The sequence below is a fragment of the Castor canadensis genome, chromosome X, assembly GCF_047511655.1.
Source record: "Castor canadensis chromosome X, mCasCan1.hap1v2, whole genome shotgun sequence".
Lineage (NCBI taxonomy): Eukaryota > Metazoa > Chordata > Mammalia > Rodentia > Castoridae > Castor > Castor canadensis.
This window is the reverse complement of record NC_133405.1, coordinates 122,089,412-122,161,500: the sequence shown is the minus strand read 5'-3', so window position 1 is coordinate 122,161,500 and position 72,089 is coordinate 122,089,412. Positions and strand designations below refer to the sequence as shown.

At 36.7% G+C, this 72,089-nt stretch overlaps 1 non-coding gene across 1 annotated transcript; it reads left to right on the top strand.

Annotated features, from left to right (window-relative positions):
• Window positions 1-61,704: 61,704 nt before the first annotated feature.
• Window positions 61,705-61,777, top strand: Trnat-agu (transfer RNA threonine (anticodon AGU)). Its single transcript has one exon. It is a non-coding gene; the product is annotated as a tRNA-Thr (tRNA).
• The last annotated feature ends 10,312 nt before the right edge of the window (window positions 61,778-72,089 follow it).

Genomic DNA, 72,089 nt, shown 5'->3' with positions numbered 1-72,089 from the left:
AAGCACACTATGAAAGTTGATGGGGGGTAATGAATAAATTTCCCTGGGTGGATGAACCAAGTAGGTTTATGAACCAACATGCAGTAGCAATTAACAAGCATATAAAGAAGACACTCACTAGAATATATTAAAGAGGCATGTTTTTAGCATACTGACATGCAGTAGAAATTTAAGAGGGAGTGAATCTTGGCAATGTAAAAGGTTTGATTGCCTTGTAGATGTTTTACTATGCAAGAGCTCTTAATAGCTTACACCATCTCAAATCCCCACACCAGCCCCAGCTCCATTCTATGTCCACTAACAGAATAGATGGACCTAAACAATTCACAGCCCACACAGCAGATGGAGAAGCAGCAGCAGGACCCTTGTATTGGTTGATTTCCTGTTGCCACAAGAAAAACAAAACCCTGAGCCTGGGTACCTTATAAAGGAAAGATGTTTTTTAACTCACAGTTTTGGAGGCTTACAATCCAAAATCAGGTAGCCCCAATGATTCAGCCTTTAGTGAGAGCCCCCTTGACTACATCACATCATGGTGGATGGTATCATGGTGGGAATACATGTAACAGGGAGAGACTGCATGAGGATACATGAAGTCACAGAACAATTCAGGGATCAGGCTCATTCTTTATAACCATCCTCCCATGAAAACTGACCAACCAAGGACACATGGGAACTAAATCAATTCCATCTGAGGAATGAGGGAAGCATCCTAAATGACCTAATTATTTCCCACTAGGCCCCACCCTTTAAAGGTCCCTCACCTCTTAACATCACCACACTAGGGCAAGGTTCTAACATATGACCCCTCTGGGGTATACACTAAAACCATATCCAAACTATAGCAACCCTGCATGGGGAAGGTTGATGCTTAATTATCCTTTCAGCTCTAAAATTTTATTGGAACCTGGATTTCCCAGGCCACAACACCCACTGAACAACAACAACAAAAAAAAAACTGGGCCATAATAATATGTTGTGACTCCCTCTTTAATGCCTTCCCAAGAGTTGGGATATCTCTTAGGGGCACCCCCTTGACTGTGCTCATCTTCTCTGCTACCTTCCTAATGCAGTCTCTGTGGGAGCTCAGGCATGTATGCCATTAGAACTCAGGCCTTAGGCCCTGCTGCTCACTGTAAATCAGATGAAAAGATCACTTCCCTCCCCTTGCCTGCACAGAGATGAATCTCATAACTGCTCTTCTGGTCACATCAAGTGCAGCCCATAGAAACCAGTACCCTGACTCTCTATCCTCTAGTTCTCATCAGTCCTTGACATGCCTGCTGTCTCCTACTGCCAACACCTACAACTTTCTACCTGTGGGCTCTCTCTCAGTCTATAGGAGGGGCATTCAGGAAGTGCCAATAATGATGGGATTAGAAGATTTAAAATCCCAGGTTCTTTGCCCCTTAGAGACATGCTATATATTATCTCCCTTGCACCTGAGGTATGTTGCATATTATCTCTCAGATGCCCCTACCAGGACTGAACTTCAGTTATCCACACTAGTCATCTGCTCAGAAGATATACCCCTATTGACACTTGTTACAAATTATACCTTTGTGTTTTATAACACAGGTCTCATTCTCAAGCAAGGAAACACCCAATTACTTTCGTTCCCATGCAGACAAGTCCTGTGATATTACAAGGTCTTATGAAAGGGAAGTATAGCAGATATGTCAGATCCTGGTCATATCACCTCAGGCTTTACCAGTGTCATGAACACCTGACCTATGCCAACTGCCAATACCTGAAACTCTCCCTCCAAGGGTTTTCTTTGGATACAAGAGCCAATGGTAATAGCAAGGAGTTGCACTCAAGAGTGTCCCTCAAACAATGACTGGGTAGCTCTGACATGTGTTCTGCACTGGTTCCCAGTGGAACTGTGCACCATGGAACAGTACCCATGGTGCTGATTGGTAGCACACTCTGCCATTCCCAAACTCACTTCCCCACTCCTCTGTGTCCTGGGATTAACTTCCAAATTACTGAAATGTTTCCCTCAGGGTCTCTAGAGTAAGACAGGCCTAATATAGGGAAAAAACACAATTCAAAATGTCTGAGACTCTAGGTAAATAAACAGCCAAGCTAAAATAGCCTGTAAATCCCCAAATTCTGTTTTCTACAGAGGTTACTACAAAGGTAAACAAAGCCCTTGGTGTTTAAAGGCCTCAAGCTTATTGACTAAAATCTTATGTAAAGGAACATTTCTGAGCCCAACACTAATTTACCAAAGATTCCCATCTACCCTGGTCCTTCAGCATTTCTCTTGTGCCTACTCCATAGAATTTAACGGGCTTTCTAAAATTGTCATAATTCATTTTTATTCTTATAATAAAAGTAATAGAGACTCATTGTAGAAAAATTTTAAAATACTGAAAAACAGAAGAAAAAAGTTCCATCATCAATTGGGAGCATGGCTCAAATGGTACAGCACCTTCTGAGCAAGCACAAGGTCCTGAGTTCAAACCCCAGTACTGCCAAAAAAAAAGTTCAATCATCTGAAAAGTTCACCATTAGATTTTGATGTATTCCCTCCACACATACACACACATTCATATTCTTCTCTTTCTCTCTCTCTCTCTCTCACACAAAATTATGACCATTCTATAAAATAACATTAAACAAATAACTCTCAATTTACTATAACTATTAAGGCTGGGGAATGATGAATAATAGCAGATCAATAAATAATATACCCCAAAACATTTTAGTTTTCTCTTTTCATCTCTTTTCTCTCCTCCAATTTGATGAAAGCCATTTTCCATGAACTACTTTTTAAAACCTAACTAGACTGATTAAAATGTAACAACCTTTTCCTTCTCTTCCCTTTTTTCTAAAAACTGTTAATGAATAGCAAACTGGTCAATCAGCAAGTGAAAGCAGAGAAAAGGGGACGGGGCAAAGTTGATGGAGAAGATAACTAGCTTCGGATAATCAAGGCTGATTGTTCATTCACTTTCCCGTGCATAAAGCTGTAAAGGGCAATTACCAAAAGCATTAAGAGAAGGGAGCTCTGTGTTGCTTCTTTTGTCAACTCTAATCTGTTGAGCTGTTAGAGACCTCTTTCTGGGAGTAATATGTAGTCGGTGCATACAAGGAAAAACACTTCCAACAGATATGCTCCTGAATTTGGTGAAAGATTGGACAGTATCACTTCTGAAATAACAGCTAATAGGAGCTAGCATATAAAATAAAATGAAAAGGGCTGGCATATAAAGGGTAGATGCCTTCCCAATACATAACTCATCTAAAAGATAGCTTCTAAAGACACTGGCTGCTGATAAAAGAAAATTATTTTCTAAATCTCATAAAGGAGCTTGGGTTCTTCCATAAAATGAAATTTAAAGTATACCTACTGGGAGATTAACTATAGTCTTGGAAACAAAGTCTATGAAATGAGGAATTGTATGAAAACTTGAAAAGGGAGGAAGAGGGCAGTGATGAAAACTAATACTAATTGAATACTACATATGTAGTATTGATTGGGTGCTTCTAATAATTTAGGCTCAAAATTACTGAATGAAATGAATTTTACTCTCCTATTTTGTAGATGCAGAAACTGAGGCTCGGAGCAATTGGACAATAACTATCTAGCAGGTGAAGAGCTGGCATTCCAATCCATGACTGACTTAACCTAAAATATTGAATAGTAAAACAGCAGTATTTATCATAGACATTTCTAACAGAAGACTGCCTCATTCTACTAATGTCAGGATTATACAGAATGAAATACTTTTCAGCCAGCTAGTAAACCTGATGGGAGTATTTTTTTTTAATACCCATTTAGTTCCTATTTCTTACTAAGCAATTGTGCTATTACCTCCTAACTGGGCATCATCTGTATAAATTACTATGCACAGTTATCCTGCCAGAGAGAATTCTCAATGTAAGTTGATAGACTGGCAATTTATAACTTTAATTAGTGAAGAAGACACTGGATTTGCAACCCAGCAACTCTGTCTCATTTACCTAATTTTAACTTTTCTAATGGAACCTCTACAGTCTTCTTCTGTCTGGCCATGTGCCTTACTAAATCAAACATAAGAATCACATTCCTCTAACCAGGGAGTGTTTAGGAATATGCATGTAAGGTAGTTCTGACTACCTTACATGATGAATGTAAGAATGAAATGAGAGAAGAAATATACTTTTCTGGGGAGAGGGTCTCATTTTTAATGAAAAGCATACCAGCTAGGACTCCTTGGTGGAACATCTAATTTCAGAGAAAGTATAAGCTAAGCATACAATGTACAAAGTAAGCCTAGGACATTTTGCTTTGCAGAAAGCATAGGAAATTTGAAAGATGTAGTCTTATGAAAAGGACATAGCCACGAAGAAGAGTCTCCCCTGGACCAAAGTTGGGACAACTTAAGATCCAGAATAAGAACACTAAGTTGTTAAAATAATTTGCATATGTAAAAAAACTATGAATTTAAAATAATATAATTAAAAAGAAAGTCAAACAAATTTAATGGTCACTGTTACATTGAAACTTTACTCTGAGAATTGATAATTAAACTTTAAGAGGGGCTGATAGTGTAGCCCAGTGGTACAGCACTTAGAACTAACATGTGCAAGGCCCTAGGTTCAATCCCCAGCACTGCAACAATATAAATAAATACATGTTTAAGAAGTAACTACTTATCCCAGAGCCTTTCTATCAGAAATTTTGAGGTAACCTAACAAATAGCTCTAGCAGATTGTTTCTTTTTCACCTAATAAATATTTTGAAAACTCTAATAAAATAATTGATTTGGCAACTATCTTCAGTGGAAGCTAAAGGTATTAGATAAAAAGGTTAATGGGAAACTAGATGACTTTATCCAGTCCCAAACATTGACCCCCAAATTATTTGCTAGCTTCAAGGAGAAGAAAAAATGTTATAAAATGTTATTTTATAATGTAGGGATTTATTTTAGCATCACTATGTGATTTATCTTAACATCACTAAAAATGGTGCCACGGACATTACATAACTCTTAATGTGATACAATAAGCACACATCACCTCTAAAGTATTTCTCCCAAAAATGTTTAATCTAAATCTGTACACTCTTTAGAGCTAACATTTATTTTACAGGAAATATGGAAGACAGAGAAACACTTCATGGAAACAACTGAAGCCTGAATTTGAGTCATTCTATAGAACAAACAGAACTGAGTCATTCAATTCAGCTAGTCAATTTATGGGGGAGGGGGGGAGGAAAGAAGTAATGCTCTACAATTGACATTTTAAAGGATGTAGGAGATAAATATGCAACACATAATCCTTTATTGCATTGTGTATGTGAAAAAAATGGCCGGACTTGTTGGCTCACTCCTGTAATTCCATCTACATAGGAAGCAAAGATAGGAGGATTGCAGTTTTGGGCCAGCCCAGGCAAAAAGTTAGCAAGACTTAATCTCAATGAACAAGTTAAGTGTGGTGGCTCATGTCTATAGTCCCAGCTATGTGGGAGATATAGGTAGAAGGATCACAGTCTGAAGCCAGTCCCACGAAAAAAAGTTCAAGACCCTCTCTGAAAAAGTAACTAAAGCGAGAAAAAGGATGGATATGGCTAAACTGGTAGAACACTTGCCTAGCCTAGCAAGCATAAGGCCCTGAGGTGAAAACCACATTACCACCAAAAAACAAACAAAAAAATCAAAAGGCAAGCTAGTATAAAAATGACAAAGTATTAATATCATTTATTTATTTGGGTTTTCTAAAATTAATAAGAAAACATTTCAGTAGAAAAATTGACAAATGATGTAAGACAAATAATAGGAAAAGAAAAATCATAAATATAACAGTTGACATTTTGGTGAAATTTTGGAAAATTGTAAAATTTGAATACAGGCTGGAATATTAGCTGATATTAAGGAATAAGCACTAAATTCTATGTATTATAATACTCTGATAACTTAAGGAACTATCCTTGTTTATTAGAGATGCATTCTAAGGATATCTCACGGTGGCAATAATTATTTTTAAAAAAATCAAAATATTAATGATCACATCTACATTATAGATAAAGGTAATTTTTATACATTTCTCCTTATTTTTCTGAGCAATTTAACTTTTCATAATAAAAAGTACCACCAAAAATAGATGAAGAGTCTCTCTTCTGGATGTTGCTATGTCTGCATATGAGCACGGAAATTGAGGCAGCAATATTGATATCATCAGGAGAGCAAATATGAAGAGAAAAGTTATTGTGCTGAAGATGGGAAAGCAGAAATATGGGAAGCCAGAATCTCTAACGATAATGCTGAGCCAACTGTGAAAACTCACCTCTGGACTTCTTAAAGTATGAGATAATATGTTTTTCTTATTACTTATGCCATTATGAATTATATTGTTACTGATACCTTAAAAATATCCTAGCTGATAGTTATTGAAAATCAATTTACAAGTGCCCTATATTCCTACTTCTTCAAATGCTTTTCCACGAATACTCAACATGACTTACCCTCTCACTTCCTTCATGTCTCTGCTCAAGTGCCCTTTCTCCAAGAACCCTCATTTGACTACTCTGTATAAAATAGCAGTATCCCTTTGCCCAGGGTAAACTCCTCAGCAAGTTGAAGACTAGTCCTACAATCCCACTTGACCTCAACAATGTGTGAACGCCTTAAAACATCTCATTTAAACTATCATGACCTTTTAATTTACCCATTTCTTTCATACTGATGCTATTTTATCATGTATTATAGCAAACCTATCTCTTCCACTAAATTCCATGGAGCACTGTACTGAAGCCGGTTTGTACCAGCTCTTGAGAACCAAATGTGAATCTATTTCCAACTCTCCTCTCAGTGATGTGTTGGAAGCTTGAAATGGTGCATGGTGGTGGGCATATTTACACCATGGAAATAAGAAAATACTATAAATATAGACTTTTTCCCCATAAAGATCTAGTTGGTAAACATTTACCAGTACACCATGTCTTATTCACTTTTAGGAGATTACATAACACAGTGCCTTTTATACATTAATTTAACAATTATTCATTAAGAACTAACCCATATGCCAAGCAAATGGTTCTGGTTCCAGCTCTGGGAGTATAACAGCAAAAAAAAAACCAAAACAAAAAAAAGACAAAGGTCCTTCCCTCTATTGCTTACATTCTAGGATGGGAGACAGACAACAATAAATAAGCACATAAATATATATATAATGTCAGATGCCAAAAAAAAACCCTCTAAAGAACAAATGTAGGGCAAGAGAATACAGAAGGATTAGGATTAGGCAGAGGGGAACTGCAGTTTTGTATAGGGTGATCAAACTAAGGTTCTCTGAGAAAGTGATATTTGAGAGGATATCTAAAGGAAGGGAGTAAGCAAGCCATGCAAGCATCTGTAGGAAGAGAATTTTAAGAAGGATAGTAAGTGCAAAGATCCTGAGGTGGGAGCATTCCTAATCTTCTTGAGGAACTCTCAAGCAGGCCAAAACACCTAGAACAGAGTGAAAATGTAGAAAGGTAGAAAATAAAGTCACAGAAGTAACTAGACTGGAGCGTGTAGGCCTTGGTAAGAATTTTACAAGTTATTCTAAATGTGATGGAGAGCCATTGGAGAGTTTGGATTAAAAAATGACTGATATATTGTGTTTTAAACGCATCCTGGCTGTTACACCATAGGAAATTAAGAGAAGTAAGAGACTGAGCTAGCAAAGTAATCTGGTTGAGGTCTGGACAAACAGAACTTCCACACTCAGTTGTTGGTTTGAATGCAACACAATTAGGTCATATGTAAGGGTATTGTAACTCCTATAAGATCTATGGCAATGTGTGGTAGTGTGGAGATTTCACATTTCCTGGCTGGGTACTGAAGCAGTGGGTAACAGTCTCTTTTTATATAAACCCACACATATATGCAGCTTTTCACCCACTTGAGAAAGGATATACGCACCTACTCACAGGCAAAGGATAAGTTAGAAGCCCCATGCTCTTCTCCCCCTTTCCCTACTTTATCCTTGGGCCACATCCTGTGTTGTCTACACCATCCAGAGGAATTGGCAACCCACTTTCCCTGGACCAATTCCTTATAGTTGTTCAGATTGAACAATGCCATGCTAATAAAAATTTTAAAAATTCGATCCAAGTACATTATATTCATGTCCAGAGTTCAAGTGGTAATATACTTGCCTACCATGGGAGAGGCCCTGGGTTCAATCCCCAGTACCACAAAAACTGTATGTACATACAGAGATATCACAATGAAATCTTTTTGTATAATTAATATTCACAAATAAATCAATTTCATTCACAAAAGAGCTTGTTTATATGTCACAGAAGTCTAAAGACTAATAAGCCCTAGTAGACAAGGGTATTATATGCGGATATTATTAAGAAGTGGCCAACTTTGGAAGACAGAGTAGACTGAATTTGTTAATGGGTTGGATGAAGAAGTGCTAACAGGAAAAGAATCAAAGATTTGGCTAAGGCAACTGTGTGAATATTGGTGCCCTTTACTGAAATTAGAAATACTGAATGAAGATGGGATTTGGACAGGTAAATCAAAAGTTCTCTTTTGGACATACTAAGTTTGAGAATCTTATTACATGACCAAGAGGAAATACTGTATAGGCATTTAAATGTTTGTATCTGGATTTCAGAGGGTAGATCAGGCCTCCTAAAGACTTATTTTGGAAACTATCAAAGTATAATAAAGCCATGTAATTATATAGAGTAGGTATCCAATAAATACTTGTTGAATGAATAAATGACTGTCCAAACAAGATTTGTGCAACTATAACCCTACACTGACTTTGACTGAAGATAATCAATGGTATTCACAGTTTTGGTAACTTAATTATTCATTGTATTGTGGGAGTCCCAAAAAAACAGGAACAATTTGCCTACCTTCAAGGTACTTAGGACAGAGTTAAGGAAACACAGAAACACCTGCACAAATTTTATAAAATAAAAAGGTCAACAAAGACACGGTGTAATGGAAACATGACTATAAAGTTAACCATAATCAGCTTTAAGTATCCTATTCTAGAATTCCAAATTTTCAAATCTCTATATATAGAATATTTTTGCATTACCTTCCAGGATTTCCAAGACCCTTTAGTTCAGTGATTTTCTTTCTTGGTTGCATATTAAAGAATCCTCTGGGGAACTTTTTAAACTACTTAAGTCCATCCACAGAGCTTCTGATTTACTTTTTCTTGGCTATGGGCTGGGCATCAGATTATGAGCACTTCGCAGCTGGTCCAGACATTTAGCCAGGGTTGAAAACCACCGTTTAAGTACAAAATGCCTCTGGACAAAAATGCTGGTTATGATAACATAAAGCCCTTAATAGATAGATATGTGAGGCCAAGTGTATCAGTAATGCTTCCATTAAACAGAAAGGAAATATATTAAAAAGTCAAACTATAAAGGGTTAAATCAGTCATATGTATAGTCCGTCTTTGTAGTCAGTCTTTAGAAACATAAAAAAAAATTGAAGGAATTTTTTGTCATCTCAAAAATGATTGATGGGGCAGGGATGTTGCTCAGTGGTAGAGCACGTGCTGCTCATGTGCAAGGTCCTGGATTCAATCCCAGCATCGCATTAACAGGGAAAAAATAGCCAATTGAATTTATGCAAGACTATATTATTTCATATCTGATAAAATATTGTAATTAACAATAAAAGCAACACAAAGAAATTTAAAGGTAATGGGTAGAGACCACTAATTTCAAGTAATAAGGTAAAAGTTAGGACAGAGACACACACCAGCTCATGCCATGATGTGATGTTGCTAAGAGGGCCCTCAAAGAGACGTTTGCAATGTTTAGACGTCCAGCCTCAAAAACTGTGAGCTAAATAAATCTCTCTTTACTTCATAAGTAAAAAAATGAAAGCTTGCCTGAATTTTAAAATGTTTTAAAAGATACCCAGAAGTAGCTCTTTCTCAATATAAAGACTAATAAATTGTTTCTTAATAAAGCTACCATGAAACTTGTCTTTAATAAATAGTTAAGAATTATGTTTGACCAGTGTCTAATTTGTTAGCTTCAAAAGTGCCAGAAAAAAATTTTAAAGTTTATTCTTCAGAACGGTTTGCTTGATTAAGCAGTTTAAATATTAATTTGAGTATTTATCAAGGAAATTTAACTTATGATAAAAATGACATTTCAAATGAGTGGGAAAGAGGTTTGTTTTTTTTTAATCCATTAGGATGATTAACTAAAATATGGAAAAATATAGAAAGCTGAGTTCCTGCCTCACATACACAAAAGTAAATTATTCACAAAACAAAAACATATATGTAGAAAATAAAGTAATAAACAAATAGAGGAAATTTCTATTGCAGTGAACAGAGTGGGGGTGTACTTTTAATCTTGATGAAGGAACAGTCTTTCTAAACGAGATGCAGAATCCAAAAGCCATAAAGTAAAATAATGATAAAATTGACAAAAATTATAAAATATCTTTATGACAACAAACACTATAATCAAAGAAAATAAAAGATAATCAATAAGCAATGGAAAATATTTTAACTGCTAGAAAATGGCCTATTTTCAAACTAAAAAGGTGAATATAAAAAACAGGCAAAGGATATGAATAGAAAGATAAAGAAAATAGGATACAACCCATTCCATACTAAGAGATGCTTTGTCTAAATACAAAAATATATTTACAAATAAAAATAAAACATCAATGCAAATATATTTGAAAATTTTAAAGCTTTACAAAATTCAATGGCATTCTGGTTCCAAGATGAGATCGATACGCTTTTCCCTATTCTTCCCACTAACCACACCTAAACACCCAAGACATTACATATAAAACAGAAACATGGTAAGAAGAAGACAGAAAAGCTAGGCGCCACAACAGGATTCAAGGAACAACATGGCAGGAAATCCCCTGGGTTTTCTTTTTAGGCTTAATATATCCTGCTGGAGAAGCTGGTAATTGAGAAATATGGGCACAGACAAAACATCTGCAAGAGAAGCCTGCAGCCTCTAGTAAAAGGACCAGAAAATGGGCAGCCTGGAAAGACAGAAAATATTTAGACAATAGTCACTCAAATCATCACTCCATCAGCAAAGGTTTAAGAGAGAGCCTACACTTCAATGCTTGTCTGTAGTAATAATGATGCACTCTTTTCCCCCAAATGGGGTGGTATCAGGGAAAGCTGAGTGAGAAGCTAAGACTTTCATCTCTGCAACAATAATGAGCATTATCCCACAATCTGTAGTTGTCAGTGGAGGTCCATGTGTGGAGCAGTGATAATGTACCATGCTCCCTCTCTCAGTAAGAATTATGTCAGTGGAGGCCTAATAGGAAGCCTGACCTTCTATTTAGAAGCAACAAGATGCCCCCCACACGGTGTCAAAAGAGGCCAAGTAAGGAACCTGGACTTCTACTCCCACCTGGCATAATGAGATAGCATGCCTATTCACTCACAGGCACAGAGTCAACAGAAATCTGCTAAAACAGAACATTTAAATAAGACCTACGGTCTCATAAATGAGACCCAAAATGCCCATTAATGTTTTTTCTAAAAGCTTTTTGCAAGCAACTACAATCCTGAAGTTCAAGGAGATTTGTGAAAGGACTGACAAGTACAGGTTTCTCATAACATTAAGATTATACCATTGGAGTAGGTAAGAATTTCCGAACTCTAATGAAGGAAATGATGGGCTTGAGAAAGTGCTAACCAAGATCAAGCAGCACAAGAATTACAGGAGACTAAATGGCCTGTTGAAAAATAATTGTGGAATTTATGGGCCTTTTTAATTGAAACATTGCTGGTTCCTTTAATGTTTTGTTTCCCAGATTTAAACTTCTTCTTAAGCTATCTATAAGTTATAGCAACTTTATAAAGCATACCTTTGTGAACGAAATTGAAACATTTACATTTTTCGCCTAACCTGATCCCTCTAGAATTCAGAAACTATTCATGAGTATTTTTAGTTTTATGGCAATATAGTCATTTGCATAAGTTTGGTAAGAATCTCTTCTCAAGGTTTTAAGTGGGATGTCATATTTGAGAATGTACATAGAATGCCTGGATTCAGGGGATCTCTGTTTTAAAACGTCACTTCTAAATCTATAGACACTGCAGGTGGAATTTGAAGTCTACCTTGGTTTGTCCTCTAACCTTGAGAGATCCTATTCCTGATTGTAAAAGTAAAGCTTTCAACTTTCCGCTGTTGGGTTGGGTCCAATGTTTGCTGTTGGCTTCTTGAAGATGGCCTTTATTATGCTGAGCTGCATTCCTTATATACGTGATTTTGTTGAGTTTTTATTATGAAAGCATGCTGAATTTTGTCAAATGTTTTTTCTGTATCTACCAAAGTAATCACATTATTTTTATCTTTCATTCTGTTAATGTAGCATATCACATTTGTTGATCTGCATATGTTGAACCATCCTTGAATCCCAGGGATGAAACCTATCTGACCATGGTAAATGATCCTTTTAATATGATATTGAATTCAATTTGCTAGTATTTTGCTGAAGATTTTTGCATCTATGTTCATCAGGGTTTTGGCCTCTCATTTTCTTTCCTTATATTGTCCTTGAAGAGACACACTGTGAATATAAAGGTACAAATCAGCTAAAGGTAAAGAGGCATAAAAAGGTGTGCCATGCATAAATATAACTGCATTAAACTCAGACAAAGGGGATTGGAGACAAGGAGTTTCACTGAAGATAAAGAATGCCATTTCACAATAATAAAGAGGAAAGTCATCAAGAAGATACAATGGTAAATCTCTAGATACCTAATAAGAGAACTTTAATATGTATGAAGTCAAAATTGACCAAACAAAAGAGAGAAATGGACAAGTCCATAATCAGCTGCATTTTAACACCTTCTCTCTTCCCCTCTCTGATTCTCTCTCTCTCACTCTCATGACAAAACAAAAAATAAGTAAAGACACAGAAGACTTGAACAATCCTATAACTCAACTTAACCTAATTAATATTTATAGGGGCCATGCATGCTGGTACAAGCCTGTAATCCCAGTTACTTAGGAGACAGAAATAGGACTATTGTGGTACAAGGCCATCCTGGGCAAAAGTTAGCTCAAACACAAGCCGGAGGCCAGGAACAGTGGCTCAATTCTACAATCCTAGCTACTCAAGAGGCAGAGATTAGGATAATTGCAGTTCTCAAGACCTCATCTCAACCAATAAAAGCTGAGCATGGTGGTACATGCCTGTCATTCCAACTACACAGGAGACATAAACAGGATTATCACAGTCCAGACCAGCCTAGGCATTAACTCAAGACCCTATCTGAAAAATACTAAAACTAAAAGGACTGGGGGCATGGCTCAAGTGGTAAAGTGCTTACCTAACAAGCACAGGGTCGGTTTCAAACTCCAGTAATGCCAAAACAACAACAACAAAAAAGCCAGATGTGTGTCACATGCCTATAATCTCAACTACTTAGAAAGTGGAAGTAGGATCAATGTTGGAGGCCAAAGTTAGCTTGAGACCCTATCAGAAAAACAAACTGAAAACAAAAGGACTGGGGGCCATGGCTCAAGTGAGGGTCACTGAGTTCAATCCCCAGTACTGAAAAAAATTATGGAACACTGTACCCAACAAATGCAGGATAGTTCATTCTTTTTAAGTACGCAAGTTACGTTCACCAAAATATTCTGGCCCATAGCGTAATCCTCAGTACATTTCAAAAGACAGAAATCAAACAGAATTTGTAGTCCTACTACAACAGAATTAACTTAGATATCAATTACAAAGAGACACCAGAAAATCTGCAAATATTTACAAATTAAACCATATCTTCTAAATGTACTATTAGTCAAAGAAGAACTCACAAAAACACAATGGAATTTTATGCAGCCATGAAGAAGAACGAAATGTTATCATTCGCTGGTAAATGGATGGAATTGGAGAACATCATTCTGAGTGAGGTTAGCCTGGCCCAAAAGACCAAAAATCGTATGTTCTCCCTCATATGTGGACATTAGATCAAGGGCAAACACAACAAGGGGATTGGACTATGAGCACATGATAAAAGCGAGAGCACACAAGGGAGGGGTGAGGATAGGTAAGACACCTAAAAAACTAGCTAGCATTTGATGCCCTTAATGCAGAGAAACTAAAGCAGATACCTTAAAGCAACTGAGGCCAATAGGAAAAGGGGACCAGGAACTAGAGAAAAGGTTAGATCAAAAAGAATTAACCTAGAAGGTAACACCCACGCACAGGAAATCAATGTGAGTCAATGCCCTGTATAGCTATCCTTATCTCAACCAGCAAAACTCCTTGTTCCTTCCTATTATTGCTTATACTCTCTCTACAACAAAATTAGAGATAAGGGCAAAATAGTTTCTGCTAGGTATTGAGGGGGGGGGAGCGGGAGGGGGTGGAGTGGGTGGTAAGGGAGGGGGTGGGGGCAGGGGGGAGAAATGAACCAAGCCTTGTATGCACATATGAATAATAAAAGAAAAATGAAAAAAAAAATAAATAAAAATAATCTAAAAGGGAGGGGGTGGAGTGGGTGGTAAGGGAGGGGGTGGGGGCAGGGGGGAGAAATGACCCAAGCCTTGTATGCACATACGAATAATAAAACAATTTTTAAAAATTTAAAAAAACAAAAAAAAGAAAAAGAAAAATGAAAAAAAATAAAATAAAAAAAGAAAAAATAAAAAAAAAAGAAACTAGAGAGTATGTCTTAATTATATCATAATGAATACACAACATATAAAACTTTATAGTATTTGTCTTTAAAGAAGTACTTAAAGAAAATGTATAGCTTTAAAATGCTTATATCAGGAAAAGGAGAACTCACACCTAAGAAAAGTAAGAGGAGAATTCAGTAAAATAGAAAGCAGAAAATCAAAAGTTAAAAGTTGACTTTCTAAACGATTAATAAAACTGGTAAACATCTAGCTGTGCTAGTGAAGAAAAACAAAGAAAACATAAAATTACCAACATGAGGGATAAACACAAGGACATCACTACAGATATTAAAAGGATAAAGGAATAGTTGAAAAACCTTATGCCAATAACTTTTTATCTATGTTGATGAAATGAAACATAGATGAAATGAAAAAAATACTTGAAAACACAACTTATAATTTACAAAAAAACTAACAAAAGAAACCTAAATAGCCTTATATCTTTCAAAGAAATTACAAACTTTCTTATAATGAAACTGAAGGCAAGGTTAACTTCATTTGTGAAGCCTATCAAATACTACAGAAAAATTAATCTTACATAAAATATTTCAGAATGCTGGGTATGATGGTGCACATCTGTAATCCCAGCAGAGGTGGGAGGATTTCATGTTTGAGATCAGACCGTGCTACATAGCAAGAGCCTATCTCAAAAAAAAAAATCTTTCAAAAATGTGAAGAAAAGTACTTTCCATTAAACTTATGAGGCCAAAACAACCCTGGCACCAAAATCTGTGCATAGGATATATATGCTTATACTTGCTTCAAGTCACTGCTTATCTATAAACGTCAGAACAATGGGAAGAACACCATTGCAAACTCCATGAAACCAGTGTGATTTTTTCACCTCCAGCTAGCAATGCTTTAAAGTAATTATAAGGCTGTTGATCATGACATTTGGCTTTGCCAGAAAACTATCAAAGGGAGCAACAGTGATACCACTGGGTGATGTTCAAATAATTTAGTCATTAAATTTTTTTTAAAAATTACACTTAAGAAACCATTTTGGCTATCCAAATGACTGTTACATGCAAAACAAGCCAAAAGGTCAGCTTGACATCAGAAGAAATTAAATGTATGTCTCTTAAGTTATACAGGAAGAATTCAACAGCAATAAACTTCCCTTTCAAATAAATGATGGAGACTTAATCCTTAGCAATAAGTTCACTTTAGTCAAAAGTAGCTACTCCATAAGTATAAAAAACACCTCACAACTGGGCACCCATTGTACTATGGCACCATAGTACAATCTCTAGATTGACAATAGATCCATACTAGAGGAGAAAATACAATACCTCTTTGAACTGTTTATGGATAACTGGTGCTTTTGGTAATATAATGAAATGTGATTTTGACTACTTTTCCTTGCTTGAATTTTAAGTATAACCATGTAAGAGGCTTACAGGGAAGCAGCTAGAAGGTGTTTGTCAAAGAAAGAAAAAGGTATCTGTATGAGTGTTTATTTCAGCAGAGCTGTATCCCTATTTTAAAAACAATTTTAAATGTTTTAAATTCAAAGACAAAGAATAACACTGCCTAGAATTCTAGTCTTTGGACAAGAAGTTGTCTGAAATTTCTTCACCAAAATAACTCCACAATATACATTTCAAAATAGCTAGAAGAAGAGATATTGAATGACCTCATCACAAAGAAATGATGATGTTTGAGGTAATAGATATGCTAATTTGATCACTGCATAATATAAACATATCAAAGATATTGAATGCTTCCCCAAAGACCCATGTGTTAAAAGCTTGGTCCCCAAGGTGGTGCAATTGGGAGAAGCTGTAGATCTTTAGGACAGGCACCCTAATAAGAAGTCCTCATACCTTATTGACCCCAAAAGGGACTGTGGAACCATCCTCTATGTTTGGGTTTCTTGATTCACAATGTGATCAGTTTGCTCCAACATGCATTCCCTGCCCTTACCATCTGGCACCCTCACCAGAGGCCAAAGCATTGGGACTGCCCAATCTTGGACTGGAACCTCCATAACCACAAACTAAGTAAATCTTTTCTCTTTATAAATAATTGCCTCAGGCCAAGCGCTGGTAGCTCACACCTGTAATCCTATCTACTTGGGAGGCTGAGATCTGAAGGACTACAGTTCAAAGCCAGCCCAGACGAATAGTTCACAAGATTCCATCTCCAAAATAACGAGAGCAAAAAAATGAACTGAAGATGTGGTTTAAGTGGTAGAATGCCTGCTTTGCAAGCCTGAAGCTCTAAGTTCAAATTCCAGTCCCATCAAAAAAGGAAGGATCACTGTCCAGGCTGACCTGGGCAAAAAGTGAGCCCTTATCTCCAGAAAAACCAGTGCAAAAAGGGCTGGAGGCATGGCTCAAGCAGTAGAGCCCCTGCTTTGCAAGTGCAAAGTCCTGAGTTCAAACCCCAGCCAAAGAAGGAAGGAAGGGAGGGAGGCAGGAAGGAATTGCCTCAGGTATTTCATTGTAGTAACACAATACAACCCTATGTCATGTAACCAATCTCAAATATTACACCTAGAAATATGCTGCAAGAAGCTTAGGAGATGTACGCAGAGACTTATATATAAGAATATTTATTAAAGTGTTATTTAAAATAGAAATATAGACTGGGGGTATAGCTCAGTATATAGTGCTTGCCTAGCAAGCATGAGGCCCTAAAAATTCAATCCCCAGTGTAAAAACATAATAGCCTACATGGCCAAAATTAGAAATACTTACAGTTAACTACTTGATAAAAATATACAGCCATCATACAATATATTTCAAAACACACACACACACACACACACACATACACACACAGTTGCATAGTGAGTTGCAATGTCCCCCAAACTTCATGTTAACTCCAGACCTATGAATGTGATGTTATATGGAAGTACAATCTTTGCAGATGCAATCAAGTTGACATGAGGTCATACTGGATTAGGATAGGACTCATTCAGTAACTGCTATTCTTATAAGGGAATTTGGACACAAATACACAGGGAGGATGCATGTAGACAGAGGCAGTGATTGTAGCAACATGTCTATAAGCCAAGAATTGCCAAGCTTAAAGAGGCATAGAACAATTCCTCTCTCAGAGCCTCCACAAGGAACCAGGTCTTCCCACATCTTAATTTTATACTTATGCAAGAAACTGAATTTCTGTTGCTTCAAGCCACACAGTGTGTGGCAATTTATAATGGTAGACCTTGGAAACAACTATAATGTGTGTGTGTGTGTGTGTGTGTGTGTGTAATATGTTAGAAGGTTTGAAAAATATGATACAAAAAATAAATGTACTGCCAAGTATGGTGGTGTGTTAGGAGGATTGTGGTCTAAGGCCAGCTCTAGACAAAAATGCAAAACTTTATCTGAAAAATAACTAAAGCAAAAAAGGACTGGAGGTGTGACTCGAGTGGCAGAGCAGCTGCCTAGCAACTGCAAGGCCCTGAGTTCAAAGCCCAGTACCACCAAAAAAATACAGGTACAGATGATCATATTGCTAAAATATGGATAGATGTATATATAGAGAATGGACATCGATAGAATTAAATACCTACCAGTGCTCTCCTCTCCACATTCTGCTCTTCCCAATTCCATGTACAAGTGTTGTAAGAGGAGCAACAATACTAGCATATGATCCCATCTTCTGGCCATATTTGATAGACCCAGAAGAGGATACCTGACTAAAGGTAGGCCAGTGAATGCCTCCCTTACGGTTTGGAGTTAGTAATAAAGACTCATATATTTTCTAATAGCTGAAGTTGTAAGGAAATGTACAACTGCAGAATGATCTATAGCTGGGCTCTTCACATTTAGATGAAGATAGTCTATAGAAAAAAAGATTTGAGATGGAAGAAAAGCCCTTGGGCTACAAGTCGTTCTGAAAGTCCATCTCCATCATATCCTTTCCTCATTCCTTCTTTGAATTCCACTGGGTGACAGGCATTCTTTCAGTGAGAGCTCATTTCTATAGCAAGTTCAGATTGGGTTTCTGTCCCTTGTCCCCAAAAGTAGTCAAATACTCATAGAAAAAATATTGAAAGTATAACAAAATCTATGAGATAATCATTCAAATATCTTATTTACTCCAAAGTTTAACAAATACTGCAAGGGCTGTAGCAAAGACAAAAATCCTGTTGAAAACAAAAGTACTTAGTTCTCAATGTCCAAATTTAAGACTCCATCCTTGGTGTAAAATTTCTAGTCTACTGAGGTACAAGAGAAGCCATACTAATATAAGAAGGCTGTGAGGGAAAAGAAAATGTGCCTTTTAAAGAGAGTATGATATTTCTAAAAAGAAGGTAGCCTTCATCTCGCCTTATAAAATGGGAAACTTGATATATTCCTGTCCTTAAAACTAAAGTGGGATTATTATTTTTCAAGGTGGTACATTCTGAAAGAAGGGAATCTGAAGTGTTGAGAATCTGAGAAAAAAACATGAGGTTACCAGCTGGAAGATGTAGTTAAAATTCCCAAGAGACCACCAAAGCCTAGGAGAGGTTCTTAGGACTCAGTTCTACTACACATACTCTCTCTCTCTCTCTCTCTCTCTCTCTCTCTCTCTCTCTCACACACACACACACATACACACACACACACACCAGATCTGATAGGGATGCCACCCATCAGTTTATACCATAGATGACATAGAATCAAATGGAGTGATATACATAAAGACTACCACCTTCATACCACCAAAAGTGTTGCTTATGTATAGAAAAGCAATTGTGGCTACAAAGACAGCCAGCTTATCATGGGCAATCATATAAGAAAGCACATTTTAATTTTCCTCTTTGCATACCAAATCCAGCATCAGAGGAACAAACAACAGAAATGAAGGCAGGAGTATATACCTCTGTACTCATTATGTATTTAGAAAAATAAATACCATTTTAAGAAAATAATGAAGCCATATCCAAATACTCATAATTCTTAACTTTTGTACTATTTACCTCCTCATTTAGACTTAAGAGAATGTTCATTAGGATAACTCAAACGAATGATCTCCTTATATCAGATGGTTGTTATTTTATTATATTTTTATTATCATATTATTATTGTACTGGGGATACATTGTGACATTTACAAAAGTGCTTAAAATATATATTAGCTAAATTCACTCCCTCCATCATTCTCCTTTATCCCCCCCACCCATTCTTAGAGTACTTTCAACAGGTCTCGTTCCATTTTCATACATGAGTATATTTCCACTATATTCACCCTCATTCACCCTTTCCTTACATCGTCCCCCTCCCACTGGTATCAACCCCCAGATAGGACCTGTTTTAACCTTCCTGTCCTTCATTTTTGAAAAAAAGACATTTTTGTTTGTTTAAGATAGCTATACAGAGAGTTTCATTATGACATTTCCATGTATATATGCATTATATCCCAAATTGGTTCATTCCCCCTCCCCCATTTTTCTCCTTTCTACTGTAGTCCCCTTCTTTTATGGTGATTTCAATAGCTCATATGGTTCTTAGATGACTCAAATCTTTTGTAATCAGGAATTTCATATTATAAAGGATAAATTAGATCCAGAATGGGACACATGAAACAGTGTTAATGTAGAGAATGAATAAATGTATAAAGGTCACCTCAATAGATACAGGAAAATTACTTGACAAAATTCAACATCTATTCATGGTTTAGAAAAAATAACTCCACAAATGAGGAATAGAAGTAAATGTCCTGAATCTCATAAAGGGCATGTACAAAACACCTATAGCTAACATCATACTTAATTATGAATGGCAGGAGCTCAGCTGAGCTAGAGAGAGCTAAGCTGCCAGGTGTCCAGAGTAGTGGATTAAAGCAACAAGCCAAAAATGAAAGTAATAATAAAGTTTTAGCCACTGGCTACAATAGTATATGCAAAAGGCTAAAGCTGGAGAAAATACTAACTCCTTCCCTCTATTTTGCCCTCTTGTAGAGGGTCAAGTAGATCAGTACAGATGTTTAGGGATGACTGTCTTACTGTTGAGGAGGACCTAGATAAAAGGTTCTTGTGAGTGGGAGAAAATATTTGCTAGTTATACATCAAAAGACTGATAACCAGAATATACAGAAAGCTCAAAAAACTAAACTCCCCCAAAATCAATGAACCGACAAAGAAGTGGGCAACTCAACTAAACTGAACTTTTTCACAACAACAAATGCTGGCAAGGATGTAGGGAAAAAGGAACCCTCATACACTGCTGGTAGAAATGTAAGCTAGTACAACCACTATGGAAAACAATGTGGAGGCTTCATTAAAAACTAAACATAGATCTTCCATATGATCCAGCAATAACACTCCTAGGGATATACCTAAAGGAATACGACTCAAGTTATAACAAAAACATCTGCACACCCATGTTTATTGCAGCACTATTTATAATAGCCAAGCTACGGAAACAGCCAAGATGCCCCGCTACTGACGAATGGATTAAGAAAATGTGGTATTTACACACAATGGAATTTTACTCAGCCACAAAGAAGAATGAAATTTTGTCATTTGCAAGTACATGGATGGAACTAGAGATCATCATCTTAAGAGAAGTTAGCCAGGCTAACAAGGCCAAAAATCACATATTCTCCCTCATATACAGATTATAGACCTAAAACAAATGCAGAATATTACTGACATGGGTCACACACTAAGGGGAGGAATAGGAAAAGGGAAAGAAACCTAAAACTTAAATGTGGTTGATGTGCTCCATGTTGAGGAGCAAATAAAGTAATCTTAAATTAGCAGAGGCCACTATGGGAAGGGGACCAAGAAGTAGCAAAGAGATCTGGTAGAAATGAACCAATGTGGGTTGCAATACACAAGTGCATGGAAGCAATGCTAGGAATCTCTCTGTATAGCTATCTTCATCCCAAACTAGCAAAAAAGCTGTATTTCTTATCATCTCTTATGTTTTCTCTTCAACAAAATCAGAGAAGAGGGCAGAACAGGTTCTGCCTGGAAGTTGGGGGACGTGGCACAGACAATGCATACACATGTAACTAAATGTAAAAATGATAAAATAAAAGGAGAAAATAAATAAATAAATAAATAAATGGCTCTTGTGGTTTATGAACCTGGGCCAGAGGGACGAGGAAAGAGTAAAGATAGGAGTAGGAAAGTACTGAATCAGAGTGGGGAAAAGCATCTTCAAGATTTACCACCACTACTCCACCAACAGAGGCTTCCAGCAAAGTCACTGAGGAAAGCCTTGGCACAAAGGATGCCTAGGCTAGGAAAGCAAATACGTGTAAGCACATGGCCAAACTGAGGGCTCTGAATCATTGACTACAATTTCCTCCAGAGAATGCACTGGGTGTGTAGCAAGTCTGGTGAGGAGAGGGCAACTGTTTCCTTGAAATCTGCCAGGTAAAGCCTCTGTAATTACTGATGATTAGGCCTGCTAAATCACATATAGGTTTTTTTGACTCGGAGCCAGACTCCTCAGTGAAAAACTAAGTGCTTTTGCTTTAAGATCAGGAATAAGGCAAGGCTGTCTACTCTTATTATTCCTATTTAACATCATACTGGAATTCCTAGCCAGTGTAATCAGACAAGAGAAGAGAAATAAAAGGCATACAGATTTGCAGAACATATGATTGTATATGTGGAAAATCCCAAGGAATGTATAAAAAAGCCTTTAGAACAAACAAGTGAGGTTAGTAAGGTTGTAGTACACAAAGTCAGATAAAAAAATTAATTGTATTCTATGTTCTAGCAAGAACAATTGAAAAAGAAAAATTTTAAATATAATGTATAGGCAATGTCACCAAGATGGAAGTACGTCTTCGTTGTCATTCTCAAAAAAATAAATAAATAAGCAAATAGAAATTCACTAACCAAATTAGTCCATTAAATAATCTACAGCAACAGTGAAGCAAAATAATGGAGAATATACACATAGAAAGGATCGCTGGTACTACCAGGCATGGTGGTGGATGTCTATAATCCAAGCACTGGGAAGGCTGAGAAAGGAGGATCATGAGTTCAAGGCCTGGGCAACATAGCTAGATCCCTCTTAATTAAAAAAAAAGAAAAGAAAAAAAGGATTGCTGGTGAGGTTGGCCTACCTGAGACACCAGGAGACTGCTAGGGGCAAAGAAGAAAGGTAGAGTCTATTGTTATAAGCCACACAGTGGGAACCACGATGATCCCCACATCCTAGCCAGAGTACCCCAGAGAATTCGATAAGGCTGTCCACCCTTCCTCCACCCAAGAAAGATCTGCTGTTGAGCTTCTTCAGGAAAAGAGCTGTCATTCCTCCCAATCCCATGGCTAACCTGCTAAAGTCTACATTCCAGACCCAGGCTCTGTGGCTGCACTGAGCATTCCCATATCTCAGACATCAAATTCATTGCCTGACTGAGCTTTGTCACACTCTTGGCCCCAAAATCAAAGCGTTCATGCGAGATTCTGATGCTCCAGGCACTTGCTTAGCCATTATGGAAAGCTAGGCCCCACCCCTATCATGGAGCTACTCTAACTCTGCATATGCCTGAATTCTCACTATTCACTCCCCAGCCACTTCACAAGCATCTGTGCCTTGCAACCTGCTACCAGTGCAGTAGCAGGAGTTCCTGTACCCCAGGCACCAATGCCATTAAAGCTCCAGATCCACAGCTGTAGTCCCTCCCTGCATGCCTATGCTTCAGGCCTAATCACAGATGTCACTCATTAGATACCAGTGCCAGCATGATCATAAACAGGTTCAACAAGCCAGACCCATTGTCAGAAAGACCCCCTCAGTCATGACTTCCTTGGTGGGAGAACAAGAGATTTGGAGGACCTTAGCAGCCATCACCACTGTAGACCCCAATAACCCTCAGCACCACTGTAGACATCCACAGTGCTGGCAACAGAAGAGCCCTGCTATCTTCATCACCACCAACCTGACAAACACATATAGCTACACCTTCATTGGTACCATTTACAACAGGATCAAATGAACTATAAATTACTTCAGTATAATCTAGCAATATGAGCAAATATATTTATGATAAAATCTGTACAACACTGATGGAATAAATCAAGGCAGAATTCAAATTAGAAAAGACAATATTGTTAAGATAGCAATTTTCCCCCAAACTCCTCTATAGCCTCAATATAATCTCAATAAAAAATCCTGAAAGAATTTTTATAGAAATCAGCAGGCTAATTCTAAAATGTGTACAGAAAAGCAAAGGAAACAGAATAGTCAAAATAGTTTTTAAAAAGAACAAAGTTAAATAACTCCTATTACTTGAATAAATGACTTCTTGTAAGTTAAGTAATCAAGACAGTGTGCTATTGGCAAAAGGATAGGCACATAGATCAATGGGACAGAATAGACAGTCCAAAAATAGATCCACATATACATGGTCAATTGATTTTCAACCAAAGTGCAAATGAAATTCAATAAAGAAAGAGTCTGTTCAACAAATGTTGCTAGAACATGGAACATGTGGATGCTCATATGCAAACAAAGAGAGATTATTAGCTTAAACTTCATAAATACACAAAATTAACTCATAATGGATATAAACCTAAATGTAAAACTTAAAACTATAAATCTTCTAGAAAAAAAAAGATGTAGGAGAAAATCTTTATAACTTTCAGATAGGTAAAAATTTCTAAAAATAAGACTTAGAAAAATTTAATAAATTATACTTTATCAGAATTTAAAACTTCAAGATACTAAGGTAATAAACCAATGAGCCAAAGAATAGGAGAAAATATGTGTAAAATATGTATCTGCTAAAAGACTTGCATCCACTATCTATCTATCTATCTTAAAACCCAATAATAAAAAAAAAACTCAATAAAACAGAGGCAAATGATTTAAAAAGCACTTTGCCAAAGAAGATATAGGAGTAGCTAATGAACACATGAAAAGGTGCTCAACCTTTAGTCATTAGGAAAATGAAAACTAAAACTGCAATGAGATAGCATTATAACTATAATGATCAAAATAAGCCAACTCTAGCAAGCGTTGGTGAGGACATGAAGTAACTGGAATTGTCATACACCGCTGGTGGGAATGCAAAATGGTATAGCCACTATGAATTGTGCAGTATGCAGCCGTTTGAGGTTGCCTTCTTTCACTTAGCATAACGTATTTGAGATTCATTCATGTTGTTGCACACATCAGGAGTTAGCTCCTTTTTATTGCTAAACATTATTCCAAGTTATAGATATTACATTACTTATTTACCTATTGTGAGACATCTGAGTTGTTTTCAGTTTGGGATGAATATGAATAATGCTATTGTAAACATTCATAGAGATTGCCATGTGATCATAAATTTTATTTTCTTGAGAGTAGATACTTAGATGTGAAATTACTCAGCCATATGGTAAGTATATATTTAACCTTAGAAAAATCTGCCAAACTGTTTTCCACAGTGGCTGTCCCCAAATTACACAAAACTATAGGAACAAAAAAAAAAGACCAATGGATGCCAAAGGTTGGGATGGGGAAAAGGGGGTTGATACAAATGACCAAAGAGAATTATTTGCATGATGTTACTATTTCATAGCTTGGTTGTGGTAGTTGTTACAATACTCTATGCACTTGTCAAAAATCATAGAAGTACATTTGAAAAGAGTGAATTTTACATATCTAAATTATATTTGAGTAAGCCTGACTGAAAACCATTCATGTAGATGAAAGGCAAAGAAACACTAGGATATCCTATGCCATATTTAAACCAAATAACTGGCATAGCAGATGGCTTCCCCTTGCCTTCAGAATAAAAATCTTAATTTGTTTAGTTGGATGGATATGGCTTTTAACCATCTAGTCACTGTCTACTTACAGGAGGCAGGTATTAGTTCTGTTTGGGTCTCATCTCAACAATGACCATCCAAACTTGGATATTTCCATCGTTTGGGGGGGCATTACCAGTACTTCCCATCCAATTTCATTGACTTCTCAAGTTATAGTTAATCTGCTTTAATATCTAGACCCTCACCAGCCTTCTCATCCACCCTAGGTATACAACTCAGTGACAGACCCTTTAGCATGGTCCCAGAATCTCCCCAAACATCTCAGAGAAGGATTCTCACTTTCCCAGCCTTCTCCTCAGAGGAATAAACCAGACATAAACATGGATATATGTGAATGAGTACATGTTTACTTACAACTCTATGTACTGTATCTATGAAGTTTTCAGAGCTGACCTAGCTACTTTTATTCTCCTTGATGATCCATGTATAGCATAGCCTGACATCCCTATTGCTAGAGAATTCAGTAAGTCTGATTAACAGCAGCAAAACTAGGAGCAGCAGGGAACTTGGATGTAGCCCTCTCAGGCTCTTATGCAGCAGTTTTTGCAAATTAGATCCACCAAATGTTAGTCACAGTGTAGTTAGAAGGAACTTTACTATCATATTTGTTTGGAGTCTGAATTCTAATATCACTCTGAGAGTTTGAGTACATCATTCTGTTTCTTAGACAAGCAAGATTTGTATCCCTATTTTTACCAAAGGAAAAAAAATCAGATTAGAGGAAACAATGATTAGGGAAATTCTAAAGAAAATAATTTAAAATACATGTTCAAAGCATTCTTGCAGGTATTAAAAATAGAAAAGCTTGCTCAAAATGAAGAAAAGATAAGCCTATCAAAGACATAAGGTTTTTTTTTTTAACAAAGCAGTCCATGACAACCATTTCAATTGCTTGGGGTCTTTTTCAATTATTGTTTACTTCAGAATCATCCATATTCCATATGAGAATTAGACCTCTGATTACATATGCTTACTACTACACAGATTTTTAAAACTTAAAAAACTTTTTTAAAAACAGCTCTATCATTCATAATTTATATATGAAATACACATATACAATTCTCTGAGCTTGGACATTTATATATACCCATGAAACCATCACCACTTTAAGATACCAACCATACCAAAAGTTTCCTCATGATCCTATGTGATTTGGGGTTGATTTTTTTAAGAACACAGCACAAGATCTACCATCTTAACAAACTATTTAAGTGCACAACTCAGAACTGTTACTATAGGCACTATGTTGTACCAAAGATCTCTAGAACTTATCATTCATAACTGAAGCTTTAGACATCTCGAACAACTTTCCATTTCCCCCACACCACAGTCACTAGCAACCACCATTCCATGCTCTGGCTGTATAAACTTAATTACTCTAGAGACTTCATGTAAGTAGAATCATGCAATATTTGTCCTGAGACATTAGCACAATGTCCTCAAAGTTCATTCATGTTGTTGCATATGGCGGAATTTCTTTCTCTTTTTTTTTTTTTTTTTTTGGCAGTACTGGGTGGAACTTGAATTCAGGAACACTTGCTAGGCAAGTATCCTACAATTTGAGCCATACCACCAGAAGAATTTCCTTCTTTTTAAAGGCTGAATAATAATCCATTATTACATATTATCCATTCATCCATTGATGGATACTTAGGTTGTTTCCAAATGTTGGCTATGGTGAACAATGCTGCAAGGAACATAGGAGTGCATAAATTTCTTCAAGACCTTGATTTCAGTTTTTCTGGATATATAACCAGCAGTGGGATTGCTGGATCATGTGGTAGTTCTGGCAAGGGGTGTTTTTTGTGGTGGGGGAGGCAGCACTAGGGTTTGAACTCAGGGCTTTATGCTTGCTAGGCAGGCACTCTATCGTTTGAGCAACTCCACCAGCTCTTTTTTGCACTGGTTATTTTTAAGATATAAGTCTTGCTTTATACTTGTGCTCATCTGGACCATGATCCTCCTACTCGTGCTTCTCTGTATAGCTGGGACTATAGGTGTGAGCCATCACATCCAGACATTGGTTGAGATGGAGCCTCGTGAACTTTTTGCCTAGACTGGCCTAGAACCAAAATCCTCCTGATCTCTATCTCCTGAGTAGCTAGGATTACAGACTTGAGCCACCATGCCCAGTCACTCTGTTTTTAATTTTTTGAGGAAACTCCCCAAAACTACTCCTTTCCAAACTGTCTGCATCATTTTATATTTCCATCAACAGTATACAAGGTTTTAAGTTTCCCATATCCTTGCAAACACTTGTTATCTTGGGTTTTTTTTTAATTATAGCCATCTTAAATGGTGTGAACTGGTATTTCATTATGATCTTTATTTGTGTTTCCCTGATGATTGAGCAAAAAGTTTCTGTACATTTGGATGTTTTCTGCACATGTTGGCCCTCTGCATGTCTGATATGAAAAAAATTTATAGTCAAGTCCTTTGCCCATTTTAATTGGGTTTAGGGGAATTGCTTTGTAAAAATTTATTATATTTTTGGACATTATCTCCATATCAAATAAATAGTTTGCAAATGTTTTCTCTCATATGTCCTTTGCTCTACAGAAGCTTCTCATTTTCATGTAGTACCTCTTGTCCACTTTTGTTGCTTGTACTTTTGGTGTCATATGCAAGGAACCACTGTCAAAAAAGCTGTTCCCCTGTTTTCTTCTAGTTTTATAGTAAACCAACCTATCCCATTGAGTGATTGCATTTTGCATTCTCAAAACCTTCTCTTTCTCTGGATTCTGGTCCCTTCCCTTCTCCTCATTCTTTTACTGCATTAATAAAGAGCTTCTCACTCCAGCATCTAGTGATTCTTAACTGAGCTTAGGGAATATCCCTCCCCTGTCCCATCCTGGTACAAATCATCTGTAATTCATGAGTGCTACACATATGAAAAGTATTGAGACAGAAAAACAGACTGGAGAACTCTGCAAATGTCCCCTCTACTCTTCTTGTTTTAACAACTCACTGATTTCCAAACTCTTGTCTCTATGCTGACTTAATTTCCTGTTTCCCACTTTGAGGTTATCTAATAGTCTAGCTGTCTGTTACAGTTGTCAAACCCTCAAAGTATCCAAATGTAAACTTATTCTCTCTCTCCATCCATTTCCCCAACATATTTTCTTTTGTATGTTTCATATTATAGCAATCATTTCTCAGATATCAAGTCTTGCCAAGTCTCCTAATTATCTCTTGAAACTGCCTCTTCTCATTCTCACTGGTAATAGATTTGATTCAGGCCATTTTTAGTTTTGTGTGAGCTCTTTCCATAGCTCTTAGTTACTTTCCCTACCTACAGCCTCATGTACACAACTCTACTTCTCCCTTCCAGTGCATACCCTTATATCCTTGTTAAAAAAGTCTTTCCAAGATGCAAGCTTGATATGTCTTCCCTAGTTAAAATTCTCTAAAAGTTTGCCACTGCCTATAGGATAAAAACCAACTTCCTTAATTTGGCTCCAAACCACCTGACATCTCTCATCTTCTATTCAACTTTCAAACTCACTCAGATGTCAACTCCTCTATGAAGTTTATCCCAATCAATCCCTCTTACCACAATTAAGTTAGACCCTCATTCCTGTATATCATACACCCACTATTCTTATCATTGCTAAAAGAAATTATAATTTATTTGTGTATATGTGCTACTCTTCTAAGATTGTAAGCTTCATGAGTAGTGAGGTATATAGATAGTGTTCCTATCTGTATATTAGCAGTTGTCAGATAGTCAGTAACTCAATATATAATATTCATAATATATTATGGTCAAAAACTGATAGTAAGGCCAGGAGCCAGTGGCTCATGCCTGCAATCCTAGCTACTTGGGAGGCAGAGGTCAGGAGGATCACAGTTTGAAGCCAACCCCAGGCAAATAGTTCACAAGACCCTATCTTGAAAAACCCTTCATAAAAAGGGCTGGTAGAGTGGCTCAAGGTGAAGGCCCTGAGCTCAAGCCCCAGTACCACACAGAAAAAATCTGATAGTATTATTCCATTAATACAAAGATCTTTTGTTGTGAATTTTTTTCTTTTGTGTGTCTCTCATTGTGAAAAATTCTTATTCCCCATCTCCCATCAGTCATTGGTTAGGGGCTTGTGGGATGGAGTTGATGCCAAATCCAGCCTGTTGTGTGGGCAGCAAGGTAGGCTTTGGTGGCTGAAGAAAGTCATATTCTTTAACAGCTCTCTAAAGAAAAGAAAAATCTAGGCTGATTTAAGTAGGAAAATTGCTGCTTCAGTTTTATGCTTTTCTATCTTTCTCTTCTTAACGCCACTTCCCTTCTATTTCAGGCCAAACTCTGGCACTTAATGGGTGTTCAGTAAATACTTTTTGAATGAAGCCTAACTGCTTTAAAATTGTGTGCTAAACTGTAATACTAGATCGATCGGCATCAAACTCTAGAGTTGTACATTATCTTCTTCTTAGAGAAGAGCACCATCTAGAGTTTTCCCAGGAAGGTACCAGCTCCTATCAAGCATGTTTACCAAATCATATGAGAAAATTTTGTCAAACTAACCCATTGTGCCATGTCTTTGTATGTTACTACATCTCTAACAAAGTCTTGGAATGATTAAGTTTGATTTTACAATAAATCATTTCTCGCTTTGAAATACCAGAAGCACTTTCTTTTACTATGGAAAGACAATCTCCCTCAACAACTATGCAGCCCAGCCACATTCTCTTACTTCACTTTATACCAACACAGTGCACATCATCTAATTTCTAACTTCCAGAACCTATATGCTTGTGACTGGAGACTTTCTCAAACCACCAAATCTTACCTTGCTGGTCACACAGCACGTCAGATCCAGCACCAACTCTGTCCCCAGAAGTCCCCAACTAATGACTGATGGGAGATGGGGAATAAATATCCTAACTCCCTTGCTCCTCAGGAGGGAGGCTCTATTTTCTAGAATTGTCTCATGAGATTAAAAGCAAAACAGTCACAGTCATGGCTGTTTGGACTACCTTCTCTTCCTTGTCTCACTTTCCTACTCTCCTACCAATGTTTCCATCACCTCCAAATAAACTCCATGTACCTGAGTGCTTGGGATATATTTCTGCAGAAGCCCAAATGAAGTCATTTTTACTGCACCATTTCCTATCCAAAGTCATTGACTAAGAAACACCAGTAGGAAAGAAGTACACCATGCCTGGTTCACCATTTGCCCATCAACCTAATGCTATAACTACTTCATCATGTTCAAATGTTACCTGATAAGCAGAGCCTTTGTTGTATTTGTTGCTGTATTGTCAACAGCTAGAAAAGTGTCCACAAATAACAAGTGCTCAATTAACATTTGCTGACTAAAAGTTGTTGTTGGACAAAAATATATGACTCTGAGCTTAAAAGAAGAAAGTCACCTATAATGATCAAGATTTTATGTACAAATATTATTTATAATTAATTTCTAATAGTTTTCATTATGAAGGCATTTTTAGCAAAACTCATCTACAAGTCTATGCCTGACCTGCTAAACCAGTTAACATATATGCCATTGGATAAAAGTGCACTACAGATGTGAACATTTGTGAGTACACTAGTATTAAGATAGTTGCTTCCAAGGCTTGTGTTTTGCCATATTAGCCTTTTAAGAAACATTCTCCTCTACAAAATAAAACATGGTTTTCAATTTATTGTGTCTTCAAATTAAACATGCATTTTAGGTTTTTCTGTTCCTACTGATTATGCTAACACATTGAAGTGTTATAACATGTAATATGCTTTCTTAGTCAAAGGACATTGTAATATTAGTAGAGTAAAATGAATTAAGTCTGGAAATTTAGACCAGTACAGGTCGCATCTTGTCTCAGTCAGAAGACCTGGAAGGCATGGTAGACTCCAGTGTACATTCATCAGTAAAAGCAAGATAAATTAGGATGAGGTATAGCCAATTGTCACAGTCCAAAAATGCCTCTATGCGGATAGATGCCAAAATCAAGGGGTTCAATATGGTGGGTAGAATTTGGCACACAGCATTGTCCTGGTTCAGGAGACAGGTGGTAAGCCTCAGTTTAAGCAGACAGAGGTCAGAGCTACAGCCACAGGGCAGAGAGAGAATGGCAAGAGTGACTTCTAGGCAGGTTATCAGGACCCTAATTAAGTAGCCTTAGGTACAGAACAGGGTTCAGTTCCTAAGAGGAATTTGAACAAGAACCAGAAATTAGAATGGGGCATGCTTATTAAAAGCCAGGACATATGGCCCCAGACAAATCCTAGCAAGACTCATTTTTCTCTAACATGAGGATTTAGCAGAAGGAGTAGATTTAGGACAGAGAGTGAGCTTAATGGTTATTTTCTTGATCTGGCTTGCTACATACCTTAAGGATAAAGCACCTTCTGAGAATATCAAGTGTTAGCACTGTACTTCAGAACACAGGAGTATTTGTTGCTCACAGATGTGAACCTGATGAATATCATACCTTTCAAATTGCTAAGTCTTCCCTGGGTTGAATATAAATCAAAGGCTCATTTCTGTACCTAGAAAACATGAATTTATTTGTTTGGATCATTATTTTCACCTGGTCTAAATGGACCCCAATCATTATACTACCACATCACTCATGACTAAGGATTATTCAATGGCTATTCTTTCCAGATTCATATGATGAAACTAGTTTCAAGGCCAACTCTAGACAAAAATAAAAATGAAGCACATTCTATGTAAGAGTAGCCATCCCACCTTTCCATAATCTAACACCCCTCCCAATCAAGAAAAATTTCAGCTGGAATTTTTCAATTTGGGTTAAAAAAGGGGGAAGATGCAATGAAAGCACATTTTTAAATCACAGCGATAAAATTGTTTCTTTTTATATTTTCTTTTTTATTATAATTTTTATTAGGATATATTCATTATATGGGGGAGGGATTTGTAGCAACAATTCTGATTAGTCTTATTTTGTACATTATTTACAATGCCCCCTCTCAACCCCCTCCCCACCCCACTTAAAGCAATTGCAAGAGGTTTTTCAGTTCTGTTTAATATAAGTATATGAAGTCCATCAACTACATACAGTCACCTTAATGTCCTTCCTTCACTCTTCCCCCTCCTGCTAGCACAGGTGAGCAACAAGCATCACATGGTATTCCCACAGCCACCCCTGGGATAAACCAGTATAGCCCCCTGGACAGACTGACCTCTCACTCCACAAAAAACTGAATAATAAACAAGGAACTGAAAAGAACATGCAGCAGAGGGGGTGGGGTGCTGTAAGCACACCGGAGAAGGTGGGAGTGGCAAGGAGCTGATCTCCATGGAAACTTTCAGTAAACAAAGACTGGAAAGGCAAAAGGGCTAACAGCAGACGGGTGATAAGCCACTGGTTGAAATAGAGCAGATAGCAGTCCACAAAACTCATCTCCTGAGCCAGTGAGAAAAATCCAAAGTTAAATGACACTGCAAAATTGAAAAACAATCAGCAAACCATCACAACATGGTGACAGCAGGGAGCCAGCTGAGGGATCTCTGACCTTGCCCCAGAGAAAGGGGGCAAGGCAAAGAAACAAGCTCCAGTAAACCAACACAGTGAAAACCCAACTCCAAAGCAGGACAGCTGCTGGACCACAGAGCTGATCTCCGGAACCTGAGGACAATATACAAACTAAAACTGCCATACCTCACTGAGGGATGAGCTAACTAAGCAGCTGCCACTGAAAGACACATACACAAAAAAAAAAACCTCTCGAGATTCCCCAACCACGTGGTGAGACTAAGACAGAGCCTCTTCTGAAATAACAACACCAGGACCGGATGCTGAAGGAGTAACACCACAACTACATAGATTGAAATTCTATTGTTCCTGAACCTGGAATATTTTTGTGTGTTTCTTTGTTTGTTTTGATTTATTTCCTGTTTATTTGTCTGTGTGTGTTTGTACATATCTCCCTGTTGATTTTTTGGTTTTCTTTTGTTGTTGTTTTTTCTTTTTTGTTTTTGTTTTTGTTTTACTTTCTTTTGTTAGTTTTACTATTCTGAGTTAACTAATACTAAATTACACCCAGACCAAGGACAGAAATAGCATACATACACTAACCTAAAAACCAACACACCCACAAAACAAAATTAAACCAAGGGAAAGAAAACAGGTGACTGAAACCACCAATAGCCTATTAGGAACATAGTTACACAGTACCAAGTGGAGCAATGGGAAGAGGAAAAAGGTATGTAAACCATTCTCCACCAAAAAATAATTTAATACAGGATTCAGAGGGAAATGAAGAAAATGGATACCCAGTTCCAGACTCCAACAAAACAAACATAACCTATGCCAAGGAACCCAACAAAGCCCACAAGAACATTCTGAAAGAAGAAATCCTACAAGTAATCACTGAGAATTTCATGGAGATGTTACAAGACATGGTCAACAAAAACATAGGAGAGGCACTCAAAAAATTACAAGATTCCAAAAATAAAGAATATGAGAAGACATAGAAATAAATAAATGAACTCATAGGAGTCCTAAATAAACACTAAAGTGAAACAGAGAACACTATAAATAGAGAGATAAATGAATTAAAGACAAAAATCGACAATATTAAAGAGGAAGTGACCCATTATATGTAAAACCTCAGAAAAAAGAGTGAAACAGAAATACAAAACACAATGGAAGACCACTCCAGCAGTCCAGAACAAGTGGAAGACAGAATCTCAGAACGTGAAGATGAAATGGAAATTAAAGGAAAAACTGAAGCACTATTAGTCAAATAACTCAAGACCTGTGAAAGGAATATGCAAAAACTCACCGACTCCATCAAAAGACCAAACCTGAGAATCATGGGCATTGAAGAAGGATAAGAGGTGCAAGCAAAAGGAATTCGTAATATATTCAACAAAATAATAACAGAAAACATCTCCAATCTAGAGAAAGCTATGCCCATTCAGATACAGGAAGCCTCCAGGACAGCAAACAGACTTGACCAAAATAGAACTACCCCACAACATATTATCATTAAAACAACAAGGACAGAGAATAGAGAAAGAATATTGAAGGCTGTAAGAGAGAAAAAACAAGTAACATACAAAGGTAAACCCATCAAAATCACAGCAGATTTCTCAATGGAAACCTTAAAAGCAAGAAGAGCATGGAGTAAGGTATTCCAAGCACTGAATGAAAATAACTTCAACCCTAGGATACTCTACACAGCAAAACTATCATTCAAAATAGATGGAGCAATGAAAGTCTTCCATGATAAGCAGAAACTAAAACAATAAATGACCTCCAAGCCACCACTAAGATTTCTTTTGGTTTATTTCCCCCTTTATTAGTATGGAGTGTCCATACTAATTCTTCAAGGAATTCTGCACACAGAAAATGAAACCAAACAAAACCACAAAAGGACAGGCAGTACCAAACTACAGGAGAAGAAAAGACAAGGAATCAGAGAGTAGCATTGATTCAGCTACACACAATCAAACCCTTAAACAACAAAAACAACTAAATGACAGGAATCACCACATATCTATCAATATTAACACTGACTGTTAATGGGCTTAACTCCCCCAACAAAAGACATTATCTGGCAAAGTCCATTAAAAAGGAAGATCCAACAATCTGTTGTTTACAGGAGACCCATCTCATCAACAGAAACAAGCACTGGCTTAGGGTGAAAGGCTGGAAGAAAATTTATCAAGCCAACGGCCCCCCTAAAAACAGGCAGGAGTAGCAATACTTATCTCCAACAAAGTAGACTTCAAAATTACATTGATCAAATGAGATAAAGAAGGACACTCCATACTCATAAAGGGCGAAATACACCAAAAAGAAATAACAATTATCAACCTATATGCACCCAACATCAGTGCTCCCAATTTCATCAAACATACTCTGAAGGACCTAAAACCATATATATACTCCAACACAGTGGTAGTGGGAGATTTTAATACCACCTATCACCAATAGATAGGTCATCCAAACAAAAAAAAATCAATACAGAAATTCTAGATCCAAATCACACCATAGATCAAATGGACCTAGCTGATGTCCACAGAATACTTCATCCAACTTCTGCACAATAGACATTCTTCTCAGAAGCCCATGATACCTTCTCCAAAACTGATCATATCTTAGGGCACAAAGCAAGCTGCAGCAAATATAAGAAAATAGAAATAATCCCCTGCATTCTATCTGATCACAATGCATTAAAACTAGAAATCAACAACAAAAACAACAGTGGAAAACATGCAAACAATTGGAAGCTGAACAACACATTGTTCAATGATCAATGGGTCATTGATGAAATAAAAGAGAAATTAAAAGGCTCCTGGAATTTAATGAAAATGAAAACACAACTTATCAGAATCTATAGGACACAGGAAAGGCAGTCCTAAGAAGAAAGTTTATAGCCATGAGTGCATATATTAAAAGGACAGAAAGATCTCAAATCAATGACCTAATGCTACATCTCAAACTCCTAGAAAGAAAAGAACAAGCAAATCCCAAAACAAGCAGAAGGAGAGAAATAATAAAATTAAGGCTGAAATTAAAGAAATAAAAACAAAAAAGAACATACAAAGAAAGAATCAATGAAATGAAAAGCTGGTTCTTTGAAAAAGATAAACAAGATTAACAGACCCCTGGCAAACCTGACTAAAATGAGGAAAGAAAAAACCCAAACCAGTAAAATCAGAAATGCAAAAGGGGAGATAACTAAACACCATAGAAATCTAGGAAATCATCAGAGACTACTTTGAGAACCTATATTCTAATAAATTTGAAAATCTTGAAGAAATGGACAAATTTCTAGATACTTATGACCATCCAAAATTGAACCAAGCAGATATTAATCAACTGAATAGATCTATAACACAAAATGAAATAGAAGCAGCAATCAAGAGTCTCCCAAAAAAGAAAAGTTCAGGACCTGATGGATTCTCTGCTGAATTCTATCAGATCTTTAAAGAACTAATACCAACTCTCCTAAAACTGTTCCACAAAATAGAAAGGGAAGGAACACTGCCTAACTCATTTTATGAAGCCCGTATTACACTCATCCCAAAACCAGACAAAGACACCTCCAAAAAGGAGAACTATAGGCCAATCTCCTTAATGAACATTGATGCAAAAATCCTCAATAAAATAATGGCAAACCAAATCCAACAACACATCAGAAAGATCATTCACCACTACCAAGTTGGCTTCATCCCAGGAATGCAGGGTTGATACAAAATCAACTTACAAAAATCATTAGCTTTTCTATACACCAATAACAAACAAATTGAGAAAGAATATATGGAAACAATTACATTTACAATATCCTCAAAAAAAATCAAATACCTATGAGTAAACTTAACAAAGGATGTGAATGACCTCTACAAGGAGAACTACAAACCACTGAAAAAGAGATTGAGGAAGACTACAGAAGGTGGAGAGATCTCCCATGCTCATGAATTGGTAGAATCAACATAGTAAAAATGGCTATACTACCAAAAGCAATTTACATGGTTAATGCAATTCCCATCAAAATCCCAATGACACACAAAAGACTGCGAATAGCCAAGGCAATACTCAGCAAAAAGAGCAATGCTGGAGGTATCACAATACCCGACTTCAAACTATTTTACAAAGCAATAGCAATAAAAATAGCATGGTACTAGCACAAAAACAGATATGAGGACCAGTGGAACAGAATAGAGGACCTGGATATGAATCCACACAGCTATGCCCACCTTAGTTTTGACAAAGGCACCAAAGACAATACAATGGAGAAAAGACAGCCTCTTCAACAAATGTTGCTGGGAAAAGTGGTTATCTGTGTGCAAAAAGCTGAAAATAGATCCATGTTTATCACCCTGTACTAGTGTCAACTCAAAATAGATCAAGGACCTTAATTCCAGACCAGAAACTCTGAAGTTAGTACAGTAAAGAGCAGGGAATACTCTAAGTAATAGGTGTAGGCAAGGACTTCCTCAATAGAATCCCAGCAGCTCAGCCACTAAGAGAAAGAATGGACAAATGGGACTTCATAAAATTAAAAAGTTTCTGCACAACAAAAGAAACAGTCTCTAAACTAAAGAGACCACCCATAGAGTGGGAGAAAATATTTGCTAGCTATACATCAGACAAATGACTGATAACCAGAATATACACTGAACTTAAAAAACTAAACTCTCCCAATATCAATGAACCAATAAAGAAATGGGCAACTGAACTAAACAGAAATTTCTCAAAAGAAGAAATTCAAATGGCAAAAAAACACATGAAAAAATGCTCACCATCTCTAGCCATAAAGGAAATGCAAATCAAAACCACACTAAGATTCCACCTCACTGCTGTTAGAATAGCTATCATCAAAAACACCAACAACAACAGGTGTTGGCAAGGATGTGGGGAAAAAGGAACCCTCATACACTCTTGGTGGGAATGCAAGCTAGTGCAACCACTCTGGAAAAAAATTTGGAGGCTTCTTAAAAATCTAAACATAGACCTGCCATATGATCCAGCAATCCCACTCCTGGTGATATACCCAAAGGAATGAGACTCAGGTTAGTCCAGAGGCACTTGCACACCCATTTTTATTGCAGCACTATTCACAATAGCCAAGTTATAGAAACAGCCAAGATGCCCCACCACTGATGAATGGATTAAGAAAATGTGGTATTTATACACAATGGAATTTTACTCGGCCATGAAGAAGAATGAAATCTTATCATTTGCAAGTAAATGGATGGAACTGGAGAACACATTCTGAGTGAGGTTAGTCAGGCTCAGAAGACCAAAAATCATATGTTCTCCCTCATATGTGGACTTTAGATCTAGGGAAAATACAGCAATGTGGTTGGACTTGGGTCACACGCTAAGGGGAGAGCACATATGCAAGGTATGGGGATAGGTAGGAAACCCAGAACTTGAAACTGTTTGATGTCCCCACTGCAGAGGAACTAATACAGAAACCTTAAAGTGACAGAGGTCAATATGGGAAGGTGATCAAGAACTAGTGAAAAGGTCAGATAGAGATGATTATATGGGTTGTAACACACTTGTGCATGAAAGCAAAGCTAGGAATCTCTCTGTATAGCTATCCTTATCTCAACTAGCAAAAATTCTTTGTTTCTTATTACTGTTTATGTCTTCAACAAAATTGGAGAAAAGGGCAGAACAGGTTCTGCTTGGAAGGGGGGTGGAGAGTGAGGGGGTGGGGGGCAGGAGTGAGTAATGGCCCAAACAATGTATGCACATATGAATAAATGAATATAAAAAAGGAAAAACAAAAAAAGAAATCAACAGACGTTGGTTTAACAATCATGCGTAACTATTTTTGTATTCATACTCTGTATTTTTAACCTCAGTTATCAATTTGGCTAATTCACATCATAAGGCAAACCAAAAGATAGCTAAATCAAAAATTATCACCATCCATGGAAAAACTAGAGATAGTCCTACTAGTGAAATGGCAGTTTTAATGATAACCAAAAGGGCATAACCAAAGTATGGGCTAAACAACAAAGTCCATGTTTTGCTTAGAAAATCATCAAGAAATAAAAATAAGCCCATTAAGAGCCTCACACTGCAAGTTCATAAGTAAATAAGCATTCTTTTACACTATTTGTAGAATGTGAGTAGAGTTTATTCTGAGAGAATAATCAGACAAATGCACAGTGATATAATGTATTACTGTAATAGTGAAAGTTTTATACAAGCTACATATCCAGCAATTTAGAACTGGCTAAATGAATTGCTAAATCCTATGATGAAATAATTTACAGCCATTAAAATAAAACTTTCAAAGATTATTTAATTGTAGAATATTAATAGTATGGATTAAAATATATGTAATATGATCTTAATTTTAAGGTAAATACCACAGTTTATAGATATAATATACACATATGATTAAATCATTTGAAATTTTAAAACTATAATGTCAACTGAGAGTGGAAAAGTTTTGACTTTTATTTTCTTTTAACTCTTTATTGACATATAACTTCCAAATAAAAATTATAAATATTTAAGGTATACAACTTGATATTTTGATCTACATATACAATATATACATTATGAAATAATTGCCACAATCAAGCTAATTAGTAACATTTTCCTTTCCTATATATTAATAATTTTTCTATATATATTAATAATTCTTTGTGGTAAGAACACTTAAGATTTACCCCAGAAAGTTTCAAGTATACAGTATAGTGTTGCTCTCTATTATCACATTGCTATCCATTAGTTTTCCAGAACTTATTCATCATGCATAAACATTGTGTCCCTTAATCAAAGTGTCTTGTTTTCCAAAATGTACTGAATACTTATGCTTCTTTTATAATTAAACAAATAAGCATATTTTTAAATGAAGGTAAGAAAGGAGGAAGCAAGGGAGAGAAAGAGTGAACAGGGCTTTTCATATAAATACACCTGAATCTGCATCATGGCTCTATCTCATAACTCTTTGACCATAAGAAAATTACCAATTTCTCTAAATCCATCTTTCCTCATCTGTATGAACTAGATTAATATTTATCCAAAAGGGCAATTATGAAGATTTTATGTCAGCACATGTGAATTTTCTCAAACTTCCAAAGACCATTTATCATTTAAAATGCTCAAAAAGGCCAGCCATGGTGACTGACAGCTATAATCCCAGCACTCAGATGGCTGATGCAGAAAGATCACAAGTTCTAGGCCAGCATGGACTATATAGCAAAACCCTGTCTAAAAAAAATGGGGCCATGGCTCAAACAGTAGCACGCCTGCCTAACAAGTGTGAGGCCCTAAGCTCAAACCCCAATACTGCCAAAAAAAAATGCTCAAATAAAATGTTTCTTTGGAAAATTCAGAATGTATATTTGAATATTAAATACTATACTAAGCCTTCCTTTAAATAAATCAATTTAACTTCTTTTAATCTAGCTTTCCCTTTACCAGATCAGGGAAACTTATTCCTACAGAGTACCAATAAATATTTTTAATTCTGCCCAACATATCTCAGGAAATGCTGACAGGTTAATGGACATGGTCTTGTACCTGGCACACAATGGGTGCTTAAGTAGTTTGTGTCCTTCTATCACCTGTAAAGGATGAAGACTGAGTTCTTATGATGTCAGAAATAGTGAACTAGAATAAATAAAAAGACAGCTCTTAATTAAGAATCTAGAGGAATAATAAATTTAAAGAGAAATCAGACTGAAATTAACTGACAAATGCTATAATATTTTATTTCCCAACACAGGAATGAGATATCAAAAAGAAAAAAGGAAGATGATGTCATTCTTTACTAATATAAGATTGTGACTGATACTAAATGTAATGTGTAATCAAATAAATAAAGTTTATATGGGAGTAATGTGTTGATGAATCCTAATGCATGCCAGGTCCTTACAGATATAAGCAAACCAATCAATTTATGATTTCATAATGCATTAGCATGAGTCAGGGATCTTTTATACAAAATGAAGCAAGGTCTATCTTCAACATAAGTAATCTTTTTATTTGTAAGTTGAATAATCACACCTTGCAGATAGTCTTCAGACATCAGCATGAAAGTTTCTAAGAAGGGAAGAATTATTCCATAATAAAACCAACATTTCATGGGGGACCCATGAAAGTTGAAGAAGAAATTTAAGTTTTTCACCATTGTTACCTTTTGTTTAGTATAATTAATACAATGTAATGGATAAATGAATAAAGTAAAAGGTGATTTCAATAAAATTCTAAGGGATGGAGTTACATTAATTACTCTCTTAAAATCCCCTCTGTGTATCCCTCATCTTTATTATTTTGTTAATATTAGAAAAAGTTGCCACATTTCAAGTGAACCAAGAAAGAACAGCAGGAAAGATATGAGAATTCATGAACTGCCCATATCAAATTACATGCATGAATCAAAAATGATCATATTAAGATAGGCGTGGTGGCACATAGTAATCCAGGAGGATCACAAGTTCAAAGCTAGTCCAGGCTGCATAGCAAAACCCTGTCTCAAAAAAACAATGTAGCTGGGCACCAGTGGCTCATGCCTGTATTCCTAGCTACTTAGGAGGCAGAGATCAGGAGGATCACAGATCAAAGCCAGTCCTAGGCAAAGAGTTTGCAAGACCCTATCTCAAAAAAAGCAAGCCACTACAAAATAAAAGCTAGTGAAGTGGCTCAAGTGGTAAGAGTGACTGCTTAGCAAGTATGAAGCCCTGAGTTCAAACCCCAGTGCCACCAATGCTAAAAAGATTAGTAAGTGGTAAATTGACTTAGTGGGTATAAGAAACTGAAGCTGAAGAGAACAAAGCTAAGTGCCAACCTGATTTACACTGTTGACTCCTTGATATGCTAATAAATTAGAAGCATGATGACATATTTTTAGTAGAAGAGGTGAAGGGGCCAAAAACAAAAAGGCTGTTTAACAGTCTTATATTAAGTAGCAAAGCCTTCCATTTCTGGTAATGGCAGGAAAGACTATCTGGACTAACCTCTGGCTTTAAAACAAATACACATGCTTCAAGAAACTTTAAAAAAAGCTAAAAACACTGAAAAGATGATGAGGTAATAAGGTATTAGCCTAAAGCCTTAGAGAAGGTAGGAACCTAAAGAGGTAAGTAGATTACAGATGCTGCATTTGCCCTAAAGGCATTTGTATATCCACTGAACCATGAACTTTTGTTTTAGTAGCCTCACTATTCAAGGGGAGCATAAATCAAAGCCCAAACCACACATAAAGTAGATAACTCCTGAGGATACCCTCTTCACCTTAAGCTGGGGGTTCAGAGGCTAAAACCTCAGGGAAAATTTCACCTCCATTTCAAGATGACAGAAAGGAAAGTTGCCTCAGTAATGAGCAAGTGATGGATGATGGGAAAGTCCCTGGAAATCTGTAATGACAAGTTAGCCTTCAGGTGATTTATAGCACGAATTAAAATCATCTAGGTGAAGGACAGGAGGAAGGGAAGGAAGGAAGGAAGGAAGGAAGGAAGGAAGGAAGGAAGGAAGGAAGGAAGGAAGGAAGGGGAGGGAGGAAGGGGAGGGAGGGAGGAGCAAAAAAGGAAGATCCAAGATGGCAGCTAGGGTAGGGAATCAGAAATTCCAAGCTCCGTAACACTAGAAACCTCCTTGAGACATTAGAGCCACAGTTGGATAATTCTGATCACTTCTAGCCAAAATAATAACCATCATCACATTAGGTGCAGATAAAATTCAAAGACTGACCTTTAAATCAGCCTTTAACTGCACCTAACAGTCAGGAAAATCCCTTATGGCACAGTCAGTGAGGCATGTCCGGCCGTGGGAAGAAAAATTCCCTGGTGGTTTCTCTTTTTGTTTTTCCTTTCTTCTTTTCTCCCAACAAGCAGAAGACAGAGCATCAATCAGAATCAAACTCTGCAAAATCCTGGATCCCTAGCACATGGAAAGACTCCCTACACTGCACCACACTGTGAAAAGCAGCACCATTTCTCCCCAACAGCTGGATCCAAAGCTGCTTGTGTGAAACTGCAAGCAAACAGGTGAGCATCACACACTACACATGGCTCCTCTACTCACCCACCAGGAAAATAACCAGCACAGCCTCTGGACAGACTGAACTATCCCCAGCAACACTGTAATCTAACACCAACAGCGGAGGTGGGGGTGGAACACTGAACCTGACCTGGAGAATGTGTGTGGGGCAAGGAACCAAACTCTCAGTGTTGAACTCTCAGCGAATGAATGTGGGTAAAGCAACAAAGGCTGAGAGCTGGGATGGAGCAACAGGTCAACCTCCCAAAGCCGTGCAGGTTGTGGATCTCAGAGCTGATCACTGGGACAGAGGGCATCATTCAAACCTGAATTACCCCACCTTGTTGGGGGAGGAGCTGACCAAACAGAGCTGCAGCTGAAGGGCAACACAGCTGCTGCATGGTGAAAACAACAGCTCTGACCACCCTGCAAGAGCTGGCAGTCTTACCTCACCTCACAACTCCAACTAGTCTTGTTGACAGCAGGACCAAATACTATTCATAAGCCAGTCACCTAGTGAGACCACATCAGAGCTTCCACTTATACACCAATACCAGTAATGGAACCTAAGGAATAACTCCAGAACTTCTACCAAAAGACTGAACTTTTTGTGGTGCCTGAACCCAGTGTTATTTATTATGTTTCTTTTTTTGCCTGTATTATTAACTTCACCATCACTATTCTCTTATTCCTATTGATACCCTCTTCACTTTCCCTCCTTCTCCTATGCTACAATCCATTGTTCTCCCTCCCAACTACTCTTTCTGCCACTTCTCAGCCACTCTTTCCCTCATCTTCACTACCCACCAGAACCTGTCACCACACTATCCCTCCCTACTACACACTCACAATCCATTGTCTAGCCTACTGTACCAACTGTACACAACCCAAGTCCCATGCAATCCCTCACACAATCAGCCTCCACTACAACAAGAGAAATACACCCAAACACACACAAGGGCCACAAAACCCAGAAGCCCCTATATCTCTTCCTGATGCACTCACACATTTTCCTACCCATCTCCTTTTAGTGCCACCTTTACCAATTCCCCAAAATCTATAACTAGCCTAATAACCATTAGCCCCCCCAACTCCCACTATTTATAGATATTATCATCAAGGGGCTTTCTATATAATATGTAAACAACTAGTCTGGGATTGAACCTGTGAATTTGTTATTGCTAAACTATACCTCCAGGGGAGGAACAGAAAGAGCACATAAACCTAGATAACAACCAAGTCAGTCACAATACAAATATTAAATCAGGGAAACAAAATTCAAAAACCACCAACTAGACTATCAAAAACATAGTTGCACAGCACCAAGTGGAGAGATGGGAAGAGGAAGGAATAGAAACCACTCTCCTCAAAAAAAAAAATTCAACACAGGATTCAGTGGGAAATGAAGAAAATGGATGCCTAGTTCCCACCTTAAACAAAACAATGATAAATGTCACTAAGGAGCCCAGTGACACCCACATAAATAACCTCAAAGAAAAATTCTTGGAAGATATAACTGAAAAATTCATGGAGAAGATACTAGACATGACTAACCAGAATATACAACATGCACTGAAGAAATTTCAAGACAACAAAAATGAAAGTGAGAATACACAGAAACAAATAAATGAACTCAGAGAGGACTTCAACAAACACCAAGGTGAAACAAAGGACACAATAAAAAGAGAGATAGATGAATTAAAGATGACAACACAAAATATAGAAGAGGAGTTGAACAAAGATATAGAAAACCTCATAAAATAGAATCAAACAGAAATCATGGAAATAAAAAGTCCCTTTAGTCAAATAAAAAACACAGTTGAAGGCCACTCCACCAGACTAGAATAAGTGAAAGACAGAATATCAGAGCTTGAAGATAAAATAGAAATTAAAAAAAAACAGAAGAAATATTAGTCAAACAACTTAAGAGCTGTGAAAGGAAGATGCAAAAACTCAGAAACTCCATCAAAAGACCAAACCTGAAGGAGGAGAAGACACTTAAGGAGGAGAAGAGGAGAAGAGGTGCAAGCCAAGACTTATGTAATATATTCAATAAAATATTAACAGAAAATTTCACAAATCTCAATAAAGTTTTGCCCATTCAGGTACAGGAATTCACAATGACACCAAATAGAGTTGACCAAAATAGAAACTTCCCATGGCATATTATCATTAAAACAAGCACAAAGAACAAAGAGAATATTGAAGGCTGTGAGAGAGAAAAAAACAAATAAAGTACAAAGGGAAACCAATCAAAATAACAGATTACTCAATGGAAACCTTAAAAGCAAGAAAGGCACAGAGTGAGGAATTTCAGGCACTGAATGAAAATAATTTCAGCTCTAGGATACTCACCCAGCAAAGCTATCACACAAAATTGACAGAGCAATAAAAATCTTCCATGATAAACAGAAACTAAAACAATATATGACCACCAAGCCATCACTACAGAAGATTCTACAAGAAATTCTGCACACAGAGGATGAAAGCAAACAAAACCATGAGAGGACAGGGAGTATCAAACCAAGGAGAAGAAAAGACAAGCAATCAGAGAGCAGCATTGATTTGGCTGCACACATTCAAATCCTTAAACAACAAAACCAACTAAATGACAGGAATCACCACATACCTATCAATGTTAACACTGAATGTCATTGGACTCAACTCCCCCATCAAAAGACACTGTTTAGCAAACTGGATTGAATAGGTAAGACACCTAAAAAACTAGCTAGCATTTGTTGCCCTTAATGCAGAGAAACTAAAGCAGATACCTTAAAGCAACTGAGGCCAATAGGAAAAGGGGACCAGGAACTAGAGAAAAGGTTAGATCAAAAAGAATTAACCTAGAAGGTAACACCCACGCACAGGAAATCAATGTGAGTCAATGCCCTGTATAGCTATCCTTATCTCAACCAGCAAAACCCCTTGTTCCTTCCTATTATTGCTTATACTCTCTCTACAACAAAATTAGAAATAAGGGCAAAATAGTTTCTGCTGGGTATTGAGGTGGGGGAGCGGGAGGGGGTGGAGTGGGTGGTAAGGGAGGGGGTGGGGGCAGGGGGGAGAAATGAACCAAGCCTTGTATGCACATATGAATAATAAAAGAAAAATGAAAAAAAAAAAAAGAAGAAAAGGAAGACCCAAAAATCTGTTGCTTACAAGTGACCCATTTTCTTGACAGAAATAAACACCAGCTGAGGGTGAAAGGCTAGAAGAAGATTTACCAAGCCAATGGCCCCTGAAAATAGGCAGGAGTGGCAATACTTACGTAAGACAAAGTAGACTTCAAACTTACATTGGTCAAATGAGATAAAGAAAGACACTCCATACTAATAAAAGGGGAACTACAAGAAAAGGAACTAACAACTATCAACCAATAGGCACCCAATGTCAGTGCACCCAATTTCATCAAACTTACACTAAAGGACTTAAAAGCACATATAGGCTCCATCACAGTAGTAGTGGGAGACTTTACCCCTCTATCACTAATAAATAGGCCATCAAAACAAAGAAATCCTAGAACTAAATGATACAATAGATCAAATGAACCTAACCGATGTCTACAGAATATTTCATCCAACATCAGCACAATATACATTCTCCTCAGCAGCCCATGGAACTTTCTCCAAAATAGATCATATATTAGGGCATAAAGCAACCCTCAGTAAACATAAGAAAATAGAAATAACCCCCTGCATTCCATCTCATCACAATGCATTCAAACTAGAACTCAACAACAAAAACAGCAGCAAAAAATACGCAAATAATTAGAGGTGGAATAACACATTACTCAAAGATCAGTGGGTCATAGAAAAATAAGAGAGGAAATCAAAAGGTTCCTGGAAGCTAATAAAAATGAAAACACCACCTACCAGAACATTTGGGACACAGCAAAGGTAGTCTTGGAGGAAAGTTTATAGCCATGAGTGCATACATTAAAAAGACAGATAGATCTCAAATAAATGACCTAATGCTACATCTCAAACTCCTAGAAAAATAAGAAAAGTAAAACCCAAAACAAGCAGAAAGAGATAAATAATAAAAATAAGGGTCAAAATTACAAAATAGAGTCCAAAAAAACATAGAAAGAATCAATGAAACAAAAAGCTGGTTCTTTGAAAAAATAAACAAGATTACAAGACCCTGGCAAATTTGACTAAATTGAGGATGATAAACTCCCAAATTGTTAAAATCAGAAATGAAAAAGGGGAGATAACAACAAACACGAAGGAAAACCAGGGAATCACCAGAGACTACTTTGAGAAGCTATACTCCAATAAATTGGAAAATCTTGAAGAAATGCACAAATTTCTAGATGCTTATGACCCTCCAAAACTGAACCAAGAAGATATTAACCACCTAAACAGATCTATAACATGTAATGAAATTGAAGCAGCCATAAAAAGTCTCCCAAAAAAAGAAAATCCAGGACCTGACAGATTCTCTGAATTCTACCAGACCTTTAAAGAAGAACTAATACCAACACTCCTTAAACTTTTACATGAAATAGAAAGGGAATGAACACTACCTAACTAATTCTATGAAGCCAGTATTCCACTCATCCCAAAACTGGGCAAGGACACATCCAAAAAGGAGATATACAGGCCAATCTCCTTAATGAACATTGATGCAAAAATCCTCAATAAAATAATGGCAAACCAAATCCAATAACATATCATAAACATCAATCACCTTGTCCAAGTCAGCTTCATCCCAGGAATGTAGGAATGGATCAACATATGCAAATCAATAAATGTACAATAGCACATTAATGGAAACAAAGACACAAACCACCTGATCATCTCAACAGATGCAGAAAAAGCCCTTGATAAGATTCAATACCACATCATGATAAAAGCTCTAAGAAAACTAGGAACAGAAGTAATGTGCCTCAACATTATAAAGGCTATATATGACAAACCTATAGTCAACATCATACTTCATGGGGAAAAACTGAAACCATTTCCCCTAAAGCCAGGAATGAGACAAAGAAGTTCACTACCCCCCACACCTATTCAACATAGTCCTGAAAATTCTAGTCAGAGCAATAAGGCAAGAAGAACAAACAAAAGGAATATAAGTAGATAAAGAAATAGTCAAAGTATCTCTTTTTGCAGATGACATGATCCTATCCCTCAAAGACCCATAAAATTCCACCTAAAAACTCCTAGACACCACAAACAGCTTCAGCAATGTAGCAGGATACAAAATCAACTTACAAAAATCAGTAGCCTCATGTATACCAACAATGAACAAATTGAGAAAGAAAATAGGAAAACAATTCCATTTAGAATAGCCTCAAAAAAATCAAATGCCTCGGAATAAACTTAACAAAGTATGTAAAAGACCTCAAAAGGAAAACTACAAACCACTGAAGAAAGATATTGAGGAAGACTACAGAAGGTGGAAAGATCACCCATTCTCATGGATTGGCTGAATCAACATAGTAAAAATGGCTTTACTACCAAAAGCAATCTACATATTCAACACAATTCCCATCAAAATCCCTATGACATTCATCACAGAGATTGAAAAATCTACCCTAAAGTTCATTTGGAAACACAAAAGTCCATGAATAGATAAGGCAATACTCAGCAAAAAGAACAACGCTGGAGGTATCACAATACCCGACTTCAAACTATATTACAAAGCAATAACAATAAAAACAGCATGGTACTGGCACAAAAACAGACATGAAGACCAGTGGAACAGAATAGAGGATACGGATATGAATCCACGCAGCTACACCCACCTATTTTTCACAAAGGCGCCAAAGCATACAATGGAGAAAAGACAGCCTCTTCAACAAATGTTGCTGGAAAAACTGGTTATCCACCTGCAGAAAACTCAAACTAGATCCATACCTATCACCGTGGACTACTATCAACTCAGAGTGGATTAAGGACCTTAATATCAGATCTGAAACCTTGTAGTTAGTATAGGAAAGAGCAGGGAATATCCTGGAAATATAGGTATAGGCAAGGACTTCCTCAATACAACCCCAGCAGCTCAGCAACTAAGAGAAAGTACAGACAAATGGGACTACATGAAATTAAAAAGCTTCTGCACAACAAAAAATGTGGTCTCTAAATTGAAGAGACCACCCACAGACTGGGAGAAAATGTTTGTCAGCTATACATCAAAGGACTGATAACCAGAATATACAGGGAGCTCAAAAAACTAGACTCTCCAAAATCAATGAAGCAATAAAGAAGCAGGCAACTGAACTAAACAGAACTTTTTCAAAGGAAGAAGTTCAAATGGCTAAACAACACATGAAAAATGCTCACCATCCCTGGCCATAAAGGAAATGCAAATCAAAACCTCACTAAGATTCCACCTCATCTCACCCCTGTTAGAATAGCTAACATCAAGAACAAAAACAAAAACAAATGTTGGCGAGGATGTGGGGAAAAAGGAACCCTCATATACTGCTGGTGGGAATGTAAAGTAGTACTACTTTGGAAAACAATATGGAGGCTCCTTAAAAATCTAAACATAGACCTGCCGTATGATCCAGCAATCCCACTCCTGGGGATATACCCAAAGGAATGCAACACAGGTTACTCCAGAGGCACCTGCACATCCATGTTTATTGCAGCGCTACTCACAATAGCCAAGCTATGGAAGCAGCCAAGATGCCCCACTACTGACGAATGGATTAAGAAAATGTATTTATACACAATGGAGTTTTACTCAGCCATGAAGAAGAATGAAATCTTATCATTTGCAGGTAAATGGGTGGAACTAGAAAACATCATTCTGAGCGAGGTTAGTCAGGCTCAGAAGACCAAAAATTGCATGTTCTCCCTCATATGTGGATTATAGACCTAAAACAAATGCAGTAATATTATGGAACATGGTCACACACTAAAGGAGAACGCATACGGGAGGAATATTTAAAGGGAAGGAAACTTGAAACTTGAATGTGGTTGATGTGCTCACTGTAGAGGTTTGAATATAGGAAGGGGACCAGGAAGTAGTGAAGAGGTCTGGCAGAGATGAACCAATGTGGGTTGCAATATACTTGTGCATGGAAGCAACGCTAGGAATCTCTCTGTATAGCTATCTTTATCTCAAACTAGCAAAAATGCTATGTCTTTCTTATTATTGTTTATGTTGTCTCTTCAACAAAATTGGAGAAAAAGAGATCAGAGCAGGTTCTGACAGGTAGTGGGGGGATGTGGCCCAAACAATGTATACACATGTAAGTAAATGTAAAACTGATAAAATAAAAGAAAGGAAAAAAAAAGAAAACTTAAGCAGGGATATTATTTTACACAGGTAGTTGTCAGCCTAGGGTGATGATCAGAATCATCCAAGCCATTTTAAAAACTGATGCCTGAATTCTACTTCCAGAGATTCTGATTTAAGTAGCCAGGTTTTCAGCGTGGGCATCAAGATGCTTAATAGTTTCTTAGATAATCCTAGAGCAACCCATTTGAAAACCACCATTAGTGATAAAAAACACATGCAAGCCATGTAAAATTCAAAGTTTCTTTGGAAGAAAATACACTCCTAACTTTCAAAGAAATTTCATATCTTTTTCAAAAATAACAGTAATTACAAAAACAAATGACAAAGCCCAAAAAAACAAGATACTATAAATGTGAGCAGAAATGAGAGACTGTTTAAGCTGGGCGCCAGTGGCTCACACTTGTAATCCTACTAAATTGGGAGGCTGAGATGAGGATGATCACTGTTTCAGGCCAGTCCCAGCAAGAAAAGTTTGCAAGACCACATCTCAACAGAAAAAAGCTGGGCATGGTGGCATTGCTGTCATTCCAGCTATGGCAGGAAGGCAAAATAGGAGGATCATGGTCAATACTAGCCTGGGCAAACAGCAAGACCCTATCTCCAAAATAACCAGAGCAAAAGGGGCTGGAGGTTTGACCCAAGTAGTAGAGTGCCTACCTAGCAAACACAAAGCTCTGAGTTGTCAACCCCAGTATCAGCAGAAAGAGAGACAGACAGACAGAGACAGAGACACTGTAGAGACAGACCCTCAAAGAGTTCAAATACAGGAATTATCAGACACAGACCTAAATAGCCATTTTTAGTATGCTTAAAGAAATAGAACATAGAAAACCTAAACAGTTCTATAAGCAGCCATGAGACTGAAGCAGTAATGGAATCTCAACAAAGAAAAGCCCAGAACCAGACATATTCACAGCTGAATTTCATAAGACTTTGGGTTTTTGTTTGTTTGTTTGCTTTATTTGGGGTTTTTGTGGTGGGATTGAGGTTGAACTCAGGGCTTTGTGCTTGCAAAGGAGGCACTGTATAGCCTGAGTCACACCTCCAGTTCATTTTGCTCTGGTTATTTTAGATATGGGGTCTCAGGAACTATTCGCCTGGGCTGGCCTCAAACAGTGATTCTCCCTATCTCAGCCTCCCAATAGCTAGGATTACAGGTGTGAGCCATTGGCACCAGCTCTACAAGACCTTTAAAGAAGTAATACCAACTGAATGTAACAAAAACCCAGGACATTTTTGGAAATTGTATGCTCTTTAGCAATGTTGTGTGAATTTTTATATAATCACTGTTTTATGACTCATATAAAATGTTATAATAGAAAAAAAGAAGTGATATCAGTGCTTCCCAAACTACTCCATGAAATAGAAAGGGAAAGAACACTACCAAGTTCATTCTACAAACCATTATGACCCTGATACCAAAACTGAATAAGAACACATCCAAAAAATGAGACAATAGACCAATATCCTTGATGACCATAAATGCAAAAAGTCCTCAATAAATTCCTTGCAAATCAAATTTGTCAACATATTAAAAACATCACAAACCATGATCAAGTTGGTTTCGTGCCAGGAACATAAGGATATTTCCACATGCACAAATCAGTATACATAATATAGGCAAAATAAATAGAATTGGAGAAAAAATCACATGATCATCTCAATAAATACAGAAAAAGCCTTTGGCAAAATTTGACATCCCTTCATGATAAAAGTCCAGAAAGAAACTGGTAATAAAAAGATCACACTTCAACATAAAAGGCTACAAACAGATAGCTAAATAATACTATAAGGTTACATACTTAAAGCATATCCTCTAGAATCAGGAATGAGACAAGGGTGTCCACTCTCACCACTCTTATTCAATATAGTGTTAAAAATCTTAGCCAGAGTAATCAGGTGAGAGAACAAAATAAAATGGATACAAATAGGAAAGAAAGAAGTCAAATTATCACTATTTTCAGACAATATGGTTTTATTCTTAAAAGACCTAAAATGGCAGATCATGTGGCTAAGTGGTAAAGCAACTGCCTAGCAAGCATGAGGTCAAACTCCAGTACTGTCAAAAAAAAAGCTCCCAAAGACTACTGACTCAGATCTGATAAATACTTTCAGCAAAGTAACAGTATACAAAATCAACATGCAAAAAATCAGTAGTTGTTCTATCCACCAACAACACCTCACTAAAAAAGAAGCCAGGAAACAATCCCATTCAAAAAGCCTCAAAAAATGCCTAGAACTTAATCAACGTGTTAAAGACCTCTACAATGAAAACTGTAAATTACTAAAGAAAGAAATTATAAAAGATACTAGAAAATGGAAAGACCCCATGTTGATGAATCAGGTGAATTAAATTGTGAAAATAGCCATATTACTAAGAGCAGATTAATCACAATCCCTATCTAATTTCCAGAAATAGAAAAAAAATCCTAAAACTCATTTAAAAAAAAATCCCTGAATAATCAAAGCGATTCTGAGGGAAAAAAAGCAATACTGTATCACAATATCTGACATCAAACTATACTATGGAGCCGCAATAACGGTACTGACACAAAAACAGACAAGCAGACCAATTAAATAAAAGACCCAGAAATAAGCCAATGCAGTTTCAGTCATCTAATTCTGTGCAAAGGGAACAAAAACATACATTGGAAAACAGACAGCTTCTTTTAACAAGTGGTGCTAGGAAAACTAGACAATCACAGGTAAAAAACTGAAACTAAATCCGTATCTCCTACCACGTTCAAAAATCAACTCAAAATTATTCCAAAACACTTAATGTAAGACCTGAAACTTTGAAAAAAGCAATATAGGGGGAAGATCTAGGCACAGGCAACAGTTTTCTGAATAGGATTCCAGGAGTTCAGAAATAACAGCAAGAATTGGCAGATGGGATTGCATTAAATTAAAAGGCTTCTGTATAGAAAAAGAAACAACAAAATGAAGAGATATCCTATAGAATGGGAGAAAATATTTTCCAGATATTTATCTTATAAGAGATTAATATCCAGAATATGTAACAAGCTCAAAAATTTAAAACACCAACATAACAATCTAGTCAATTAATGGGCAAATGAATTGAACAGTTTTCAAAAGCAGTACAAATGTCCAATAAATACATAAAGAAATATTCAACATCCTGGCAGAGTGGTGCAAGTGATAGAGTGCCTTCCTGGCAAGCATGAGGCCCTGAGTTCAAACCCTAGCAATGCCAAAAAAAAAAAGAAAGAAATAGTCAACATCCTTAGCTATAAAGGAAATGCAAATCAAAACAACACTGAGATGCCATCTCACCCCAGTTAGAATGGCTATCATCAAGAAACTAAAAACCAATAAAAGCTGGCAAAAATTCAATGAAAAAGGAACCCTTAAACATTCCCTGTTGGTGAGAATATAAACTAGTCCAGACACCTTGGAAATCAGTATGGAGGTTCCTAAAAAAAATAACTACCATATGATCCTGCTGTGCCCTTCTTGGGCATATACCTGAATGAGTGTAAGTCAATATACATTAGAGAATACTGCACAGCCATACTTATTGCAGCACTATTCATAACAACCAAGTTATGGAATCAGCCCAGGTGTCCATCAATGGATAAATGGATAAAGAAAGTATGGTATATATATATACAGTGGAGTATTATTCAGACATAAAGAAGAATTAAATTATATCATTTGCAAGAAAATGAATGGAACTGGAGATCATCATGTTAAGCAAAATAAGCCAGACTCAAAAAGACAAATACTGTGGTGTTTTCCCTCATATGCAGAATTTAGATCTAAAAAAAAAGGACATGAACATAAAAGAGGGGTATTATGGTAGAACCAGCAGGAGGTGGGAGGGAAAAAAGAGAGGGTAGGGGAGAATACGGTTGAAGTACATTATATGCACATATGAAAAGAACATAATGAAACCCATTTTTAAATACATAAAGAGGTTTTTAAAAGGGAGGTTAGGGGACAAGAAAGAGTAATAGAGGGGTGAACATAATCAAAGAACATTATACAGATATATATGAAAATATCACAATGAGATCTCTCACTTTGCATAATTAATACATAGTAATAAAAATAACTTTTATAAAAAAATCCTAGTGATATTACTAAAAGAAAAAGTGTATAACTCTCAAAGCAGTAGAAAGAAAAAACTAAAATGTTTTTAAATATACTCAATCTGAAAAAAGGCAATAAAAGAAAAAAACAAAAAGTAAAAAACAGAATAGTTAAAACCAAAACCTATTACTAATTCCTTTAAATGCAATAACCCAGTTAAAAAACAAAGAAGGCTCTTAGATGGAATTTTTTTAAATTATATTTCAATCAAAAGAGACCATCTAAAAATTAAGTATATTAAGAAATGTTAAAATATAAGGATTAAAAAATATATAGTCAAAAAATACCAATCAAAATAAAGCTAGAGGAGCTATACAGTATTGTCAGAGACAATGTAAATGTAAAGGTAATGTAAGTCAAAAAACATTATCAGAAAAAAATTAAACATTACTAGAGATAAAGGTATAAAAGACCAGGAAAAAAAATTTTAATCTGTACCTAATAATACAGCATCAAAATAAAGTAAAAATTTATAGAATACAGAGAAATAAGGAAAACTATAAAAAGGGTACATGATTTTAATACAGGTCTTAGCAATTAATAGAACAAATACACTTTAGTGTATAGAATAGATATGGAAGATTTGAACACCATTAATGTACAAGTTTTCCTGGGCATATATAAAACATACATAAAAATATAGAATATAGACTTATTTTCAGAATATTAAATACTTAATGAACCAACCTTTTGACCATAAAGCTCACTTCAATAAATTCCAAACCAAGAAAATCATAAAATATACATTCTAACGAAAATGCAATTAAGATAAATAAATTACAAAAAGAAAACTAGAAAATACATGGTTTGAAATTTAAAAACACTCTTCTAAATAACTCATTAGCCAAAGACAAAATCAAAATTAAAACTACAAAAAAATTTAACTGGAAAATAAAGAAATACCACATATGAAAAATTATGAGTTGGCAAAAGGCACAGCAACTAAGAGAAAGGATTGACAAATCAGACTTCATGAAATTAAAAAGCTTCTGCACAACAAAAGAAATGGTTTCTAAATCAAAGAGGCTACCCACAGAATGGGAGAAAATCTTTGCCAGCTATACATCTGACAAGGGATTGATAACCAGAATATACAGAGAGCTCAAAAAACTAAACTCCCCCCAAATCAATGAACCAATAAGGAAATGGGAAAATGAACTGAACAGAGCTTGTTCAAAGGAAGAAGTCCAAATGGCTAAAACCACATGAAGAAATGCTCAACAGCCCTCCCATAAAGGAAATGCAAATCAAAACCACACTAAGATTCCACCTCTCACTCCTGTTAGAATGGTTACCATCAAGAACACAAACAACAACAAATGTTGGCGAGAATGTGGGGAAAAAGGAACCCTCATACACTGCTGGTGGGAATGCAAGCTAGTACAACCACTATGGAAATCAATATGGAGGCTCCTCAAAAAACTAAAAATAGAACTACCATATGATCCAGCAATACCACTCCTAGGGATGTACGAAGGAATGTGAGTCAGGTTACAATAAAGGCACCTGCACACCCATGTTTATTGCAGCACTGTTCACAATGGCTAAGCTATGGAAGCAACCTAGATGTGCCACTACTGATGAGTGGATTAAGAAAATGTATTTATATACAATGGAATTTTATTCAGCCACAAAGAAGAATGAAATTTTGTTGTTTGTAGGTAAATGGATGGAATTGGAAAACATCATCTTAAGCGAAGTTAGCTAGGCTCAGAAGGCCAAAAGTCATGCTTTCTCTCATATGTGGAATATAGACCTAAAACAAATACAGTGAAACTATGAAAAATGGGTCACACTAAGGGGAGGTCACATGCAAGAGGGAACAGGTAAAAGAAGGAAGTTAAGAAGGTAAATATGGTTAATGTACTCTCTATAGAAGAGTGAATACAGAATTTTTAAACAAATTGAAACCACCATAAGAAAGGGACTAAGGTAGAAAGAAGAAAAATAGAGGAGATAAATCAAATTGGGCTGTAATACATATATACACAGAAGTGCCACAAAGAAACTCCATGTGTAGCTATCTTAAACAAGCAAAATGTCATTTTTTTCTTCCTTTTTTTCTTATACAAAATCAGAGAACAGCCTGGGGTGGTTAGTACCAGTGGGAGGGGGAGGGTGTGGGGAAATAGTGAAGAAGGATAAATATGGTGAAAATACTGTGTACACATGTATGTAAATGGAAAAAGATATCTGTTGAAACTACTCTAGGATGGAGGGAGGGCAGAATGAGTGAGCATGGTGGAGGGGGTGAATTCAAGCACAATATATTTGATATGTTGTAAGAACATTTGTAAATGCCACCATGTACCCCCACCCAGCACAACAATAAAAAAACAGAAAAATAAAAAATAAAACCCAAACATTATGACTGTTACAAATTAGGAAAAAAGAAAAAAATTATGAGTTGGGAGGTGGAGCAAGATGGCGGCTAAGATCCTCCAGTGATTATCTCCCCATAGACATACCAGTTTGAACAGCTATTTACACACCAAATTACTTTCACAAGAGCTAAGGACATCAGGTGAGTGACCACAGTGCCTGGATTTAGTATAATAAAAATGAAAAGATGCCCTGTAGAAAGCATGAAGGAAAGAGTTGTCCACGTCACCCCTGCCACAACTCCAAGCAGTATGGAAAGAGATGCCATTCATTTAGAGTGAGGAGAGGGATTAACTTCAGGCCTCAGACTTGAAATGCAGCATCAGGCCCAGCAGAGTGAAAGCTGGTAGTATGCAGAGCTCCACAACCCCTATCCCCAAGCCAATACCAACACACTGACCAGCTGGAACAGCATTAGCCAAGCAACTGACTGCAACTTCCATCCCTCTTCTAAACCTGGGCAGCAAAGTGGGGAGCAAGACTCTACCCAATGGAGAGTAGGGTAGGAAAGTTAGCATGGGGGTTTGTCTTGGAGCTCAATGCCAAGACAAACCCAATACCAGACAGAAACCTAAGGCCCATACCCCCCAGGCCAGAACTCAAAGAGGGAGCTTCTAGACCTACCCTGGCATTAGATGGAGATTAGCACTTGGGTGTGACAGACTTGACTTTTGGCCTGCATCATTGTTACCAATCTTGGAATGGGCCTGGGGCATACACATATTCTCAGAATGTACAGGTCCCTGTGGTTATGAGACTCAGGTGTGACCTAGGTTAGCATCAGCCTTAGCAGCCAAGGGCTTGTCTCTACCACCCATACCCCTATCTAGGGAAGCACAACTATCCCTAGACCAGGGCTTGCAGATGGGAGCCCCTAGACCAGCTTTGGCACCAGACAGAGACCTGCAGCTCATGTTTCAGCCTGCATCACTGCCAGCTTTGAACATATTAATGGTGTATCATGTGATGTTTCAGTGTGTTATACATCGTGTAATGTTTAAATCAGATTAAATAAACATCTGTTGTTCTTTCAACTTTTATCACTTTGTAATAAAAAATTTGAAAATTCCTTCTACCTTTTTAAAATATACAGTACATTAGTGTTATCTGTAGTCACCCTAATGTGCAGTAACACACAGAACTTTTATTACTATGCATGAGTTCTTTAAATGTCTATAGTTAATACGAGAAACAGGGAAGCTAGTGAAAGAACCACAAAAGAGAATAGGGGAGTATACTACTTTCATGAGCTTCAGTGAAGCAGATTTGATAGACAGAGGAGGAAAAGTGGTCTAGAACCTGTAGTTAAGGACTACTATCCCTCTCCTAGACCAAAAGTATAAGAGATAAAAACAACCACACCCAAAAGTCTTCTCTTGTGAAGGCCATACTAGCTTTTAGGTGGTGACCAGAGTAATCACCATATGAGGCATGCTAGGATGCCTCCTAAAGTCTAAAGAAACATGAACTCTTAGTTTTCTCAGTTTTTCAGGAACTTAATTTCTTTGTATACAAAATGAAAGGATAAAACTTAATGGTCTATAAGATTCTTTTAGTCTCTGGAATATTCCACATATTACTTCTTTAAATAATATCTATGATTGAGTAATTGTGTAGCACCTGCACTAATACTTCCATGACCTATGACATCATATCTTACTGAAATCTCTATTCTATACATGCAAGTTTGAAAGAGCATATGCCCATAAATGTTAGGTGGCTTGAACAAACATTATTTTTATGGACAGATCCTAGTACTAACATTTTATGAGACCTCATCTTTGGTTTGTTCTTCTCAATCATGCAACTCTGTAGGGGTTTTTTACACACATATCTTTTTTTTGTTTTCTGTGGGACTGGGGTTTGAACTCAGGCTTCACACTAGCAAATCAGACACTTACCAATTGAGCCAAACACCCAATCCACTTTGCTCTGGTTATTTTAGAGGTGGGGCTCTCACGAACTATTTGTGCAGGCTAGCCTCAAACCATGATCCTCCGAATCTGTCTTCCAAGTAGCTAGGATTATAGGTGTGAACCACCGGTACCTGGCTAACACACATGTCTTTTGACCTTGATTTTGTCAGATGTTAATTTTAATGCTCACATATCAGTTTCCAAATGCAAAGCAGTGACAAGCTCTAATTTTCTTAACTCATAGCTGATTGGCCTCCATTCTTTCCTTACAAACAGATAAAAATATTTTCAGTGTACAAACCTTACAAATACATCTATATTCTGATAAGCTCCAAATAATGCCAGTATAACTATACAATCTCTCAGCTTCCTCATCATTATATAATGAAGAGATCTCTCTAAATCATTGTTTTTTGAGCTGCAGATTAAGGACTCATTAGTGAATTGGAAATTTGGTTCACCATGTCAAAAGCAACATTTTAAGGAAATAAACCAGAAAAGAAAATCAGAAAACAATAGGGTGCACATAAAAATTGTTTCTTGAACAATATACATACACATATACACAAACACATATATGTCCATTTCCCCTTATCCATGAAAGACAGGTTCCAACCAAGACCCCCCCAGTGGATTCCTGAAACAAGGGATAATACCAAAGCCCTATATATACTATATTGTTTCTATACATACATAAACAGAACTATTGCAATAATCTACTTTAATAAAAGCTATGTGAAGGTAGTTTCACTCTAAATATCTTATTGTACTATAGTTACCGTTCTTTTTGTAGCGATGTGAGGTGGTACAATGTCCATGTGATGAGATGAAGTGAAGTTAATGTTGTAGGTATTGTGATGTAGTGTTAGGCTACTTTGTAAGGGTTACTTGAACATAAGCACTGTGATACCTCAACAGTCAATCTGATACCTGAGATGGCTCCTAAGTGAGTAATTGGCAGATAGTGTATACAGTGTGAATACACTGGACAAAGGAATGATATTCGCCTGAGCAAGATGGAGCAGTACTGTGTGATATCTCATCACACTACATAGAATAGTATGCAATTTATGAATTGTCTATTTCTGGAATTTTTCATTTAATATTCTCAGATCTTGGTTGATTCCAGGTAATAAAAGCAGCAGAGAGAAAAACTTCAGGTAAAGGATGACTACTGTATAATATGTATATCTTTCCATATATACTGTGTCTATATACATATATATAAGCATATATGTTTATGTGTACTGGATTATAATGAAAAATTCATTTCTTATTGTGGGTTCTTTATAGTTATGAATTCACATAGTAAAATATGCAGTAAATAAGATTCTACTTCCTTTCAAGGAAATAGATTTTTTAAAAGATTCTACTTCCTATCCTATAATATCTCAAGGTCCCTCTTCACACCTTGAGAAAACAAATACATCACTCAGCTTTACTGTAAAATAATCTCATATCTCAGTAGATCACAACAACAAATATTCTTTTTCATTAACCTTTCATTTTGAAATGATATTAGGCTTACAGAAAAGTTACAAGCATATTCTCTATATCCTTCAACACACAGAATGCCAAAATGCAACAACAAATATTTATTTCTTGCTCATGTTGGCAACAGCAGGTCTGCTGTTGAAAGTCCCTGTGTTTTCTTTTTGAGACTCAATTAAGGGAGATGACCCTATTTGGAACAAGTCATTTTAATGGAAGACAGGACAAGCAAGATAACTAGTGGAAGTTTGTGATGTTCAGAGGTGACATACATCACAACCACTCATGTTCCATTGACTAAATTATATTACACTTCAAGCCCAAAGTCAGTGTAGACATATTGCAAACCCTATCTTCAAAGAGGCACAACAACTCACATGGCAACAGGCAAGGATATATAAACTTCTCATCAGTAAGGGAGCTGATATATGAGAACAATAACTCAATATCCATGTGCAACAAAGGAAAAGAAAATAAGTCATGTTTCCAAGATCCTGGCTTATATGAGTTGTGGCCTGGTTAGTTTCCTCTGGCTTGTGTCCAAATACTTACCACTTAGTTCAGGTCATTATCTTACAAATGCACTGTGGACTTAAATGCATAACTAGAACAGAGCAAATCTTCCAAAATGCACTGTGGACTTAAATGCATAACTAGAACAGAGCAAATCTTCAGCAAATCTTCTGAAGTTCTCTAGTTAACTACAGAACATATGAGAAAGATAACAGTAATCACCAAAAAAAAACAAGGTAACTTTTTTGCTATCCCAAAAAAGGTTAGCATAGGTCTGCTTCCTGAGTACATAATGAATTTTTATAAACCAAGTACAAAGAACATTAAGAACACTTAATGAGGACTGGAGACACAGCTCAAGTAGTAGAGTACTTGCTTAGCAAGTACAAGACCCTGAATTCAATCCTCAGTAGCACCCAAAAATAAAGCTCTTAATGAGAAACAGGGTTTTGAAGGTATATGTTGAAAGTACTCATTTCTGTTCTCTTCTCCTGTGGATGTTTATGTAAGTAAATGTTATTAATTATTTCCTCAAGATCAAATTATTAGAGATTATACATTCCAGCATTTCTTCCTTAATTCAAAAATAGTTCACCCTGGACTGGAGGGTGTAGTTCAAACAGTACAGTGCCTGACTAGCAAATACTAACCAAAAAAATAGTTCACCCAGCACTCAAGAGGCTGTGTTTTATAGCAAGTTCCGGGACAACCTGGGCTAAATAGTGAGGCCCTGTCTCAAAAAAAAGGAAGGAAGTAATGGAGGGAGGAAAAGAGGAAGGGGGGATGGAGGGAAAGACTACATCTAACTTCATAATCACAAAAGATTGAATGCTTTCTCTTTAAGATCAGGAATAAGGCACAATGTCTATTTACACTAATCTATCTAACATTGTGCTGAAAGTTCTGTCCAGTATAATAAGTCAAGATAAACAAATAGAGGAATGCATGTTAAAGAGAGCAAAACTGAAGTTCACAAATAACATGAGTGTCAATACAGAAGATCCCAAGTCTACAAAAGGAATCCCAGAACCAAAGAAGGAGTTTATGAGATCACAAGATCTGAGGCCAACAGACATATCTGTTTTATTTCTGCATACTAGCAATGAACAATGGGAAATGAATCTTTAAAATATCATTTACAGTTGCTGAAGAAAATTAAATTCATTCTCCCTTGGTATTCATGATGCATTGTTCGCAGGACCCCCTTAGATACCAAAATCTGAGGGTGCTCAAGTCCCTTGTTTGAGGATTGGGAGTGTGGCTCAAGTGGTAGAGTTTCTGCCTAGTAAGCACAAGGCCCTGGGTTCAAACCCCAGTACCACCAAAAAGTTCCTTGTTTGAAATGTAGTATTTTCATGTAATCTACATGTACCCTCCTGTATACTTTAAATCATCTCTAGATGACTTATAATATCTAGTAAAGTGTAAATACTTATTATACTGTTCTGGTCAGTAAATAACGACAAGCAAAAAAGCATACTCAGTAGCAACACAATTCTTTAATATTTTCAATCCACACTTGGCTGGAAAAAATAGTTCAGAAACCAAGGAATGAAGATAAGAAATAGCTAATAATATAGAAGCACTCAGGAGGCTTGAAGCCAGCCTGGCTATATAGCAAGACCCTGAATAAAAAAAAACTCAGCTAATAATAAGTCCCATGAATGTCTTGACTCTCGGGGGGAACTTTAAAGATGACAAATTAGGTATTCATAAGTGAACATTATTAAAAAGTTTTCAACTAGTCTGAATCATTCCAAACCAAATTGCAGTAGAAATATCCTATAAATATTAAATCCTAAACTATGCATTTAAAAGGCTAATAATTTATTGTTTGAGAGAACATGAACAAGACTCAATCAATTTACATGACACAGGCCAAGCAAATATGAAAACTGCTGCCAAGTCCCATCCAGCAATTTTACAAAAATAAATGGAAAATGACAGTTTTTTAAAACTTTGCTATAAATAAAATGAAGTGTATATGCATGTGTATGTGCATAATCTCATCATAGAAAGCATGAATGTATTTGGGAAATGGAGTTTCAACAAACCAGTGTTGTTGGGCCATATAGTAAGCCTTCTTGTTCTGAACACCTTTGGCCAGTATACAAACACACAATGCAGTGGCCCTACAAAAAATATTTTTTCACTATTGGGTGAACTCTATCTTATTCATCAAAGAGAAACACAACTGTTCAATACCTACTAGATTTCTGAATTGACCCTTGCCTCAGTGCTCACAATGTGAAAGGGAAGCCTGAGAATGGCCAAAGTAGCACTTTCACTTTGCTGTGGCCCAAGGAAGACTGATTGATTATATTGCATGTTACTCTCATTTCATTGAGAACTGAGGTGTGAGGTGTGAAATACCCCAAACATCCTGAAGAAGGCCAAACCAATAGTCACCTAAGCTCTGGGCAGAACACAAAACAAAAGGTCACTATTTCCACACAAGGCAATTGAATTGGCTCTTTAAAGATCCCTGGAGTAAAGGTGTTGCTTAAAGAAGCACTCAACTAAATTCTCCCTCATATGTGGACATTAGATCAAGGGCAAACACAACAAGGGGATTGGACTTTGAGCACATGATAAAAGCGAGAGCACACAAGGGAGGGGTGAGGATAGGTAAGACACCTAAAAAACTAGCTAGCATTTGTTGCCCTTAACGCAGAGAAACTAAAGCAGATACCTTAAAAGCAACTGAGGCCAATAGGAAAAGGGGAACAGGTACTAGAGAAAAGGTTAGATCAAAAAGAATTAACCTAGAAGGTAACACCCACGCACAGGAAATCAATGTGAGTCAATGCCCTGTATAGCTATCCTTATCTCAACCAGCAAAACCCCTTGTTCCTTCCTATTATTGCTTATACTCTCTCTACAACAAAATTAGAAATAAGGGCAAAATAGTTTCTGCTGGGTATTGAGGGGGGTGGGTAGGGAGGGGGAGGGGGTGGAGTGGGTGGTAAGGGAGGGGGTGGAGGCAGGGGGGAGAAATGACCCAAGTCTTGTATGCACATATGAATAATAAAAGAAAAAGTAATAATAATAATAATAATAAAAGAAGCACTCAACTACTTTGCTCACAAAGTAAAGGAGAGGAAAAGAGGCTTCAAAGAGCACATGATGCTTGGAATGTTAAAACTGAAGGCACAGTAAGAATTATTTAATCAGACCCTTCATTTGACATAAAATGAAAGAAATTCAAAGCATTTTAATGACTCTTCTAAGGCCACCTAGCTAATTTTTTATGAAAACTGGACTTGAATCCATATGTCCCTACTACAGATCTGAAACTCCATTTTCTATACTGAATTCTCAACAAGGGTATATGAGCCAGTAATATTTAATGATGGGGCAAAAAAGAACCTTCTAGAGTGATAGAAATATTCTGTATCTGATTGGAATGTTTCCCACATATGTGAGTACACATGACTATTGCTATGGTTTGGTTATAGTAGAGTGCCCGCTAGAAGTTCATGTGGTGGAAGCTTGGTCCCTAAGGTGATGGTATTGGGAGATACTTTGAAACCAACCTTTAATAGGTGGAGCCTAGTGGGAGGCCCTTTGGTCATTGGGGGCATGCTCTCAAAAGGGATTAAGGTAGTTCTTATGTGATCCCTTGGTAGTTTTCACAAGAAAGTTGTTATAAAAGTTTGAGATGGTCAAACTAGATGGTCCCATCTAGTTCTCTCTGCTAGCTGCCTTACCCTGTGATCTTTTCCTCCCCCACACACTGTGTTTTCCATGAGGTCCTGACCAGAACTGAGTTAATGCCAGTGCAGTACAATGGCCTTGAACCTTTAAAACTATAAGTTAAATAAACCTCTTTTCTTCATAAAGAGCCTGGTTCAGGTATTTTGTTAGATATAAAAAGCTAATAAAACTGCATATTTTTATAACAATATACATTTCACCATAAATCACAAATTATTTTATTGAAATAATTTTTCTTAAAATAATTTATGAAATGGCAAACATTATTCAATGATATAAGAAAATTTGTACAATATATAGTTAAGCTTGTGCCACCTTACTCCAGACCATGAAGATAGTAGAATCTGAGCAAGAATTAAGATACTAAATTTATTTGAGTGGTGCAAACTTAGGGCAGTGAAGGTGAGGAAGAAAGGAGAAACAACACAAGGAAAAGTGCAAAGCATGTAATATTAAACATTATTTGTCATGATTACTGCTTTACCAAGAGCTATGATGAGATACCACAGGCACCTCAGCAGATGTGTTCATTCAGAACACAGATTTTCTTCAGAAGCTTTGCTATGAGGTCTTGCATTTCAGAACACTCCAGAAAACAGAAAAAGGAAGAAAAATCTACCTGACTAGCTCCTGCTTATCTCCCATTTCCCACTGGCCAAAGTTCTCTTTCACATTTCCCAATAATATCAATTGGCCCCTGGGAAGTTACTCAAGAAGTCAGATCATACGCCCCACAGTGTGGTGTTTCTTTGGAGCCTAACTATGAAGGAATGAGTAAACCAGTACAGATGGGCCACCAACCAAAAGAAGGAAATAGTCAAAAAACATGAGACGGCATACAAGGTTTGTAACCCAAAATAACTTAGCAAGCAGGTTGTAGAATATGTACATTATTATCCTTTTTTCTTTTTTGCAGTAATGGGGTTTGAACTCAGGGCCTTGAACTTGCTAGGCAGCCACTCTACCACTTGACCCACACCCCCAGTACATTTTTGCTTTAGTTAGTTTTCAGGTAGGGTCTCGCAACCCTCCTACCTATGCCTCCCAGGTAGTTGGGATCACAAGTGTGCCCCACCAACACCCAGCTTATTGATTGAGATGGGGGTCTAAACTTTTTGCCTCATCTTGCCTCAAACAGAAATCCTCCAATCTCTGCCTCCTGAGTAGCAGAAATTACAGGTTTGAATCTCCCCATTATATTTTGGGGTTTTTTTGGGGTCAGGATCTCATTAGGTAGGCCAGGCTGGCCTCAAACACACAATCCTCCCACCTCTGCCTCCCAAGTGCTGAAATTACAGACATGCCCAGCTTTACCATATTTTTATTAAATGAATAAGACTGGGAATATACATATTGGAATGCCAATAGTAATCATCTCTGGGATGGTAAAATTAATACTGATTATTTTCTAATTTGTTTTTCTCTGTATTTGCTAAATGTCCTGCCAAAATATCAGATCCTAAAGTCTCTTCAGCACTGCTTTCTCCCTCTACCTTACCAACTTTTACTCTTCATCCCATTTTTTTAGGCCTACAGAGGAGGATTGCTTGGGATTTAGCCACAAAACTCAGTTTATAAAGCAAAAATTACTCAAAATAGAAATAATTTTAAAATCTCTTAAATTGCTCATAACAAGCAATTTGTTGCCCATAACAAATGACAAATTATGGAATTCTCATAAATTAATTCTTAGGCTTCCCTAAAAATTATGAACTTCTGAATTTTATTGATGAAAGTAACACAATCAAAAAATCTATGTGCCATTTTCTAGCCAGTCAAACCAAACTGCCATTGAAACATTGCTCTTGCTCTGGGTACCTATATGGTTTCCTTCTTTCCTTCCATCAGGGTTCAGTCAGGCAAAATATCCTAATGCACAGGATGGCTTTCAGGAGGAAGATGAGGAATAGAGAAAGAACTCTTAGCAACCTGCTGGAAGATTACAGTAGTGAGATGATGAACAGATCAAGAAAGAGGTGTGAAAAGAAAGTTTTAAAACATATTTGTATTTCTGTTCAGTTCAAAATGTTAAATCAAATCCATTAAAAATTATCATAGTTTAATGTTTGAAAATGCAACTTCCTTAATGTTTATGTATTTATTGAAATCAGGAACATATTAATAAAAAAAGTAAAACTCTACAGATCCCTCTTTGCTTACTACCATATCTAAAATAGCAACTCCTACTGACCTCTACCTTTTGATCTGCTCTTTCAGCCTAACATGCTCATCACAATCCAACAGTATTTTAAATATCTACTTGCTAATTTGCTTGTTGGACTGTCCTTTTTCTTTGGTGGTGGTGGTCCTGGGGTTTGAACTCAGGGCCTCATGCTTGCTAGGCACTTGAGCCATGTCCCCAGCCCTAATTTGCTTATTCAATGTCTCCTCCATTTGAATGTAAGCAGGGAATTTGTGGATTTTCTTCACTACTATAGTCCTCATGAGTTTAGAAGAGTTTGTGGCACAAAATGGGTGCTCAATAATATTTGTTTAAAAGAAATGGCTATTAAATTCCCAGTCTGCTTTAATATTAAATCACTATAATTTTAATACATGTCCTCAGATGTACTTTCCATTTCTTGTGTCAGCAAAATGTGGACATTAATTTCCCAGGTTAGGATTGAATTGAACTAGAGCCATAATTTAATAAACCACCTTACTTAATAAACTATTTCACAAATTTTACATTTTTCATGTTTCTTTTCTAAATCATTGAGTTTGTGTAGAATTCTTACAAAATAGTTTCTTTTTCTGTCATTCAGTAAGACTGAATTACAGTAGTTATCTTTTGCATACCTTTAATATTTCATATGCAACTTTACTTATGCCAATACATCTCTTGAAAGTGAATATTGAAGTTTGTGTACATATGACTTGTAGAATACAATCTACCCAGTAAGTTTACTAATGCTTTTGAAATATGATGCTGTACTTCTATTCGGTAACCTATAATCTGGTCTTAAAAACACATTTTAATAATATATAAAATTATTTAATGAGTTTTATCTGATTGGTATTTATATTTTACTTTTTAAAACCTTTTTTAAATCTGTTCTTTTGAAATTATGAATATAGGATGCTTCTGAGGAGATGGAAGAGGAAATGGACATTTACACTTTTTATTTAAATCTTATCTCATTCACAATAGTTTCAGACAACTTCTCATAATATATAGACGCTACAAGATAAAAAAATATATACATGTAAGAACTTGGACATAAGGGGAAATAAAGGAATAATGGTAAGATGCAGCCATAAGAAGATCCTTTGTCCCTAGAAGGCAAAGAAGAAAAACAGACTATGAATAATATTTGATTGTTTTTTCTCAGTCATTATGAGCATGCAAAAATTCTATGCCATGAGAAATGGGAAGCAAAGGATTCAATTCCCTCTGAAATGAATCCAATTAAAGAAAGAAGAACAATTTTAAATTTTCATCTCACCATGTGAAATGTAACAGTTTTCCTGGCTAAGCTGGGAACTGAGTCCACTGACCACGATCAGCCTTCAAAGTAGGGTTTCCATACCCCAAGGGTGCTTGTGACAAAGCATCAACTCATTTATAAATGAATGAAGAGCTGGGCATGGTAATACACATCTATATTCCCAGCATTCTGGAGGCTGAGGCAGGGGGATCACAAGTTCTAGGCCAGCCTGGGCTACATAGTGAAATCTCATCTCAGAAAAAAAGGTGGGGGAGGGGAAGATGAAGGACCCACTTCCAGAATAAGATGGCAGATTAGAAGATTCCTCCTTGAGACTCCATGAATAAGAAGAGTCAAAGCAACTGTATTATGAAGACAGAAAGACAGGAAGAGCATCAGGAATCAAGACAGAGGTGACAGGACAGCTAAAAGGCACAGGGAAACAGAAAGACAAAAGAGAAAAGTAAGAAAAAAGTCCTCAGCTCCAACTCCAACTAGTGTGGGGCCAAAGCTGCAACTACAAGGTAAGCCAGTAAGCCTTGGTGACAACAGACTGGTAGTCCCAGCCATAGCAGAAACCCAGAGTTCTCTAAAGTCTCAAATCCAGTGGAGGATTTGGTGAGACTGTGAGTCCTCCTTACATGGCAAGCTAACATTAAAGAAGAAATCCATTTCAAACCTCCCATATTTCAGAAGGCCCGAAGCCATCTTGAGAAGAGACCAATAGTTTGAGACTGAGCGACTCTGGCCACTTAGAACAAGGAACAATCACAAGTCAGGCAGCCTGGGGACATCCTGCCACTGCCACTTATCTGGGGTGGAAACTGCCAAGAGAGGCAGTTGTGGAGAGGTGAAGGGTTGGACTCCAACTGGCTGAGAATTTTAGCAGTTGTGAGGAGGGGCTGTGGAGGGCCTGGTAATCAGTGGCCCTGCCCCCTGTCATGAAGAGCAAGTCCCATCACCTGTGGAATACTGGAGAGAATAACTCTGAGCCCATGACTGGTGATTATTTGGCCTCAGGAACAACCTCCCTGCAACATGTGGCTTACTGCTAGATGGAACCAAGAGCTCTAAGCCCAGGTCCAATAATTACTGAATTTCCTCAGCCTCTTCCCTGCCATGGAGTCATTTATTGTGCGGCAAGGTCTGAAGGCACTGAAACTGGACAAGTTCTGGGTTCTCTTGGCTCTCCCCCTCCAGTGCAGAACTCTATGATCTGTTTGCTTCCTGTAGGGCACAGACTGGTGGGGGGGGGTGTCTGGAGTGGGAACCTGCCTGGCCCAAGTGCCACAAAGCTCATTGGGGATAGCATTAGCTCCTGTTACACAAAGAAGGGAAGCTGCTAAAGTGAGAGCAGCCCTGATGCTGACAACATACCGTTGAAGGGCATGGTCCTAAGGTCATATACAGCGGCAACCTGTACAGTGGAAACAGAGAAAAGAAGTACAGTGAACTCCTGATACGACCCAGTATCCTCCCCCTAGACCTGCTGGAATCCAATATTGGAAGTTGTGAAAAGAAGTTTCTCCAATTTTCTGTCTTTTTGAAACTTTTTTCTTTTTTCTATGATTTCAGTATTAATTTTACTTTATTTTTTTGAGAGTAAGCTAATTACCAACTGCACTTTCTTTATCTTCAAACTATTGTTAACATTATCCTCCATATTCCCCAATATCCCAGACTATAGTACATCTAGAAAATTTCTCTGCTTTCTGACAAATGAGGAAAATTTTAAAGTAGTAAAGTACCTTTCACACAGAAAACAATTAATACATGTTGACTAAGCAAATGACTTATTGTAGTACATATTAAGTCAGTATTAGAATTAGAACTTCTTTGATTTTCTTAATTACCTTCAATTCAATAGTAAATATATTAAGTTCTGGAGGGAAATAGAACAGAATAAGACCCAACTAGTACCCTCAAATAGCCAGAATCTAGTGAATGAAATCTTATGCAGCTGGCATAATATCTTATAATTCATTAGCATATCCTTTATCAAACATTTACTGAATATCTTCTATGTTTTTGGTGGTGTACTAGATGCTGACTGTATAATAAAAATAAACATACAATAATCATATAGCTGAAAAGGGAAGAAAAATATGGAAACAAAAAGAGAAATAATGTATGTAACATACAACCAACTATTATGACTAGTTACTAAATGGTAAGCCCTGGGAATTTTATGTATGAGAAAAATTGAAATGTTATCTGCCCTATGGAATTACAGTTTAGTGACAATATCAGTGTTTAAATAATATTAATAAGATAAATTGTGATAATACCAAGGAGTGTTTTAAAGAAACAGTACAATGTGATACACTTAATATTTGTATTAGTAAAAGTAAAGTAGTAAGTAGAACTAACTCCACTAAAAAGTATGCTTGAGCTGGATCATGAAGAGTAGAGGAGTTAGCAAGTTAGAGGAGGGGAAGAGCACTAAAGATGGGGGAATCAATATTTACAAAGGTAAAATTAACCCCCTTCTAATTTAGAATAGTGCCTCCTACACCCATTTGTTAAATAAAAAGTCTACTGCATGTTCTTTTACTTTATTTTTAATTTTTAATGTTTTTGTTTTTTCTCCTTTTTACCTTTATCTAATTGTATTTATATTTTTTACTTTATTTTGTAATCGGATTGTTTATTTCTTTTCTTTTTTTCCTCTTCTTCATGCTCATTTTCTTTTTCTTCTATTTTCTTTTGTTTAACTTTTCTTCTTCTTTCTCTTTTCCTTTTTTCTGCCCCCTCCTCCTTTAGTTCATTATTTTAGTATTATTTTTACTTTTATTAATTTTTAACTTCATAATTTATTCCAACTAATTTTTACCACCTTTTCTATGGTTATTGGTGGCATAGTGTTGTCTTTAATTGACTTTTATTGTATTTTTATACCTATTTTATTTTTGCTTTGTTGCTGTTATGGAAGTTTGTCTTCTCTCTGAGTGGTACTGAGGAATCAGCCTTCAAGATAAAGCTGCTCACTAAGGAGACCCCCATATAAAACTGAAAGAGATATCCATCCCAACAGATGTGCAAATCACAATGTAGAAACATAAGAAATATAAAAGAGCAATGCAACTCTTCTAAAATTCATAACTCTTCAATAGCTAAATCCAAAGATACTGAAATAGGTGAAATACCAGACAATGAATTCAAAAGTCTAGTTGCTAAAATGATCCATGACATCAAAGAGGACTCAAATAAACAAATGAATGAAATAAAGAAGTCAATTCAAGACTTGGAAAAGAAATTCAGCAAACAAATCCAAGAAAACAAATTATAAAAGTGAGCAATATTAGCTTTACTCATATCTGACAAAGCAGACTTCAAGCCAAAATTAGTCAAAGGGATAAAGAAGGGCACAACATATTAATAAAGGTAACAACACATCAAGAAGATATAATGATTGTAAATATATATACGCCAAATTTTAGTGTACCAAATTTCACAAAACAAACACTGCTAGACATAAAGGGACAGATAGGCCCATATATATAGTAATAGGTGACTTTTAACACCCCATGTTCATCAAAAGATAGATCTTCCAGACAAAAATATCAACAAATAAACTTCAACATTAAGCTGTACAACATATCAAATGGACTTAACAGACATCTACAGAATACTCCATCTAACAGATGCACAATACACATTCTTCTCAGCAGCCCATGGAACTTTGTCCAAAATAGATCACATTTTAGGCCATACAGACATCTTAACAAACCTAAAAACACTGTAATAATCTCTTGTATCTTAACAGCTCATAATGGAATAAAATTAGAAATCAATAGCAAGAGAAACTACAGAAATTCTATGAACACATGGAAATTGAACAATATACTTTTGCATGATGGTCAGGGAGGACATATGCATAAGCAATGACTTTCTTAACAGGATTCCAACAGCTCAGGAAATGATAAGAACTGAAAAATGGGATTGCATCAAATTAAAAGGTTTCTGCACAGCAAAGGAAACAATTGAGTGTAGAGACAGCCTACAAACTGAGAGAAAATCTTTGCCAGCTATGCAGCTGATAAGGATTCGTATTTGGAATATATAAAGAATTCAAGAATTAAACACAAAAGGAGGAATTAATCCAATCAGTAAATGGGCAAATGAACTGAAAGACATTTTTCAAATTAAGAAGTACAAATGGCCAAGAAATACATGAAGAAGTGTTCAATATCTTTAGCCATCAGGGAAATGCAAATCAAGACTACATTGAGATTCCATCTCACTCCAGTCATAATGGCTATCATCAAGAAAACAAAAAACCACAAATTCAGTTAATGATGCAGGAGGAAAAAGGAATCCTTATACACTGTTGGTGGGAATGTAAATTACTCCAGCCACTAAGGAAATCAGTATGGAGCTTGCTCAAAAATCTAAAAATAGAACTACACTATGATCCAGCTCTACAGCTCCTATATACACACCCAAAGGAATCTAAGTCAGCATACCTAAGAGCTACCTGCACACTAATAA